At 41.0% G+C, this 72,089-nt stretch overlaps 1 protein-coding gene across 3 annotated transcripts; it reads right to left on the reverse strand.

Annotated features, from left to right (window-relative positions):
• Nucleotides 1-22,668: 22,668 nt before the first annotated feature.
• Nucleotides 22,669-55,402, reverse strand: LOC135586749 (pseudouridine-5'-phosphate glycosidase-like). Of its 3 annotated transcripts, none has more exons than XR_010497723.1 (14): nucleotides 55,239-55,402; nucleotides 38,937-39,045; nucleotides 37,214-37,324; nucleotides 36,217-36,299; nucleotides 35,540-35,599; nucleotides 29,878-29,938; nucleotides 29,406-29,512; nucleotides 27,596-27,673; nucleotides 26,427-26,472; nucleotides 26,222-26,342; nucleotides 25,168-25,253; nucleotides 24,924-25,007; nucleotides 23,076-23,173; nucleotides 22,669-22,976 (listed from the first exon to the last, which is right to left on the reverse strand). XR_010497723.1 is itself a non-coding variant. In XM_065156653.1 (14 exons), exons 4-14 carry the CDS (start codon nucleotides 37,320-37,322, stop codon nucleotides 23,151-23,153), a joined length of 858 nt encoding a protein of 285 aa, XP_065012725.1. In that variant the 5' UTR covers nucleotides 37,323-37,324; nucleotides 38,937-39,045; nucleotides 55,069-55,131; nucleotides 55,239-55,392; the 3' UTR covers nucleotides 22,669-23,150. The 3 variants fall into 3 exon arrangements, 2 of the variants coding, with proteins under 2 accessions (XP_065012725.1, XP_065012724.1); XM_065156653.1 differs by adding an exon at nucleotides 55,069-55,131 and having other exon boundaries at nucleotides 22,669-23,173; nucleotides 55,239-55,392; XM_065156652.1 differs by having other exon boundaries at nucleotides 22,669-23,173; nucleotides 55,239-55,400.
• Between the last annotated feature and the right edge of the window lie 16,687 nt (nucleotides 55,403-72,089).

Genomic DNA, 72,089 nt, shown 5'->3' on the forward strand with positions numbered 1-72,089 from the left:
CCTCCTGCCAGAGCTCGAAGACCGAGCTCAGGTGGTGCCACCTCCTGTCAGGGGAGGTTGCACCGCCTAGTCTCACTCGGAGACTGAGCCCAGGCGGTGCCACCTCCTGGCTGGGGTGGTTGCACCGCCCAGTCTCCCTCGGAGACTCAGCCCAGGCGGTGCCACCTCCTGGCTTGGGCGGTTCAACCGCCTGGCAGAAATCAGGGTCCGAATGGGTTGATCCATTTGGCCCAATTTGGGTTTTTCAGGGGCCCAATTGCCCCAAGATTAAGTTAATGGGATCATCTCCCATTACCAACTTAATCATTGTGATAACTACGATATTCCCTAAGACATTTACTGCAACTTGCTCCGGTGTGTCAATCGCTTCTTCCGGGGAGCTTCCGGCGAACTTCCGTCGATCATCCGATGAACCCTCGATGATGATCCTACGGACTTCCAAAAAACTCCTAGACTTGCGACGATCCACTTGGCGAGTTCCGACGAGCTTCTTTGGCAAGCTCCTGGACTTCTCGGATTTGTTCCCGCAGAACCTCCGACGACTATCCGAACTTCCGTCGAACTCTCGAACTCCCAACGTGATCATTGTCTTGACTCTGGCGCAACTCCTGCTGCATGTCTTTCTTCTATCGTAGTTAATCCTGTACACTTATCTCAACATATAGATTAGATAACAAATGACAATTGACTTCATCATCAAAATCCGAGATTCAATAGTTCCTAGGCCATAAAACACCCGAAAATATTAAACAAGAAAAAATCCAAACTATAAGCCCAAACTATTTAACTGAATGTGGACTTAAACCCAAAGCAAACACTTTCTTGTGATGCTTCTTGTGGTGCATCTGACTTCAAACCTTATTTATAGTTCCAATAGGAGATAACAAGCCTGATTTTTCCGATGTGGGACTATGGGACTTGCCAAACTAACAAATCTCCACCTTGGCATGTCCCAACAAAACTTGCTCCACCTTCTCCATAAAAGCCCCAATGGGCAATCACCAATAATAAACACCAACCAAGTCCAAGCACTGCTTAAACTTGTCAATTGGAAGAGGCTTCGTAACCATATCAGTTAGATTGTCCTTCGTATAAATTTTCTGAACAAGGACCTTTCCCTCAGCAATGATATCCCGAATAAAATGAAACTTCACATCAATGTGTTTCGTCCTCTCATGATACATCTGGTCTTTAGTCAAATGAATAGCACTTTGACTATCACAGTAAATTGTAGTAACACCTTGATGCAGACATAATTCGCTGAATAAACCTCTTAACCATAAAACTTCTTTGATCGCCTCTGTCATTGTCATATATTCTGCCTCTGTAGTAGATAAAGCCACGACAGGTTGTAAGGAAGCTTTCCAACTAACTGCACAACCGCCAACGCAAAAAAATAACCTATCAAAGATTCATTTATCAAGATCCGCAGCATAATCAGAGTTGACGAAACCAACCAAAGTGTCACGATTTTTCCCAAACTCCAAACAAGCATCTGAAGTCCCTTGCAAGTATATGAGAATCCACTTCACAACCTACCAATGTATTTTACTCGGGCGAGACATATATCTACTAACCACACTGACTGCTTGTGAAATATCTGGACGAGTACAAACTATTGTATACATAATACTACCGATGGCACTAGAATATAGAACTTTCACCATATATTCTTCCTCTTCAACTGACTGTGGTGACTGAGCAGCAGATAGCCAAAAATGGCTAGCAAGAGGAGTACTAACTGGCTTAGCATTTTTCATGCCAAACCTCTCCAAGACTTTCTTAAGGTAATTTTTCTGAGTCAAATAATTTTCCAACTCCTCGATCTCTTGTGATCTCCATGCCAAGAATTTTCTTAGCTGCTCCCAAATCTTTCATTTCAAATTCACTACTCAATTGCATTTTCAAAGTATGAATTTCTGACAAATTCTTAGCTGCAATAAGCATATCATCAACATAAAGCAACAAATATACAAAAGAGCCATCAGTTAACTTTCGAAAGTAGACACAACTATCATACATGCTCCTCATGTAACCATGACCCAACGTAAAAGAATCAAACCTCTTATACCACTGTCTTGGAGACTACTTCAATCCATACAAGGATTTCTTTAATAAGCAAACATGGTCTTCCTTACCATCAACTTCAAATCCATGAGGTTGCTCCATATAAATTTGTTCTTCAAGTTCACCATGTAAGAAAGTTGTCTTAACATCAAGTTGCTCCAATTCCAAATCATACATGGCAACTAAAGCAAGCAAAACACGAATAGAGCTATATTTAACAACAGGTGAAAATACGTTATTAAAATCAACACCATGTACCTGACTATAGCCCTTTGCAACTAATCGTGCTTTGTACCTTGTATCTTCAACCCCTGGAATACCTTCCTTCCTTTTGAAGACCCATTTATATCCAACAATTTTCTTACCCAAAGGCGGCTTCATAAGATCCCAAAGTTCTATTCCGATGGAGAGATTCAATTTCTTCATTCATCACGATCAACCACTTAGCGGAATTATCACAAGAAACTACATCTGAGTAGGAATTAGGCTCACCAACTTCACTTGTTTCTTTTGCAACAGATAAAGCATATGCAACCAAATTTACATATCTTTATGGTGGTCGAATATCTCTCTGTGGTCAATCCTTGGCTATAGAATATTGCTCTTCCTCTAGATCATCTGTGTCAGTAGACTCGGGACCATCTATTGGCATTCTTTGAGTAGAAGAGTTTGAATGAAAAGAATCAGACCTACCAATCTCAAACTACACCTGTTTCTGCGCACTATCATTTGTACAACTAGTAGATTCCTCTTTGGAAGATAACATAGATAATTCATCAAAAGTAACATCTCTACTTATTACAAATTTTAGGGATTTGGGATCAGAACACTATAATCTGTATCCTTTCACCCTAGAAGCATACCTAAGGAAAATGTATTTTTTAGCTCGAGGATCTAATTTTCCTTCATTTATATACATATATGCTGGACACCCAAAAATTTTTAAATCAGAGTAATCAGCAGGAGTACCTAACAAAACTTCCTTCGGAGTTTTAAAGTTAAGTGTCGCAGAAGGAGCGTGGTTGACAACGTAACAAGCTGTATTAATCGCCTCTGCCCAAAAGTCCTTTGTCAACCCTACATTTGAGATCATACACCTTGTTGTTAGGACTCTAGCTTGGAGAGTCCTAATTGAGAGGGACATTCATGTAAAACTGTTAGGACTCTAGCTAGGAGAGTCCTAATTGAGAGGGACATTCTGTTAGGACTCTAGCTAGGAGAGTCCTAATTGAGAGGGGCATTCATGTAGGAGGTGTTTTCTTAGAGAAGAATTAGGAGTTGTAAGGGAATAGGAGTCTTGACTAGGAGTCCTACTAGGAGTTGGTTAGAAGTAAGAGTCTTAAGTAGGAGTCATATTAGGAGTTAGGGTTTAGAAGCCATATAAATAGCCATGTATTCCTTCTCTTTTCATAAGCAATAGATGAATCTTTTATGCAGCCTTTGAGCAGCAACTTGGAGGGAGGAACCCCTATAGAGTTCCAAGGAGGCCGATCCCCTAAAGAGATCAACCCCAAGTTTAGAATCTGCAAGGGTTCTATCACCTGGTATCAGAGCAGCATTCTTGGCATCTCGCTGCCCTTCCACTGCCATCCATCAGCCCTCCACAACCACCCAAAGCAATTCCCACAATTGCTTAAAAGGTCGTCGCCGAATTCCGCCATCATCTCCACCACCGCGGATAATCCTTTGAGCTCCCCGTGAATTACAACAGGTTCTGGTTTCCTACCTTACTGCTACTGCAATTTAGTTATCCTTATTCGAAAATCCAAAAAAAAAACTGTTCCTATAATGCTGCATAAACCTTTCGTCACAAAGTTTTCATCTCTACGACGAAAGATACATTGCAGAATTCCAGCCGCTTAGTACCATCTGTTTGATCTTGCTACTATGCTTTTTCTATCCAAATTACTATGAAATTTTTATGACATCTTTGACACTTCCTAACAGCAGATTTCCCTTTGGTTTTTTCAAAAAATTCTCAATATAAACCATTGATCTTTTACGTCAAATCTGCTATACTTGAAAATCTGCACTGTAAAATTTCAGCCGCATAGCACTGCTTGTTTGATCTTAATACTACATTGTTTCTATCCAAATCTCTACAAAATTTTTATAATAGCTTTGACACTTCCTAACAGTAGATTTCCCTTTAGTTTCATCAAAAAATTCTCAATATAAACCACTGATCTTTTACGTCCAATCTGCTATACCTAAAAATCTGTGCTGCAGAAAATTTCAGCCGCATATTGTTGCCTTAACCCATCTATTTGCAATCTTTTTTGAATGAAATTTCTTATACACTTCATAGATCATCTTGGATTCCATCTAAGATTGATCTATTAAGAAATTCATCTCTAAAAATGATTTTATGTTGCTGCAAATTTTCGTTGTAACCCGTTGAAATTTTTCGACGAGAATTCGGCAATAACTTGCACCAATTTCCTTGCTGTTATACTTCCGAAATTTTCTTGATTAAATTAGATATCCTTTCTGTCATATAAAATGTGATTTTGTTATCAATTCCCTCCTCAATTCTCTCATGTTTTTGGTGGAAATTATGTCGAGAAACCGTTGTTTCTTCGACGATAATTCTACTCTTACAAGACAGCACATACTTGCTGCAATTTCCACTGATTTCTATCAAACCTTTGCTACCATCTACCACAGATCCAAAAAATTCATCCATAGCCCTAAAACTCCACCAAACCACACCCTCAAACTACACCCAAAACAGCCACAAAACAAGCCTAAATCGTAGCCTACATCCATCGATCCACCAATCCTTTCAACCATCACTTCTCTCAACTATACATGCTTTTAACCTGACAACAAAAGAGAGATATTAATATCATAGATTTAGAGGCATATACTATGGCATCTAAGGAGGCAATCAATGCTAAATTCAAAGCCTTGGAGGCGCGAATGGAGGATAAGATTCGGACGCTCTTTACCGAACTCAGATTGGGCCGACCACTAAGCCTGAAAAAATCATATCACGGAGAGAGCTTTGCCCAATCACACCAGGCTCGAAGAGATGAGTTCCAAGGGAGGGGAGGCTCTATGACTGAACCCAACTATCCATGCATGAGATTGGACTTCCCTAGATGGGAAGAAGGAGACCCGATTGGTTGGATCTCGCGCGCGGAGCGATATTTTCAGTACCACAAAACCGCGGATGCATCTATGGTGAAAATTGTAGCTATACATCTTGAAGGGGATGCTATACAGTGGTTTGACTGGTTTGAACATAATTATGGAGTCCTTTCATGACAATAATTCAAAAAAGGACTGTTGATCCGCTTCAGACCAACCGATTACGAGAATATTGATGGACAACTAGCAAAGATCCGACAAACTTCCACCATTCAGGAGTACCAAACCAGGTTTGAAAGGTTATCTAATCAAACTTATGATTGGTCTCAAAAACAGCTATTGAGGACCTTCATTGAGGGCTTGAAGCCGAAGATCCGAAGAGAAGTTAAAGCGCGACAACCGTATACGCTTATGGCAGCCATCTCTTTCGCACGACATCAAGAGGAGCAATTGAACTATGAAGCTCGGAGGACTAGGGTCACTCCTCAACCAGTAATATTGAAGCCCTCAGCGCCCCCTACTATTGACCAAGTCCCTACACCAAAGAGGTTAACAAGAGAAGAGCTTCGGGAGCAATATGCGAAAGGGTTATGTTGGCATTGTGATGAGCCGTGGAGCCGTGAGCATCGCTGTAGTAAAGGGAGACTTCTTATGATTGAACCAATAGAAGAAAAGGTCATTGAACATCTAGAAGAGAGCCTTGAACATGAAGAAGAAGATGCAAAAGAAGAGCCACAACCGACTGAAGTTACGGTACATGCACTAGCCGGCTACTCAAACCCGGAAACGATGAAAGTTGAAGGCCTTCTCAAACAACAACCGATCACTGTTCTCATCGACACGGGCAGTTCTAATAACTTTATAAACAGTAAGGTTACTATCCAGATGGCCTTACCTATTGAGAATTGCAGCAGGTTTGACGTTAAGGTCGTCAACGGACGGATTTTGAATTGTGATCGTAGGCGCCCGCAGGAGAAACTATTGCTTCAGGACCAAGAGATAATTGCATATTTCTTCCTTCTCCCTCCTGATGATCATAAGGCCATGTTCATAATTAAATGGTTGACGACATTAGGTGATATTTCTTGGAATTTTATGCAACTAATTATGAAATTTTACAGTAGGGAGAAACAGGTGATACTGAACGGGAAACGTGGGGGTGACATAACGACGATTTGCACACAACAAATAGAGAAGGTTTTGCATAAAGCATGCAACAGATTTTTTATACAACTTGAGCAGCAAACTAAGGGAGAGCCAATACAATTTGAAGATCCAAACCTACTTCCTTTGCTTGCTGAATTTTTAGATATATTTGACAAACCGTACAACCTACCTCTTACCCGTCGGCATGATCATTATATAATGATTCTTTCAGGAAAACCTCCAGCAAATACTCGGCCATATCAATATCTATATCTCCAGAAGGATGAAATAGAAAGGATTGTAAAAAAAATGCTCAAAACAGGAGTTATTCGGCCAAGTTGCAACCTCTATTCTTCACCGGTGCTACTTGTACGCAAGAAGGATGGAACATGGCGAATATGTGTTGATTACCGAGCTCCCAATGGCATAACCATCAAGGATAAATACCTTATTCCAATAGCAGATGAATTACTAGATGAAAGTGAGCATAAATCTTTACAAAGCTGGACCTTTGATCTGGGTATCATCAAATATTAGTGTGCGAAGAAGACATACCGAAAACCACCTTTTGAACACACAACAACCATTACGAATTTTTGCTTTCTTCAACATAAGGTGGAATATCTTGGGCATATCATATCAGAGGAAGGCTACTATTGCAAGTTCGTGAAAAACTATGGCGAGATCAGTGCACCACTTACTTCCTTATTGAAAAAAGATGTCTTCCAATGGTCGGACAGAACCTCCGCTGCCTTCGACAAACTTAAGACAGCCATGACGACGATGCCGGTGCTAACACTACATGATTTTAACCGACCCTTCATTATTGAGGCCGACGCATCTGGAGTCAGAATTGGAGCTATTCTCATGCAAGATGGTCGACCACTCGCATACACTAGCAAGGCATTATCTCCCTCCCATCAAAATAAGTCAACATATGATAAGGAGATGCTCGCCATTGTGCGCGCAGTAACGAGGTGGAGACCCTACTTGATTGGCCGACGATTTCAAATTAAAACCGACCATAAAAGCCTCAAGTACTTTTTGGAGCGAAAAATATCATCCCCTGAACAGCAAAAAAGGGTAATAAAACTTCTTGGATTTGTTTATGAAATAACTTACAAAAAGGGGAAAGAGAATGTTCTTGCATATGCGCTTTCGCAGCTACCCGAGCAAGTTGAAGTTTGGGTCGTTTCACTTCCGACCAGCGACTTTCTTAAGGATATTAAGATGGAATGGCAGGAAGATTCAAAGACTAGTAAGATTATAAAAAAATTGGATGAAGCACCAAGCCTCATGGCTCATTACAATTGGGACTCAAAAGAATTACACTATAAGGAACGCATTGTGCTTACGATAAATTCTACTTGCATCTTCACGAGCAGATTTTGGACAAAGTTATTCCATATGTAGGGTACTAAATTGAAAAGGAGTATGGCATATCACCCATAAACCGACGGCCAGACGAAAGTTTTAAATAGGTGCTTGGAGATAGCCCAAAGCCACCCACCAAATATGACTACCCAAAGAGAACTCCAGACCCAGCCAAGTGCCATTATTGATCGACGGATCGTGACTCGATGACGATGACAAACTAATAAAGTGCTAATACAGTGGGCGAACCTACCAATAGAAGATGCCACTTGGGAGAACTATGACGACTTGAAGATCAAATTCCCAGAATTCACAAATCATCAGCCTTGAGGACAAGGCTGATTTGAAGAGGGTGGGTCTGTTAGGATGTTAGGATCGAGAGCACTAAGAGGGGGGGGGGTGAATTAGTGCAGCGGAAAACTTACAGCGATTTAAAACCAAAAGCCGCGTTCGTTCAATAAAAACTATTATGATGCAAAAGCTAATTCTCAGTTTGTATCTAAGTGCAGTTTGCGTCTAAGCGCAGATTGCGTCTAAGCGCAGTTTGCGTCTAAACACAGTTTGCATTTAAGCGCAATTTGCGTCTAAGCGCAGTTTGCGTCTAAACGCAGATTTATGTCTAAACGCAGTTTTACGTCTAAACGCAGATTTACATCTAAACACAGTTTTACGTCTAAACACAGATTTACGTCTAAACTCAGTTTACGTCTAAAACGTCTAAACACAGTTTGAGCAGTTTTACGTCTAAACGCAATTTTACGTCTAAACGTAGATTTACGTCTAAACGCAGTTTTACGTCTAAACGCAGATTTACGTCCAAACGCAGTTTTACGTCTAAAACGCAGTTTGCGTCTAAATGGAATCAAGACGTAAACGAAAACTGCACAGAACCTTATTCGTAAAAACGCAGAAGATAGTTTGCAGTTGTAAATGAAATCAAGACGTAAACGTAAACTGCACAGAACCTTGTTCGTTAAAGCGCAGAAGACAGTTTGCAGTTGTAAATGAAATCAAGACGTAAACGTAAACTGCACAGAATTCGTTCGTAAAAGCGCAGAGAGCAGAGGCTAAGTAGGAGGTTTGCAGTAATGATAAAGTGCTCAAAATAAACGCAAACCAGAGATTTAGAGTGGTTCGGTCAGTCTTGACCTACTCCACTTTTGGCTTCCTCCACCGATGAGGTCACCGACGTCAACTAGAAGCCTTCCTTCAATAGGCGAAGGCCAACTACCCTCTTACAGATTCACTCCTTTTGACGGGCTCAGGAGACAACCCTTACAGATGTTTTCTCTCCTCACTTTACAACACAAACTTGAAGAACAGAAGGAGGAGGAAAACTAGCAGTTTTGAGCTCTAAGAACCACTAAAAAGATCAAGATTTCGGCTTAAGTTCTTGTTGTCTCAGTGCTGAATGGGTGGGGTATTTATAGGCCCCAACCCAATTCAAATTTGGAGCTCAAAACGATCAAATCCCGGAATTCCGGGATCAGGCGGTTGCACCTCCTGACTGGAGAGGTTGCACCGCCTGGCAGAGCTCGAAGACCGAGCTCAGGCGGTGCCACCTACCTGCCAGGGAGGTTGCACCGCCCAGTCTTGCTCGAAGACTGAGCTCAGGCGGTGCCACCTCTCTGTCAGGGAGGTTGCACCGCCCAGTCTTGCTCGAAGACTGAGTTCAGGCGGTGCCACCTCCCGGCTGGAGAGGTTGCACCGCCCAGTCTCGCTGGGAGGCTTAGCCCAGGCGGTGCCACCTCCTGGCCTAGGCGGTTGCACCTCCTGGCACTATTCCAGATCACTGGTTGGGCTCCAAACTTGGCCCAAACCAGTCCGAATTTGGGCCCAATTGGCCCAAGATTAAGTTAATGGGATCACCTCCCATTTTCCAACTTAATCAACGTGCTAACTACGATTAGATCTAAGACAATTTCTGCAGCTTTGCTTCGGTGCGTCAATCGCTTCTTCCGGCGAGTTTCCGGCGAACTTCCGTCGATCATCCGATGAACCCTCGGTGATGCTCCTGCGGACTTCCGGCAAACTCCTGGACTTTGCGACGATCCACTTGGCAAGTTCCGACGAGCTTCGCTTGGCAAGCTTCTGGACTTCTCGGATTTGTTCTCGCAGAACCTCCGACGACCGTCCGAACTTCCGTCGAACTCTCGAACTCCCACTGTGATCATGAACTTGACTCCGGCGTAACTCCTGCTGCTTGTCTAACTTTCATCGTAGTTAATCCTGCACACTTAAAACAAAAACTTCGATCGAGACAATTAATCCTAAGCAATTAACCAAGTTGTCCGGCATGTCATTGGTCCCTCGACGCTTCGTCCGATTCTTCGGCGCATCGTCCTTTCCTGCAGCCTATTGCCCAATCGGCCTGTTGTCTCCGCAACTCCGATATCCTTGGCACAATACCCGCTCTTCTTGGCCCGATGCCCGAGTCCACGACCCGAAGCCTTCTGTCGATACGTCGACCGATCCACCGGCCCGACGTCCAATCTTCTGACATGTTCCTCCGGCACAACATGATGTTCCTGCTTTAATTGTCTCATCCTGATCAAAGCATCCTGCGTCACTCAAAACGCAGATTAAATCATAAACATATATTAAGTAGTTTCATCATCAAAATACAAGATTCAACATAGGACTCTAGCTTAGAGAGTCCTAATTGAGAGGGACATTCATGTAAAACTATTAGGACTCTAGCTAGGAGAGTCCTAATTGAGAGGGACATTCTGTTAGGACTCTAGCTAGGAGAGTCCTAATTAAGAGGGGCATTCATGTAGGAGGTGTTTTCTTAGAGAAGAATTAGGAGTTGTAAGGGAATAGGAGTCTTGACTAGGAGTCCTACTAGGAGTTGGTTAGAAGTAAGAGTCTTAAGTAGGAGTCATATTAGGAGTTAGGGTTTAGAAGCCCTATAAATAGCCATGTATTCCTTCTCTTTTCATAAGCAATAGATGAATCTTTTCTGCAGTCTTTGAGCAGCAACTTGGAGGGAGGAACCCTTATAGAGTTCCAAGGAGGCCGATCCCCTAAAGAGATCAACCCCAAGTTTAGAATCTGCAAGGGTTCTAACACTTGCTCTCTCCAAGAGTGTTCTGTTCATACATTCGGCCACACCATTTTGCTGAGGCATCATCCTAATAGTGTGATGCCGAATAATTCCTTCATTTTTGCAGAATTCATCAAAGTCACCTTCACAAAATTCCATGTCATTATCTGTTCGAAGCCGCTTAATATGTTTACCTGTTTGCTTCTCAATCAAAGCCTTCCATTATTTAAAGGTTAGAAAAACATCATTTTTATGCTTCAAAAAATAAACCCAAACTTTCGTGGAATAATCGTCAATGAAAGTCAACATATACCTGGCACCACCCTTAGACTAAACATGAGTTGGACCCCAAAGGTCTAAATGAATATAGTTAAGTGTACATTTTGTTTTGTGAACTGCCAGAGAATTGAAGCTGACTCTTTTATGCTTTCCAAAAATGCAGTGTTCACAAAAATCCAGTGGCCTAGTACTCTGTTCGCAAAGTAGACCCCTTTTGCTCAATATGCTTAAACCTTTTTCGCTCATGTGACCCAAACGCATATGTCATAATTTGGTGATGTCAGAATCAAACAATGATGATGACGAGACTGCAACCGAGCCTGTGACAGTAGTTCCTTGCAAAATATACAAGCTACCAAACCTACAAGCTTTCATAACAACAAGGCCACTTCTAGAAACTTTCATAACTCCACCTTCAGTTGTGTATTTACACCCAAGGGCCTCTAGGATGCCTAAAGAGGTGAGATTCTTTTTTAAATCAGGAACATGTCTAACATTAGTGAGCGTCCTCACAATACCATCATGCATTTTAATTCGGATTGTTCCTCTACCAACAACATCACATGCTGCATTATTGCCCATCAAAACAATTCCACCATTACAAGATTCATATATGGAAAACAAATCTCTATTAGGACACATGTGATAAGAACAACCCGAATCTAAAATCCATTCATTTTTAGACCTCGTCCTGTCATCAGTAGCAAAGAAAATATTTCCATCATTCTCATCAACTGCTACACTAGCTTCAGTAGACTCAGTAGTTTTCTCAACAATTTTTTTCTTTTGCTTAAATTTATTTTTCAATTTAAAGCAATCAGATTTAATGTGCCCTATTTTATGACAATATCTGCACTCCAAATTTCTATGTTTGGATTTAGATCTAGATTTAGATCTACTACTGTCAAATTTCCTTTTATTTGTTCTCCCCCTAACAACCAGACCTTCAATCTGATTCTCTCTACTTTCCCTGGTGATATCTCTATCTATCTGCTCCTTAGATTTTAGTGCAGATTTAATTTCTTGATATGAAATTGTTTCTTTTCTATAAATCATAGTATCACGGAAATGCTTAAAAGATTGGGGAAGAGAACACAAAAGTAATAGGGCCTTATCCTCATCATCAATTTTTGCATCTATATTCTCCAAATCCATAACCAAGAAATCAAACTTATCAAGATGTGAGAGTATAGATGTACCTTCAGTCATCCGAAGCATATACAAATTCTTCTTTAAATAGAGACGATTCTCTATTGTCCTCTTCATATACAAGGCTTTAAGCTTGTCCCACATGCTCTTAGCCATAGTCTCCGTAGCTACCTCCCGTAAAACCTCAGAGATTTAGAATAATGCTGGATCGGACCTTCTTATCCATACCCGCAAGATCTTCCTTTGACGTACCATCTGGAATGTTCTCAACTCCCTATAGTGCCAAATCAACTCCGTCTTGAACCAGAATGGCCTCCATCTTGAGTTGTCACATGCCGAAGTTGACATTTCTATCGAATTTCTCGACAACAATCTTTGTTATTGTCATCGTTGCCAAAAGATCCCGAAACTAGGCTCTGATACCATTTTGTTAGAGCTAGCCCCAAGAAATTTACCAAAGGGTAATTTTGGCAACCCAACAAAGACAATAAAGCGAAAAAATAAAAGCGACAAGAACACCAAATTTACGTGGTTCAGTCAATTAACCTTGACCTACATCCACGGACAAAAGAGGAGCAAATCACTACTATAAAAGAGACTATTATAAATGCCTTAGGAAGATGTTCCTAGGCCATAAAACACCCGAAAATACTAAACAAGAAAAAACCCAAACTATAAGCCCAAACTATTTAACTGAGTGTGGACTTAAACCCAAAGCAAACACTTAGGTTTTTCTTGTGGTGCATCTGACTTCAAAGCCCAGACCATTATTTATAGTTCCAATAGGAGATAACAAGCCTGATTTTCCCGATGTGGGACTATGGGACTTGCCAAACTAACACCTACTGCATGTCTTACTTCCATCGTAGTTAATCTTGCACATGTAAAATAAAACTTCGATCGAGACAATTAATCCTAAGCAATTAACCAAGTTGTCCGGCATGTCATTGGTCCCTCAACGCTTCGTCTTATTCTTCGACGCATCGTCCTCTCCTACGGCCTATTGCCCGATCGGCCAGTTGACTCTGCAACTCCGATATCCTTGGTATAATACCCGCTCTTCTTGGCTCGATGCCCGAGTCCACGGCCCGAAGCCTTCTGTCGATACGTCGACCGATCCACCAACCCGACGTCCAATCTTCTAGCATGTTCCTCCGGCATAATATGATTTTTCCTGCTTTAATTGTCTCATCCTAATCGAAGCATCCTGCGTCACTCAAAACACAGATTAAATCATAAACATATATCAAGTGGTTTCATCATCAAAATACGAGATTCAACAAAACTGATACTAGGAAATGAGAAATGGAATTTGAAAGGTTGATAGTTGTATTTACTAGAAACACTTTTGGAATGGAGATAAATGGATTCACCAAGTATAAACTCACAAAGAGAGAGAGAAACTCATCACCCCCAAGGATAATCAAACAAGGATATAGAACTTAAAAGGAAAGACTTACCACTTAAGGAAATATTCAAGAAATACAGTGACTAACCCGCCATTCTTTGGTAAATCAAAGAGATACATAGTTAAAAGAGAGAACTCAAAGAGTTTCAGCAAATACAATTAGATTCTTCTCCTCTCTATCTCTAAAATACCAAAATAAATACTATTACATGAAATAATTCTTCATGCATAGGGAATTCTGAAATTTATTACTTTGCTGCTAATATCTAAGCCCTTTAATAATACATTACGTGGTCATGAAGATAAATTGAATTAACTCTCCCATTGAATTTGCTCACTAGATAATAATGGAATAGCTAGAAAGTTAAGAGTATGAGTATTTTTCAACTTATAAAGGTAAGCCCTAACTCTTTAGCAATCAATTCGAGTTATTCAATCAAATTGGGTTGCAGGTTTGGAAAATAGGTTTGCAACTCATTTGGCTTATGGGGTGTTATATTTGAGAGGTTTAGATGAAAGGCTACGGAACAAGCACTATGAGGTGTAAAGAATATCATATGATCAACAAGGTTTATATAAGCTGATTGTAACAAATTATGTGCTCTTGTGTTAGTCCCACTACCTAGGATTGGTTGGACAATGGTTTTACTCTAGTCATAGGTTTGTTTCTTGTTCTATATAGTTGTTAATAATTGATGCTTGTGTTGATATTTACATTCACCATGACTAAGATTTTATTTTGGATAACTAACACTAAAGTTGATCATGTTTCTTGCTACCTTTGATCAAAATTGATCATCAAGTTAATTACACATTTTTTTCTTTTTCTTGAAAACTATAGTATTACTGTAGAAAAGCTAGGAGATTCTGAGTGCATTTCTAAGAATTTATTTGATGTCTACAATCATAAATAAGGTAGAAATTGGTCTAATTTTTTTTTGTTTAAGGAGTTTTGAACTGCCCGTGCTACTTGATTTCTTATTAGTATTCATGTTGTTAATTCTATTGAGAAAAGATTAGATATAGAGTCTTGAATCTGTGAAAGTAACAAACATCATAATCTTTTTTTTTTCCTTTTATGTGAATCAAATAAGATATAACTTAACACCAATATATTGTAAATAATCTAACAGTGCAGGTCAATCGGATTAGTGACAAAATACAAAGTGAATCACGAGACAAGATTTATTTGGAAAAATCCTTCAACTTAAAGGAAAAAAGTTTCAAGAAGCTAGAAAAAAAACTAAGTAGAAGAAGAAATCTTAAATATATCAATTCAGAGAGCATTATGTTTAGATCAACATATCAGAAAATCATGACAATCGGAACCAATTTCACTAACCAATATTCAAATTTTTTTTCTCCCTCGATGGAAACATCTTTTTCTTTTATGTGAAGGTTGCCGTTTAGGTTTTTCCCATCTATCTAACTCATATAAGATTAGAGTTAAATTTTTCTAATTAACTCCCATGGGTCTCACCACTTAAGTCATGAACAGGACTACCTAACAAATTCTTTTAATTTACAGAATCCTGAAATCCCAGAATCTTTCAGGAGCTCTACCACTAGAAATGGCTCGGCTTCACAATCTCGAAATAATGTGGGTTGTTCTATATCTTCAAATTGGTTGAACTTGTTCAATTAAGCCTTTTCTCCGGATCACTAACCTGCATTTATGTTGTCTTGAATGGAGACTTTACTCGAAACTACCTTGATGGTGCAATACCTATTGGGTGGACAACTTTGCCTCTAATTAATCTGTAAGTTTGACTTTTCCTTTTCTGCCATTAAATTTTCTAAAGAATGGCTTCCCTGTTTTCTATCTAACTGGTTGGATATGGAATTTCTGCAGTTCTCTAATGGGAAATCGCCTCTCAGGAGAAATTCCACGATGGATCGGAAATCTTACAAATACGAAAAATCTGTAGGTTTAACATTTTTTCGCTTGTTTATGTCAAAATATGATCATTTGGGTTCCTGACTTGCTTGATTGCTTTTACAAAGAGATCTGGAAGCTAATCAGTTTCCAGGACATTTACCTCAGAACTTGGGGAGTTACTCGACTTAGAGGCACTGTGAGACTTTTTCTTAAGTATTTAATTTTTCTTCTTTGTAACACATATTTTGAATATCGGCTTTTGTGATTGTTTGATATATATCTGGTACGCTTTGCAGGCACTTGTCTTCAAATACATTTTCTGGGAATTTGCCTGTGGCTCTCGCAAAGCTCAACAAGATACTAAGACTCGTATGTGATAAAAGTTGTATAGATCCTATTATATTATAGGTTCATTAAAAAAAAAACCCATTGCAGCAGGATCAATGATAACCGCTTTAATGGAAAGATACCAGAGCGGATTTTTCAAAACTGGACAAATCTTTACAGATTGTAAGTCGTCATTTATTTCGAAGTTCTTGTATCAATGTGTCATCAAATATTTTTTGAAGTTCTTATATCAATGTGATATCTCTTTTTCCGGATGGTGTCTTCCATGTATGAATTATTGATACCCAATATTTGTTCTTCTTTGGATGGTAGAGAGATGCAAGCAAGTGGCTTTGAAGGTCCAAGTCCTGGAATTGTGAGTGTAGCTTAGGACTCCATTTTCCATAGTAACATTTAGGGTTCATTTCAATTTCGGGACCAGAAAATGGTAACAAAGACTTGTTTGTTGGGTTCAGCCGATAAGTGGGCTTAGACAATTGAGTTTTTGAGCCTAAATCAATAATTAAGAGAGATAGGGTTTGGTGAAGTGTGTGCAGTGCAGTGTGCGAGAGTGTACACAGTGAACATGTGCGACGCGTGCAGAGGAGAAAGAAAGATTAGGTTTCTAAGTTTTCTGTTTGACGATCTATGGTCAAACGTTATCAGTTTCGACCCAAATTTTAAGTGGAGAATCCTTGCAGCAAACTCTACAATCCTAACGGTGTTGATCTGCAGTTTACCCTCTCTAAAGTACTTTCCTGTGATATCTACTTTGTGAGACTTAGAATTCTCTTTCGAGGAGATCCATCCTATATGATGATATGCTAGAGCCAAGATTTATGTTCTTGATATTATTCTGATCCTCTAGTTATTCTAGAAAAGACCTACTGTAAACCTGTTATCATTATTATTGATAGTGGAAGTTTGAGGTGGACTACGGTCCCGTAGTTTTTCTCATATTGGGTTTTCCATGTTAAAAGATTTGGTCTCATTGTGTGATTGATTTTTGCTCTGCTAATTATGCTGTGCTGGTTAATATTTACATTTGGATATCAAGTTGGTATTTTGATGAGGAACCCACTTTGATACACAAAGAGAGAAAATAATATTCTGCTTTAATAGGTTTTTCCCAATAAGTGGTATCAGAGTAATAGGTTGTTTGGTGCTAGTTTTTCTTGTGTGATTGAAATGGAGTCTGATGGTATGATTAAATTGAACTCATCAAATTATTCCACTTGGAGGCGTCTGATGGAAGATTTGCTTTATTGCAAAGATTTGTATAAGCCTATCAAGGTTAAAGATAAACCTTCTACTGTGGATGATGAAGAATGGGAAGTTCAACATAGAAAAGCTATTGCCTATATTAGAAGATGGATGGATATAAACTTGCATGAGTATATTTCTGATGAAACCAGAGCTGATGTTGTTTGGCAAAGGTTAGAAAACCTCTTTGCGAAAAAGATAGTGGGAAATAGAATTTCTCTCCTCAGAAGGCTTATAAATTTGAAGTATAAAGATGGTGGTAACATTGTTGAGCACATAAGCCTATTTCAGAGTCTTGCAAACAAGTTGGTTGCTATGAAAATGAATATAGATGATGAGATGCAGGGATTATTACTTCTCAGCTCTTTACCAGAAAGTTGGGAAACGTATGTGGTGACTATTTGTAACTCCACGCCAGAGGGGACTCTAACCATAGATATAGTTAAAGACAGTTTGCTAAATGAAGATATCAGAAGGAAAGAGTAGGGTGAATCTTCTTCTGGTGCATTTGTTACTAAAAAACAAGAAAGACGTGGAAGAAGTCATAGCAGAAACCCACATGGATATAGAGGAAGATCCAAGTCTAGAAGAGATATCAAATGTTTTCACTGTAATAGGCCAGGTCACATGAAGAAAGAGTGTAAGTTTTGGAAGCGAGAACAGAATGAAATGAAGAAAAATGAGAAAGAGACCAATACAGTTGCTGCTGAAGGTAATATCACTATTGTTTGTGATGAAGGTTGTGTTAGTCTTGTAGCTCAGGACAGTAATTGGGTAATTGACTCTGGTGCTTCATTTCATGTCACTTCTCATGGTGATTTCTTTAGATCTTACACTACTGGTGAATTTGGTAATGTCAGAATGAGAAACAGTGGTACATCTAAGATTGTGGGTATTGAAGATATTTGCTTGGAGACCAGTATTGGGAGCAAATTAATACTCAAAGATGTAAAGCATATTCTAGATATTCGTCTTAACTTGATATCTACAAGTAGACTTGATGATGAGGGCTTTGCACATTATTTTGGTGAAAGTAAATGGAAACTCACTAAAGGTTCTCTGATTGTGGCAAAAGGAAAGAAGATTAACTCTTTTTATGTCATGGAAGCTAAGCTACACAAAGGAGAGATTAATGCAATTCAAAAAGGTGAAAGTATAGATCTTTGGCATAAGAGGCTTGGACATATCAGCGAGAAGGGACTTCAAACTCTTGTTAGAAAGCAGTTCTTACCAGAGTTGTAAGGTACATCTCTTAAATTTTGTGATCATTGCTTAGTTTGAAAAACACATAGAGTTGCATTTCAGACATATCCATCATCTAGAAGATCAGATGTTATTGATTTAGTTCATACTGATGTTTGTACTATGCAAACTAGAACTCTTGGAGGTGCTCTTTATTTTGTTACTTTTATTGATGACCATTATAGAAAAGTGTGGGCTTTTGCTTTGAAATCTAAAGACCAGGTACTCGATGTTTTCAAGGAGTTTCATGTCAGTGTTGAAAGAGAAACTGGCAGAAAACTAAAGTGTATTCAATCAGATAATGGTGCCGAGTACAAGGGTCCTTTTGAGAATTATTGCAGGTTTCATGGAATCAGGCTTGAGAAAACAGTTCCTAAAACTCCTCAGCAGAATGGTGTGGCAGAAAGGATGAACAGAACCATTGAAGAAAGGATTAGGTGTATGCTTTCTCACGCCAAGTTACCGAAGTCATTTTGGGGGAGGCTATGAGAACTACAGTTGACCTGATAAATCTTTCTCCATCAGTTCCTCTACAAGGTGATGTTCCAAAGAGAGTATGGAGAGGAAAAGATATATCTTATAATCATTTGAGAGTCTTTGGGTGTAAAGCATTTGTTCATATTCCCAAAGATGAGAGGTTCAAGCTTGATAATAAGGCAAAAGCATGTATCTTCTTGGGATATGGTCATGAAGAGTTTGGTTACAGATTATGGGATCCAATGAACAAGAAGATTATTAGAAGCAGAGATGTTGTGTTTCTTGAAGACCAATTGTTTGATGATGGTGGTAATATTGAGAAGCCAGAAACCTCTGTTTATATTCCTTGGAGTTTGGGTCCAGTTCCTTCACCTATAGTTCATGATGATCATGGGGGAGATGAAGAAGAAAATCATAGTGAGAATGTAAGTGATGATTCTCCTACAATTGATGATGCTAAACCAACTGAACAAGCACCTCCACCACCAGTTGAAATTCCATTGAGAAGATCCACTTGAGAGCGACAACTATCTACCAGATATCCTCCACATAAGTATGTTATGCTTATTGACGGGGGAGAGCCAGAAACTTACCAAGAAGCTATTCTTCATGAGCATAAGAATGAGTGGGTTAAAGCCATGCAAGAATAGATGAGATCCTTGCTTGAGAACCATACCTATGACTTAGTAAGATTGCCTAAAGAGAAAAAAGCTCTCAAGAACAAGTGAGTTTATAAATTAAAGACCGAAAACAATAGCTCACAACAAAGATACAAGGCACGACTAGTTGTGAAAGGATTTAGTCAGAAGAAAGGTATTGACTTTGAAGAAATATTTTCTCCAGTTGTGAAAATATCCTCTATCCGAGTTGTTCTTGGTTTGGCTGCCCGCTTGAATTTAGAAGTTGAGCAACTTGATGTAAAAACAGCATTTCTTCATGGTGACTTAGAAACAGAAATTTACATGGAGCAACCAGAAGGTTTCAAAGTCAAGGGAAAAGAAAATATGATGTGTAAGCTTAGGAAAAGCTTATATGGACTCAAATAGGCACCTAGACAGTGGTATAAGAAGTTTGATTCCTTTATGATGAGCCAAGGGTATGATAGAACCACATCTGATCATTGTGTGTTTATAAAGAAATTTTCATATGATGATTTTATTATTTTACTGCTATATGTTGATGATATGCTGATTGTTGGCCATGATGTTGGAAAAATTAGAAAGCTTAAAAGAGAGCTAAGTAAGTCTTTTGCCATGAAAGACTTGAGATCGATGAAACAAATACTTGACATGAAGATTCTTCGTGATAGGAAGAAAATGAAGATTTGGCTATCTCAGGAGACTTACATTGAAAAGGTTCTTGAAAGATTCAACATGAGTAAAGCCAAAGCAGTTTGTTCCCCACTTGCAGGTCATTTCAAGCTTAGTTCGAAACAATGTCCTTGAGAAAGAAAAAGAAGAAATGTCCAAAGTGCCTTACTCATCTGCAGTAGGCAGTTTGATGTATGTTATGGTTTGTACTAGGCCAGATATAGCTCATGCAGTTGGAGTTGTTAGCCGATTTCTTTCAAATCCTAGAAAGGAACATTGGGCAGTAGTGAAATGGATATTAAGATATCTAAGAGGTACTTCCAGGTTGTGTTTATGTTTTGGTAGTGATGAACCTGTGTTAGAAGGTTACACAAATGCAGACATGGCAGGTGATACTGATTCCAGGAAGTCCACTTTGGGATTCTTGATGACATTTGCAGGAGGAGCAGTCTCTTGACAGTCTAAGTTACAGAAGTGTGTTGCTCTATCAACCATAGAAGCGGAATACATAACAATTACTGAAGCCTGCAAGGAAGCTTTATGGATGAAAAAGTTTCTATATGAATTGGGCTTGAAACAGGAAGGATATACTGTTTACTGTGACAGTCATAGTGTCATTCACCTCTCTAAGAATTTAATATACCATTCTAGATCCAAGCATATTGATGTGAGATATCACTGGATTCGTGATGTGCTTGAGATGAAAGAATTACAATTGGAAAAAGTGCATACCAATGAGAATGGTTCAGATATGTTATCAAAGTCTTTACCTAAGGAGAAGCTTGAAGCATGTAGGCGAAGAGCGGGCTTGGTACAGCCCACCATATGAGTTGGAGGGGGAGAATTGTTGGGTCCAGCCCATATATGGGCTTGGACAATTGGGCTTTTGGAGCCCAAATCAATAATTAAGAGAGATAGGGTTTGGTGAAGTGTGTGCAGTGCAGCGTGCAAGAGTGTGCATAGTGAACATGTGTGACGGCGTGCAGAAGAAAGAGGAGAGAGAAATAGAGGGAGAAAAATTAGGTTTCTGAGTTTTCTACTTGATGATCTGTGGCCAAACGTTGTCAGTTTCGACCCAAATTTTAAGTGGAGAATCCTTGCAGCAAACTTTACAATCCTAACGTTGTTGATCTGCAGTTTACCCTCTCTAAGATACTTTCCTGCGATATCTACTTTGTGAGACCTAGAATTCTCTTTTGAGGAGATCCATCCTATACGATGATATGCTAGAGCCAAGATCTATGTTCTTGATGTTATTCTGATCCTCTAGTTATTCTAGAGAAGACCTACTGTAAATCTGTTATCATTATTATTGATAGTGGAAGTTTGAGGTGGACTACGGTCCCGTGATTTTTTCCACATTAGGTTTTCCATGTTAAAAGATTTGGACTCACTGTGTGATTGATTTTTGCTCTGCTATTTATGCTGTGCTGGTTAATATTTACATTTGGATATTAAGTTGGTATTTTGATGAGGAACCCACAGGAGAGAAAAGAATATTATGCTTTAACATGTTTTTCCCAACACTGTTTTTACTTGCAGATGGATGAGTGATATAACTGAGCTTTCCGCAACTAAGTGTGTTCAAACCATGGCGCATATTGTAAGCTTAATGATCTCTAATGTATAATTCATTATTTTAAATTATCAGCTTAAAGGGTTCACCTTTGTGGTTTGATTTTTGTTTCAGGATTTTAAGAAATTGTGGACTGTCAGGAAGAATCCCTGAATATATTGGAATTTTTGTACATATACTTGGTTGCCTTGCTATCGCACGAGTATATGATGCAGTTCAAAATATTTGCAAGATAATACTTGTCTCAGTTTCCCTGATTCCTGATTCCTGATTCCTGATTCCTGATTCCTGATTCCTGATTCCTGCTTCCTCCTCCTATATGGATGGATAGGGAATTAATATCTCTAACTGTTGCCCTCAATCAAGATTTGAATCGGACATTGTAGATGGACTCGGACTGGAATAGATAGATCATGGTTCATAAATTCGTTCATTTGATGGAAAAAATTATAGCGTTACAAATGATTCAAACTGTTCACGAGCATCCTCGGCTCAATAAAGGCCCACATAGCTCGCTCAGTTGCCGAGGTTACTGAACCAAGTTTATCCTATTTCTAATGCTCACTTTTAAGTGACTTAATGACCTAAGATTGAACCAAAGACTAGGCTCGTTTAGGTTTGTGAGCTAACTCACTAATAACATTGTGAATAAGCATTCTTGTGGACTTGAGCAAACTCATGTCTAGACTTGTGAATGAGTTCACTTACAGGCTTGTAAGCGGAGAATCTACTTAAGGCAGTACTAACGATGGCCCCCACCCCATCCCTGACCCATGTGAAGAAGTACAATACCATCCCCGAACTACATTAAAGAGGTACCATCTTGGTTGTTCATCATCCTGCTTGATGAGAATAAATTTTGTGAATGTTTGTAAATATATTTTAATAAAACAAAGGAAACTATTTATATATAGAGTGAGGAGGATTTCGATTGGGAATAAATGATATCATCCCATCCCTAGCCCAATTCAAATTTTAGAAGTTATGTGCAACTCTGCCCAGTCCCTCGTCAGAGTTAAGAGTAAATCCAACTGGATAAATCAGTACAATAGGTTTAGATTGAAATAAATATCTTGTCAAGTATAAAAGATTTAATTAGGTTTTAACCATAAAAAACCATCCAACTCCCATTGAATTGGAGATGCCATCCTACCCAAGCATAGGATGTCATAGGCTTGCACAATGAATGAAACAGATGCTAGGAGTTGACTATATTCTTTGACAGCAGCGTTTTGATGCTCACCAGCAGTAACTTGAGGACCCGCCACAAGATTTTGTTGAGCTGACTATTCATCAATATCATAGTAGAGCTATTTTCTCTTGCTAATGAATCAGAATACCTGTGTACTTAATGGAAGTTCTGCAATCATGTCACAAATCTAACTTCGTCCATATCATAATTCTGAAGTACACTTCTGCTTCAACTTCATAATGCTGACCTGGAAGTTCTGCAATCATGTCACAAATCAAACTTCGTCCATATCATAACTCTGAAGTACACTTCTGCTTCAACTTCATAATGCTGACCGTAAACGACCTGCAAATAGAATGTCAGAGTCGTCAAGGAATGTTCCATCGAAGAGGAATGGATTACCGAAAATCACTACGTTTTCATTATCATAAATATCTAACATTGTCAAGATCATGATACTTCAGTGCTTCAAATGAAGAAGTTGCATTAGAACAGAGTATGTATCAATCAGATGATACATACACAGAAGTTACAGACCTAAAAATATCACAAAATGGTTTTTGCCTATGGATGGGTACAGTATCTATCTGTGTATGGGTTTCTAGCCGGACTAGCATAAATGGTTAGATATTTGCACCGATGCCAACCAGTTAGCATTGAAGTAAAAAATAAAGAGTTATATATTAATAGATTGTAAATCTCTAAGGCAGCCTGAAAGTACAAACACAAAAGACCCATGACCTAACCACACATATACATATCCATGACCTGAGAAGTACATGCATATAGGTGGTGCTTGGCGGCAGACTAAATCAGCATGTGCATGGTAGTAGTTTTTTGTACTTTTGTACTGTATGGACTAGATATTTTGTGAAAACCATTCAGGCCTGATGACATTACATGGATTACAAAGCAAACATCCCACAATGCTTCAAAAGTATCAAGATATCAGTCAAGCAATGGAGTTCATATGGTTCATCTAGTTTAGAAAGGAAACAAAATGATACATGTAAGAGATCCGAAAGGATTTCAATGTTTATAGTCCATTAATTATTAGGAAATCATAGAACACCTGACTATAATGTCTTCTGTAGTATGATTGACGTTTGTGTGTGCCTCACGTTTAATCAAAGTCTGATCCAAATTTATTAGAAAGGTTAAATATCAATTTCCTTGCATTCATGACAAGACTGGTAAGATATTACATGCAAGGTCTGCAATTTCGTACCGAATCGAAGTTTTGACATTCACTCGGTACGGTACGAAATTGTATACCGAGCGATATACCATTCGGTATATCGCTCAGTATATATATATATATATATATATATATATATATATATATATATATATATATATATATATATATATATATATATATATATATATATTTATTTATTTATTTATAACTCGGCGACGTCACCTCTCTCTTCTCTCAAACTCATTTATATATATATATATATATATATATATATATATATATATATATATATATAAATTAATATATATATATATATAAGATTATATATATATTTATATATTATTTTTTTATTTAAAAGGCGATGTCACCTTTTCCTTCCCCACGCGAGGCGACGTCGCCTCGTTTATATATATATATAATCTGAAACGTCGTCGAAAAAGGCAACGTCACCAAACGTCGCCTTTTTCTAAAATATTTATATATAAGTATAAATATATATATATTATTTTATTATTATTTTTCGTTCCGTCTAGTAGCGGACGGTCCGCGTACCGGTATGCCGTCGGACCGGTACATACCACTCGTACCAGACGGTATCATTCGGTATTGCCTACCTTGATTAGATGAATGTTACAAAATTATAGAACCGGATGTCAAAAAAGATAAACTATATTCTCACTAGTCACTACAATAAGCAACTTGTTGATCATTGCCACTACTACATGCATAACTGTCATACAAATATACAATAGCCACATATGCTTTCAAATGAAAAGATAGCAATTAAATTTGACGTGTAAAAATATTAACAAAGTGAAAATGGAATGCTTTCAAATGAAAAAGAGCAACTATGTTTGAAGCATAAAAATATTAAAGTGAAAATAAAAAGCTCACCATTTTTAGAACATCGTTGAAGATTAGCAAGAGCAACTGCAATTTTTGCACCCACAAATGCATTATTCTTCACAAGTGTGATATCTGATACTTGTTAGGGAAAATCATCAGAAGAATATAACTGGACTTCTAAAATACAGAATGAAGTATCACAGTACTGGATGAAATTATGTCAACTCAATAATCAAGATCTAAAATGTCACCATATAAAAAGAGCAACATTAACGTTCGTACAACAGGATGCTGGCAGCCAATGATACACCCCCAGTTAACTCATTGACTCTAGCAAGCAGAAAAGGTGTGGCAGCATTTCCTGTCACATTTTTTAGCCTGAGGTAACAGATCAACAGACGGCATTAGCACAATCCTGCTGGTCACTTTTCCATAGTTGGCATGTATATTTAGTTAATTATACATTACATATATAAAGATAAATCTAGTCAATGATGCTACAAGTTGAAGTAAAATTTAAAGTTCTATAGATTATCTTGGATCTTTATTACCATCAAAGATTCTAATAATAATGTAACTGCTCATGCATTACACATTTGAGACTTAAACAAAAACATAGTTGCAAGTTTCTAAGCAGAATTGGCAGGTACATATGCAAGTTGTGACATGAAGGCAGGTAAACAAGTACCTCAAGCCCAGCTTCTTGGTCTTCCATGTATATATATATGTATATATATGTATATGTATGTATATATATATGTATATATATGTATGTGTATGTATGTATGTATGTATGTATGTATGTATATTTATGTGTATGTATGTGTATGTATGTATATGTATGTATGTATGTATGTATGTATATATGTGTGTGTATATATATATATATAGATATATATATATATATATATATATATATATATATATATATATATATATATATATATATATATATATATATATATATATATATATATATATGTTATGTAACAGAAGTACAACAGTAAGACACTGACAAAAAAAGGTTGCTAATAAATTAGGTTGTTTCTTTGAAACATCAATTGGAAAAAAAAACTATTAAGTTTAGACATTAATGTTGCTGCCTAAGGAAATATTGCCATTTAGGCATCAGATAGAAGAATGTCTTCTTGGTCTGCATTCAAGCATGTCAATTGAGAGACGGTTTTTGGTATACTTGAGCAGAAGAACCAGAAGGTCCACAATGATGCCATAAGCAAACACATGCAATTCACAAACATAACAGACTCGAGCAGATGAGAGTGAATCCTAAAAATAACATCATAATAGAGAAACAATTTACTATAGATTGCTAAAGGTATTATTACCTTGCTTCTTCTAGGGATTTTTGTATTGCAGATTCTATGACATTTCCTGCAGATACATGTTTTTCCGGGATAGGTACTGCAATTAGCATTCCACTTCCAAGTCCTAACTTCAAGTTTGCATCTGAGGTCCACAAGAGAAAATAAAGTGATATATGCGGATGGATTATGAAGCTTGGGAAAAAGATAAAGAATCGATATTGCTTACGTATGAGCCTAGCACACTGTTCTGGAGTGTCCACACGACAAGGCACCTGCATTCAGAAGATCAAAAGGACTACCAAATATTTGTGATTACACTATCGTACAATCTTATATTGCTATAAGAACTGTATTTTTTGCATAAGCACCCCCACGTAATGAATGGTTCCAAGATCCTAATTACTAATATGAAGGCATAAAATAGCCTTAAAGAATTCGATGATATGTAAAACAATGTGACTTCTTGGAATAAATCATAAATCATGCATTAAGAACACATTTAACAACTCAAATGTTGAGCCAAGTGTCATCATCATTTCCATCTATATAGCCATAAAGCAAAATCCAAGTCAACAAACACATAGAAGATAATAACTGAGGTTTGTGATTTGGTTATCAGCCCTCTAAGAAATGTCACATTCCTGATTAAGAAAAAACGACCTTTGTCAACGAGCCTTAAAGGATAGTAAATGGTTAAAAAATGAAATAAACCATATCACAATCAACCTCTCTCATCTGCCACATAGTTGTGATGCAATTGCATTGACCTATGGAACTATTTCAGATTTGAAACCTATACAGAGAGGACTAAAGGTAGACTAATCATAATTTGAGCTTCAATGACAGTCTAGGCTAGGTTTGACTTTGTCCAGAACCATACTTTACATGAAGACCTTGTCTTACAAGGTTCTTACATTATGAGAACGAATGAGAGAAGTTGATCAAAGTTCAGATTGTTTGATATTGTCAAACATAAGGTAAGGACCTGACTAGTCGACATAGGGCTAATAAACAACAAACTAATCAGCAAGTTTGGGGATTATCTCACGGATATATTTTATCCAGCTAAGCTTAAGTTAGCTTGGGACAATGTTCAACTATTTCACGGAGGATGACTAAACTATTCTGACTAGTAAATGAACAATATCCAACAGCATGCACACACACACACACTCACTCTCTCTGTCTATCTTTTTATCTATCTGTCTCTCATGTGTATGTTTGCAATTCTATTAATGCCACTGAGACTACATACGAATGGAAGAAAAAGAAAATTAGTAAAATATGAAGCATAGTACAGAGCATAGTAGATTATTTCATGGAAGTGTCAGAGATAATAAGTCACGACAATGCATCAACAACAAATGAGAGAAAAATAGAGTAAGCGCTTATTACTTTACATCCACTTGTTCCACTGAAAAATGCAGGAAACTCGTTGGTCTTGTAAGCAGCAACTGTCACTCCTTGAGTTTCCTGCAGTAAAAAGACGTTTCTGTGGTCAAAACAACATTAAGAAAAACTCTATATTAGATCTTGTTACTAGTCAAATTCCTTCCGATTGTTTAATTAAAACTCTCACAGTTTGCAATTTGCAAGTACTTGGTTTAACTTGATGCCAGTGACTAACCAAAACGCATATATTTGATAGATCACTAAAAATTGATTGGCTTACCTGACGATGATTCCAATAATTTAAGGGAGCCATATATTTCATTTTAAATTTTCAGCCAAAGTCCAATTACTAACAATAGTTCCTAGAATTTGCCTTAGTTGGAACAAAAGAAGTAGACTGTAAATTCAAAGCCAACAGAATCCAACCACTACAACTATCATTACTCACTCAAATATTGAGGACAATTTAAAAATAAATGTTGAGGACAACTTAATGAGTAATAATAATACATAATCCTTGACTATTTATTGTATTCCAAAAAGGAAAACTCAGATTTGTCTCAATTAGGAATCAAATAAGACCTAAACTAAACCCATGGAAACCTATCACGCCATCACTGTGATTTAGGAGATAGTGTTGATCACCAATCAGCAACAAAATCATCATTCAACTTTTTGGGAAACACTACAGCTAATGCAAAGTTCACTTTGTTACATGAGACAAACAACCTTTTCTATACTTTTTTTAGGAAGACCTTCATTCAAGAGCCATAGTGGCTGTCAAAAAACATGGCTGGATACAGAAAGAGAGACAGAGTCAACTCCCCAACCATGAGTTGAGTTGCCAGATCTAGCAAAATTGGCCAAGTGGTGGGCCATCGCATTTACATATCTGCTGTGAAAGAAACTAGATGTTAAGGAGTTGTGCCAGAAACAAGATATCTGAGACTCTTGATTTTGACTCTAGGGAACTCCACTAGTTCAATTAAGCCAAATGATTGTTTCCAGCACATCAGATTTTACCCAGATGTTACTTAGACCTTCCTGCTTTGCTCTATTTAGAGCATCCAAAATTGCCATACATTCCACCTCTTTACTGTTCTGGCCTTGTGACACTATACATTTGACCGCAATGATGCGGCCCAAGTGTTTTTATACATCAAATGTAATTTTGCACTGTCATTCAGAATTATGTATATCATGCATTGCACAGAAATAGTCCCTGATGTATCCTCCCGAAAAGAAGACAAACAACTTTTTTTATGCATCATATGCAATCTTTTGTCATTCAGGAATGTATATCATGTCATTCACCAAAAGACGTTCCCTGATATATCCTCCTTTTCTGATGATGTCAATCTAAAGGATCTTTTGAGATATCCTTTCTTTTTTCTAACAATTACATGGACATTGACCATGGTATACAAGAAAGATGTGGACATCTTGATGATACTTATGTTCATGGTTCACCTTACCGATCCATACCGACTAGTTGTTGGTATAGTATATACCAAGATGTACCGAGCCATATTGAGCGTACCGACACACTGTTGTACATGGGGCATACCGATATACCGCCCATACCGATCTCCTGTCAGATCGATACATGTCGCCCATACTGAGCGGTACGCCACGGTACGATGAACCTTGTTTATGTTACAATTTTGTTTCCTTTATACATCTACTCAACAATAGATCATAACATATATTTCCTACAACAGCAAAGCACTCGAGTACCAGGTGTTCAAGGGCTCTAGTAACACTATATGTACTTGAGTGTAAATTTACTTGTACAAGGACAAAGCATCTATACCAGATACTCAAGGGTTCTGGGAATATCTAAAATTGACTTCACCCCAGCTGAGATTACTGCCACCGGGGTTTTGCCAAGCTCGGTGAGATCAGATGATATGTCCATTGCTGCATATTAAAAACAATAACATAGTAAGAAATAAAGACAGGTAAGTTTATGGTCAGAAATTAGGTTAGCCACAATGTTGATACAATTTTCAAAATTTAACTGGAAAAAAAGATCCAGTTCCAAGACATGTAGACCAATGATACATTAAACAGGCCAAGATTAAGAAACCGAACTTTAGTGGTTCTGAGGAAAGAAGCAACTAAATTTAGTTAACATCTTTTGATTTCATATTACTTCTTTTATCAAGAAACTGCAACATAACAAGTGACTGCTCTCAGATTACAGTTCCTTCAGCCAATTGCTTCATATACATTCTGCTGATTTTTTTAAAAATAACAAAAAATGAAGAAGAAGATATTCTTACTCGTTTCCCCATGTCTATGTACTCCTCCAATACCCCCAGTTACAAAAACTGGTATGCCAACCTGTAAGTGCAACATTAAGTATGCTAATTAAATAAAAACATCGTCTAAGATACTGTTATTTGCTAGTCTTGTATGATTGAGCAGGCAAAAATACATGTGAGAGCATATATGCTTACTCATCATAATATAGTTACCAAGTAGCCAGGTATCGAGAAATAAGATGAATATAACTAATGCATCCGTCAGTCACAATTTCCAACATATTGCCACGGACAAACTTCTAAACAGGATGTTTGATGTAATGCTCATGTATGTCTGTGTCTTTTGGTATGTTCATGCTTTGAACAGCATGTAGAGGGACGGCCGAAGGCTTAATAGTCCAATTTTAGTTGGTTTGGTGGCCGCTTTAGGCTTGTAAATAAAGGTTGTGTCATGTGGACACTTGTGAGAGATTTTCGGTCTGTAGTGGACCATTTTGACCCTTTGATGTGCAACTGTTCAGAGCTTGAAAAGTTTGTTTGTAATTTGCATTGTCTATGAAGTGTTTCATGGAATGTTTGCTTGTGGATCCCGAGTGAGGCGTTCTCTCTAACCCGTTTTCTTTTTTATGGGTCCTAAGGGACCGTGGGAGGCTTCGGGGAGGCTGACCTTTGCGGACGGACACGCAAGGCTGCTGCACGACTTAGGCAAAACCAGCTAAGTCCGTGATAGATGGTATCAGAGCGGGACAAGCACTCATAGAAATACTTAGCATGCAAACGTGGGGGACCTAGCGGGGCTGCGTTGAGGGCAGTCAGCACACGCGCGACCGTTTGGGGGAAAACGGGCATGGAGATGTAGGGAAAAGGAGTCGCTCGGAGGAGCGAGCATCTGAGATTGGCAATCAGAGGAATGGCCAACCCTTCGCGCAAGAGGCACCACGAGAACAGGCAAGCTTGGAAGAATGAGGAGCGCACAAAGGTTGGGATGGCTGAGTTTGAGCTACGGCTCAACGTTGACAACTATACTTGATGGTGCTCAAGGCAAGCAAGGCGCTTGGTAAAGGATAAGACCATGCAAGGTGGAATGAGTTGCACAGCGACCGAAAGAGTTGTGCAAAGCTCACAGAGGTGAGGGGAATTGCTAACTCAAAGAATTTGGTACTCATACATGGGCTTGTATACGGATGATAGAATGTTCGCGGCCATCCCAAGCCAACCGAAACTCGGCGCCATGGAGCATTGAAACTTTCTCTTCGGCATGTGAGGGATACGTCCGTAGGAGGCTGAAGTGTGCAGCAAGTTCAGCATGTTGCTAGGCCTTGAGTGGTGCAGCGGGGGCTGTATTGACGTGGAGTCGCAATCTAGCAAGTGCGTTTGCAGGAGGCAGAACCATGTACAGTTTGTTTAGCAAATCGGAGTAGTCCAAGGGGATGGTAGTCTCCGAAACGAAGAGAGATGTTGCTTCAACAGGACAGTTATCCAGGAGGGATAAGTTTCGGCTCTCCAGAGAGAGAATCATGTGGGACAGACCACACATATTGAGGAGGAGTACCTCAACAAACAACAACTCTACGAAGCTCAATGGACCGAGCAAGCGGCGAGGAGTTGTCGCATGATCTCGCTTGAGAGAATGCATTGGTGGATGCATTGCGAGATCAAGTGGGGGAGCGACCCAAAGCAACACAAATGAAGGCACACTTGGAGTCGATATGGAGATCGGACTCAAGGGAGGGCTGACCCGTGGAATGGTGGGCGCGAGGGCCACCATCAACTCAATGCAAAAACGAGGAGCGGAGCAACTTGAGTGTAACTTGGCGAAGTACCCAAGCCGCATGAAGAAAGCCGCATAGAAGATGAAACATGGAGCGGAGGCACAGTGCTTTCCTTGGACAGAGGTCAAGGACATAAACTCTTGCAGAGGCAAGAGCAGGGTCATGTTGTTCCATGGGTCCTTCATTCTAACAGAGAAGACTCATCTTGCATGGTGCCAAAGACGAAGGGAGCTTCTGGGCACATGCACCTTATCTCGGAAAAGCATTTGATGGAGGAACTAAGGCGACTCAATTTGCGGAGGCGAAGTTGGGTTTAGAAGGCCTTGGCACGGGGCAAGAAGACGCGGGGGCGGATACTCTTCAAGAATATACCACAGTGTTGCCATTCAAGTTGCCATGAAGGAAGCAGTGCGTAGCGAAAATTGTGCTGGTAGGGGCAGAGGCCTAGGATCCAGACAATGGTGCACTAATTGCAGCGAAGTCAGGGGACTTCGGGAGCTACTAGGCGACGAACTGTCCTAGAGCGGTGCTTCATCTAGGTGTGACCCAAGAGTGGGTGGATGAAGGTCGATTGCCAAAGGAGCGAACAAAATCGAAGGTGGAAGAGACCCTGCGATGTATTGGCAAAGGCCACACATGGAGGGATCACAATTCGAGTTCATCCCACAAGGATCAAAATGCAATAGAGATGTCACCAGGAGGCGACATGGTGCAGCGGATCGTGATGGAACAATTCGTGGCAATGCGATACACACGGCATAGTCCCGTGAGGGACTAGATCATACGAAGGTATGATCGGGAGCTACTGGAAGCTCCACTTCGGTGAACAACATGACGGCAAGAAGGGCTATGGATTCGAATGAAGGCCATGGTACCGCAGAGGCGGGTCTTCCGTGCGTGCATCGAATTTTGCATCGGATGAAAGCCTTGGTCATCAGCATATGGGAGCTGTGTTCCACCAAGGGAAAAGTTCGAATGCAAGTATCAGTGAGTCCCATGGGAGGGACTTGATCATGCAGAGTTATGATCGAAGCAGCTGGAGAGTTGGACTGCTCTAGAGCCCATATTCGCTTAAGGGAGCCTGGCAAGTCAGAGGACAAGGTCGAGTAAGCGAACGTTACTACCAAGGAAGCTAAGGAGAACAAAATCGGTGCAAACCCTATAATGCGATGGCAGAGGCCATGCATGGGAGTTGCAGTCTGTCTTTCCATCGACCAAAGGGTGCTACTTAGAGAACACAGAGGTGTTGAAGCAGGGGGTCGAAAGGGACGAGGAAGCGACGACGAGTCCAGAGGGACTTAGCTACCCAAAATCAAGCATCACTTAGAATGGAGGTGGACTCGGAGGAGTGCCACAGAGACATATCTACTGATTGTGACAAAAGGGGATACAGATGCGAGGCGACGGATCGTAGGGCCATGGGCATGGCAGCGCCATGGTACCGTAGAGGCGGGACTTCCGCGAAAGTTATTGATCCCTTGCTCTCATGGAGGGAGAGCGCTTGGTCGTGAAAGGGGCCGAGGAGGTGGAGCATGCAGAGGCAAACTCCAAGTACCGAGATAAGGCTGAAGGGCAGAGGTCAAGGAACTTCGTAAGACCGGTGTCAACGAGCTTCTCAACAAGATAGCCGAAAGTGAAGGACTTCGGGTCATGCAAGAGTGCACGACCAAGGAACGAAGCAGGTAGTACGCGGTGCTGTACCTTTGCTACTCAGGGGAGTAGGCGACAGGGTTGATGGAGAAGACGGTACAATCCCAGAGGCGACCAAATCTATTAGAGAATTACACCAAGTTGGGGTGAAAACTTCTTGCATTCCAGAAGTTCGATGGCATTAAGAAGGTGAATCACAGTAGATAACTCAATGCAAGGAGTGCAAACATTTCAAGTGCTTCAGAAGTGTGAGCAAAAGAGCAGGCGAAGGCCAGTAACCAGCTCGATGCATGGAGTACAACCTCGAGGAGGCGGGCGAAGTCAAGTAACTTTTGCCTTCTCAACCTTTAAGAGAATGGGCGAAACCGAGTACCCCAATTCTCTTATCTATCCAGCAGAGGAGCTCTGCATAGGTTCAAAGACCCTTCGAAGATAATGGAAGACAATAGTTGTCAAATCCTCACCGACGGTGATCAATGCTACTGAGAGTAGATTGTCCGCTTCATTTCCCAACGAAATGTCAATCGAAAGCGGAAGTGATGCGAACCTACTTAGAAGTGACAACTAAGTGAAAGAAGAGTCAATGGACAAATTTTGTGGAGGAAGGACCCAAAACTTCAGAAGTTTACGAGACGATGCTCATTAAAGCTCCAACAAGCATCCACCCAATTCAAGCAGGATGAGGCATTTGAGAGATTGGCGTAGTAAGGATGGTATTTTCCTTCATCTGGAGGATCCGCAGGAATCAACAAGGATCAACACAACTCAGCCAACCCCACACCAGAGTCAGAATCATTGGCGAGTTGAAGCAGCATGGCGGATCAAAGGTTCGACTACTCAAAAACAGCAGCGAAGAGCATATGGGAGCCAGGAGGCGCATTGCAGCTGGAGCAGAAGATTGAAAACTCAACAAAGGCAAGTAGTTGCAGTGTCGGCAAAGGCTTCGACGAGGACGTCGAAAGAATAAGTGGGGGAGAATGTCATGGACAAACTTCTAAACAGGATGTTTGATGTAATGCTTATGTATGTCCGTGTCTTTTGGTATGTTCATGCTTTGAACAACATGTAGAGGGACGGCCGAAGGCTTAATAGTCCCATTTTAGTTGGTTTGGTGGCCGCTTTAGGCTTGTAAATAAAGGTTGTGTCATGTGGACACTTGTGAGAGATTTTCGGTCTGTAGTAGACCATTTTGACCCTTTGATGTGCAACTGTTCAGAGCTTGTAAAGTTTGTTTGTAATTTGCATTGTCTATGAAGTGTTTCCTGGAATGTTTGTTTGTGGATCCCGTGTGAGGCGTTCTCTCTAACCCGTTTTCTCTTTTGTGGGTCCTAAGGGACCGTGGGAGGCTTCGGGGAGGCTGACCTTTGCGGACGGACACGCAAGGGTGCCGCACGACTTAGGCAAAACCAACTAAGTCGTGACAATATGGTAAGCCAAGCATTGCCAATTACCAGCAATTAGCATGTCTTGGAAGTTCCAACACCCCCTAATGACAGAGCAGTATAGAATTTTGATTTTTACTGATTGATGATTCTTACTTCATGAGTGATAAAACAAAAAAGACAATGAGTAAATATCAAGGATTTCTCTAATCTTAGCTTGTTCCAACTTGTTCTTTGTTTATCTCTCACTACTTTCAATAATATTAATTGGGCTCAATGAGCAAAAATGCTGGTGATATCACATTTTGTTACTTAAAGAGAAAAATAGAAAGCTCATGTAGAAAGGACTCTACTTCTTGATCGATGCAATTTGAACACATGGGGGCATAAGAAATGTAATCAAATGAGGCTTCCAGCTGTAGTCAAATAGGCTGCAAGGGTCCTAGAATGTGAAAGCATGAGAAGTGTCCGAAAGGAAAGGAGCAACGGAGGTTGGCATGTTGCTGGACAATTATATAATATAATTCGATAAGACTAAAGGTGAAGGTGGCAGATGGAGAGTTTAAAACGGAGAGAGAAGAAGAATAGCTAACTCAAGAGTTTAAAACTTGACCTGAGAACTAAGATATCAATTCAAATCCTTTCAAATGCAGCCCAGCAATAAGGAAAGAAAACATCAGAAAGGCTCTTAGATAAGAGAGAACTTTGATATATCCCAATACTTGTACTTTATCTCATAAGAATCACCATTTTTTCCTTTGTTGTCAAACTCCCATCATGGACAGAGGTATTGAAATGGTCATGCATACAGAAGCACTCTTAGTCAGCAGTGATTGTTTGACATTGTGGCTGAATAAATCATAATAATTAAACTACCTTTGAAGCGAAAAACATGGTTGCAGAAACTGTTGTTGCACCATTACTGCCAGCTGCAACCTGTCAACTTATGTGAATTAGAATATCAATCACAGAAAAAGATAAACAAGCATAAACAAATGCAAATGTCTAACAAGAAATAATTGTAAATCCATGGTCCTGCTTCAAAAGTATTTTCGTCATTCAGATTGTAAATTACCAGCGGCACAAACCTAGGATCTCATCTTGGATTATGCAAGGACTGCCAAGCCAACTGGCATCAGCACAGGCTGAAACATACATGTGCGCAAAACATACCAAAACTGTCACATAGGCCAATGTTGGAAATGTTGATATGGATATAATTTTTAGCTTGTTCTGACCAGCATAATAGTGTCAGAAAGTATCAGAAAGGTATCTACATGCCCCATTCTCATGCCACATGTACCAGCTGGTATGTAAACTTAAAAGGGATATTGCAGGGGAAACAGGTGCATGCACCTACTCTGTGCCACCACATAAACGCCACCCACAAATAAAAATGCCTCATGTACCGCCACATTTTTTTTACCCTTCTAATCAAGTATCAGACTCACATCATAGGGAAGTTCATCTTTCCTGAATTTAGTTACTTCAAGAGTGATTTATGTAACAATGTACAAAATAAATGTCCAAAAACAGAGAAAGAAGGCACTCACGACATGTGGAATATCTCTACGAGATGTCTTCTGAGCATTGATTCCAAGCTTTGCAAGCCTTTCTAGTTGTGCATTATTCAGACCTAGCAAATTATAAAAGAACACTATGTTTTGCAGGATGTTGTTGAGTCAAATTATCAAAAACAAAGGAGAAAACAAAAAGGAAATTTACGTCCATCAACCTTAGAAAGAAACTTGTGTAAGATGACTTTTTGCAACAATGAACAGCAATGCTTTCATTGTTATCAAGAATATCAAATGACATCAATTGGTAGAATGGTAGATGCCCCTAATAAAGGCTAGGATCAGCTTTAAGTCCATATTGCACAGGTGAATACGAAAGCCAACTTAGCAGTGCAAGATAACTTGAATAAAAGCACTTTGGAAACTAAGATAAAAAGCTTATCCAGAAAGAACCTGGACACAGCAGTATCGAACTATTTGTTTAAATGCCAAATCCATGTACTTGATCATACTTTAAGTTGGCAAAAGAGTCTAAGCCAAAGTATCTTCCTCAGATCATAACTTACAAGGTAATTATACATGTAATCAAGTATCCTAGTTGAGTCTTGAACATGGTTCAAATCTAAATGCAGCTTCTCTTAGAAAATCCCCAAAAATGAACAATTTATTTATGGCATGAAAAAATAACCAATCCAACTATCACAACAAGGCATCGCTAGTTCTGTGCGCTTCGCATATGGCAGTTACCTTCTAGGAATTAAATGAGTCACGAATAGTTGTTCAAACTTCAAACACCATTTTGAAATGTGGGATATGGATCATACATTCACAGGGTTGGTAGCATGGAGGAATAATCACCGAGATTGATAATATAATGTTTGCGCCTTTTGCTTGTAGAAATTGCTATCGTAGATAAATCCCAAAATGAGAATGATGTTTGGATATCATTTTACCCAGTTCATTGCAGCCATCCAGGAAATACTAAAATTATCTGCTATAATAAACACATTAAACAATCTCTAGATTAACATACCAATGCATGGAACTCCATCTAAAATGGCAATGGTTGCTGGAACTGCACCATTCTCCCTCACAATAGCTTCAACTTCTTTGGCAGTTTGAAGATTTTGCGGATAGGGCATACCTAAGCAAAATGAATTAATTAGCAATATCTCAAAAATAAAAGACAACATGACCATCAAATTTTCACAATATAATAAATACATTATTATAAACTCGAAAGAACTAACTAAAACATAATTAATAATTTATGTTATGCAGGGTCATTTGCTGTTATGATTGTATGCATTTTCTTTGTCCCATTCTGAAAAGAGTCAATGACTTCTCAAATTATTCAGTACCAATTTCGAGTTCAGCTTTCTGTTTTATATGAGAGAAACCAATTCTAAACCTCCATTTTTTCTGGTTGTATGTTCATATGGCTCACTTTCTGTGTATCTTAACCCTGCAGAGTTAACCGCCTTCAATGAGACTATTCTCTTTGTAAGGCATCTATCTATGAGCCATACTCATATTTTCCCACGTTAGAGCTATCAATGGTAACCTCCTCATTCAGCCAACCACATGTACAGGCCACATATGGGATCACCGATGTCAACAAAGTGTGCTAAATGTATAGCAACTTCCATACCAAACCTTTTTAAGTTTTGTTTCATTTGAATGCATCACAATATAATTCCTTTGCAACTGAGGAAATAGGAAAATGAATAAATGATATTGTTGAAGTCATGGATTTATATGTTGAAACACACAGATCAGTCCACTATTAGATCTGTCAAACATGCAAGATAATAAAATAATAAAAAATCTCATCTCATAAAGAAGGTTGATCAACTAAATCTAGGTGAAAGTTAAGAACCAGTAACATGCTAGGTGAATTTCTGACTTAAGCAGCTGGACGTTTGCAAAATCAAATAATCTAAAGTGTCTATATATATATATATATATATATATGTATATATATGTATGTATACATATATATGTATGTATACATACATATATATGTATGTATACATACATATATATGTATAGATACATATATACATATATATGTATGTATACATACATATATATGTATATATGTCTCTATACATATATATATATATATATATATATATATATGTATATATACATATATATATTTATATATGTATATATATACATATATACATATATATATATATATATGTATACATACATATATATGTATGTATACATACATATATATGTATGTATACATACATATATATGTATGTATACATACATATATATGTATGTATACATATATATATATATATATATACATATATATATATATATATATATGTATACATAAATATATATATGTATACATATATATATCACCAATATGATTACAACCAATCACTTGTTATCCTTGTTGCAGTCATCAAAGACAACCATGCATATGCAATCAGAAAATTTTTGGTCCATATCAAAAGTTTCATAACAATCCTACAATCTTTAGGATGTTCATTTTTTAGATGAACATCACAGAATCAGCTCAAGTCAAAAAGGTAAAATGGCAAGCTCGCATAATAATACTACATAGCTGTGTCGTTAATCACTACCACAAATATAAAATATTAATATTAGCAATATATTAGAAAATTGGTTTACTTTATTCAAGATAATTAATTGTTGACCAAAACAAGTTTCAGTACAGCTGAAGTTGAAAAAGGTAAGCCTGCCTTATCATCACACTGATATATTCTTACCATGAGAAATAATTGTCGACTCCAGCGCCACAACTGGATTTCCATGTAAAAGGGCTTCATAAATATCTGGAGCTATTTTCAAATTCCCTAAGATGAAGTCATTTTGATCCTGAAAAATACAATTATGAATAACTAATATGCAATTTACTTCGTAAAAGCTACATGCATTGTGGTATCATTGCTCTCCTATTGATAACATTACTTCCAGTCACAGATTTCAGTTTCAGTTTGCATCCACAGATAAAGGGTATGTCAGCACATATTTGGCACGATATGGAGCCCCATGTCATTAACATGCTTACAGAATACATACTGACCAATAAAAACTAGCATAACCAACATGCTGGCCCTTGCGTCTGACTGAAAATATTAATCAAATAGAACATGGATGAATTGGGTCGGAAGTATGTAAATACATCAGTGACTATCACAGTTTCACTTGCCCCACCCCAGCCCCAACCCTAAAAAAGAAAAATGGGGAAAAAGGATCATCAGATATGTGTGTATAAACAGAAACATGTCATTGTCAAAAGAAATCAAATTTGTCATGTTTGCAATTCTTCAGTGATGGTAACAATCACACCTATGTAAATGTGCTCATACGCTGGCAGCACCATTTATTTCATCATCCGGTCCAATCCGTACCTGTTGCTTGGATGAAATGCATGTGGAATACATAGAAGCATAAAGATACTTAATTCAGATGACTGGAGTTTCACCTAGCATGTGCTCATTAAAAGCATTATTTTAGAAGCATTGCATTATTAGGTATACGAAAGGCATGTTAGGACTCTAGCTAGGAGAGTCTTAATTGAGAGGGACATTCATGTAAAACCTACCTAAGCCGACCCCTATTAAAGAGGTGAAGTGGCCGGCTAGGGTTAGGAGGTTATTTCTTAGAGAAGAATAAGGAGTTGTAAAGGAATAGGAGTCTTGAGTAGGAGTTCTATTAGGAGTTGGTTAGAAGTAGGAGTCTTGAGTAGGAGTCCTATTAGGAGTTGGTTAGAAGTAGGAGTCTTAAGTAAGAGTCCTATTAGGAGTTAGGGTTTACAAGCCCTATAAATAGTCATGTATTACATCTCTTTTCATAAGCAATAGATGAATCTTTTCTGCAGCCTTTGAGCAGCAACTTGGAGGGAGGAACCCCTATAAAGTTCCAAGGAGGCCGATCCCCTAAAGAGATCAACCCCAAGTTTAGAATCTGCAAGGGTTCTAACACCTGGTATCAGAGCAGCGTTCTTAGCGTCTCGCTGCCCTTCCACAGCCATCCATCAACCCTCCACAACCGCCCAAAACAATTCCCACAATTGCTTAAAAGATCGTCGCCAAATTCCGCCGTCATCTCCACCACCACGGATCATCCTTTGATCTCCCCGTGAATTGCAACAGGTTCTGGTTTTCTACCTTACTGCTGCTGCAATTTAGTTATCCTTATTTAAAAATCCCAAAAAAATTATTCCTATATTGCCGCATAAACTTTTCGTCATAAAGTTTTCATCTCTACGACGAAAGATACATTGCAGAATTTCAACTGTATAGCACCGTCTGTTTGATCTTGCTACTGTGTTTTTTCTATCCAAATATCTACGAAATTTTTATGACATCTTTGACACTTCCTAACAGCAGATTTCCCTTTGGTTTTGTCAAAAAATTCTTAATATAAATCATTGATATTTTACGTCTAATCTGCTATACTTGAAAATCTGCACTGTAAAATTTCAGCCGCATAACACTATTTCTTTTATCTTGATACTACGTTGTTTCCATCCAAATCTCTACAAAATTTTTATGATAGCTTTGACACTTCCTAATAGTGGATTTCCCTTTGGTTTCATCAAAAAATTCTCAATATAAACTACTGATCTTTTACGTACAATCTGCTATACTTAAAAATCTGTACTGCAGAAAATTTCAGCCGCATATTGTTGCCTTAACCCATCTATTTGCAATCTTTTTTTAATGAAATTTCTTATACACTTCATAGATCATCTTAGCTTCCATCTAAGATTGATCTATTGAGGAATTCATCTATAAAAACGATTTTGTGTTGCTGCAAATTTTCATCGTAAACCGCTGAAATTTTTTGACGAGAATTCTGCTATCGCAACTTGCACCAATTTCCTTGCTGTTATACCGCCGAAATTTTCTTGATTAAATTAAATATCCTTGCTGTCATATAAACTGTGATTGTGCTATCAATTCCCTCCTCAATTCTCTCAAGTTTTTGGTGGAAATTACGTCGAGAAATCGTTATTTCTTCGACGACAATTCTACTCTTACAAGACAGCACATACTTGCTGCAACTTCCACTTATTTCTATCAAACCTTTGCTACCATCTATCACAGATCCAAAACTTTCATCTACAGCCCTAAAACTCCCCCAAACCACACCCTCAAACTGCACCCAAAATAGCCACAAAACAAGCCTAAACCGTAGCCTACATCCACCGATCTACCAACCCTTTCGACCATCACCTCTCTCAACCAATACATGCCTTTAACCCGACAACAAAAGAGAGATCTTAACATCACAGATTTGGTGGCATATACTATAGCATCTGAGGAGGTAATCAATGCTAAATTCGAAGCCTTCGAGGCGCGAATGGAGGACAAGATTCGGACGCTCTTTACCGAACTCAGATTGGGCCGACCACTAAGCCCGAAGAAATCACATCAAGGAGAGAGCTTTGCCCAATCGCACCAAGCCCAAAGATATGGCTTCCAAGAGAGGGGAAGCTCTATGACCAACCCCAACTATCCATGCATGAGAGTGGATTTCCCTAGATGGGAAGAAGGAGACCCAATTGGTTGGATCTCGCGCGCGGAGCAATATTTTCGGTACCATAAAACCGCGAATGCATCTATGGTGAAAATTGCAGCTATACATCTCGAAGGGGATGCTATACAGTGGTTTGATTGGTTTAAACATACTTATGGAGTCCTTTCATGGCGATAATTCAAAGAAGGACTGCTGATCCGCTTCAGACCAACCGATTACGAGAATATTGACGGACAACTAGAAAAGATCCGACAAACCTCCACCATTCAGGAGTACCAAACCAGGTTTGAAAGGTTATCTAATCAAACTCATTATTGGTCTCAAAAACAGCTATTGAGGACCTTCATTGAGGGCTTGAAGCCAGAGATCCGAGGAGAAGTTAAAGCGCGACAACCGTATACGCTTACGGCAGCCATCTCTTTCGTACGACATCAAGAGGAGCAATTGAATCATGAAGCTCCGAGGACTAGGGTCGCTCCTCAACCAGTAATATTGAAGCCCTCAGCTCCCCCTATTGTCGACCAAGTCCTTACACCAAAGAGTTTAACAAGAGAAGAGCTTCGGGAGCGATATGCGAAGGGGTTATGTTGGCATTGTGACGAGCCGTGGAGCCGTGAGCATCGCTATAGTAAAGGGAGACTTCTTATGATTGAACCAATAGAAGAATAGGTCATTGAACATCCAGAAGAGAGCCTTGATCATGAAGAAGAAGATGCAGAAGAAGAGCCACAACCGACTGAAGTTACGGTACATGCACTAGTCGGCTACTCAAACTCGCAAACAATGAAAGTTGGAGGCCTTCTCAAACAACAACCGATCACTGTTCTCATCGACACGGGCAGTTCTAATAACTTTCTAAACAGTAAGGTTACTATCCAGATGGCCTTACCTATTGAGAATTGCAGTAGGTATGACGTTAAGGTCGTCGATGGATGGATTTTGAAGTATGATCGTAGGCGCCCGCAAGTGAAACTGTTGATGATCATGAGGCCTTACCAACAGATAATTGCATATTTCTTCCTTCTCCCTCTTGATGATCATGAGGCCATGCTCATAATTAAATGGTTGACGACATTAGGTGATATTTCTTGAAATTTTATACAACTAATTATGAAATTTTACAGTAAGGAGAAACAGGTGATACTGAACGAGAAACGTGGGGGCGACGTAACGACGATTTGCACACAACAAATGGAGAAGGTTTTGCATAAAGCATGCAGCAGATTTTTAATACAACTTGAGCAACAAACTAAGGGAGAGCCAATACAATTTGAAGATCCAAACCTACTTCCTTTGCTTGCTGAATTTTCAGATATATTTGACGAACCGTACAACCTACCTCTTACCCGTCGGCATGATCATTATATAATGATTCTTTCAGGCAAACCTCCAGCAAATACTCGGCCATATCAATATCTATATCTCCAGAAGGATGAAATAGAAAGGATTGTAAACGAAATGCTCGAAACAGGAGTTATTCGGCCAACTTGCAACCTCTATTCTTCACCGGTGCTACTTGTACGCAAGAAGGACGGAACATGACGAATATACGTTGATTACCGAGCTCTCAATGGCATAACCATCAAAGATAAATACCTTATTCCAATAGCAGATGAATTGCTAGATGAAAGGGAGCATAAATCTTTACAAAACTGGACCTTTGATCCGGGTATCATCAAATATGAGTGTGCGAAGAAGACATACCAAAAACCACCTTTTGAACACACAACAACCACTACGAATTTTTGCTTTCTTCAACAGAAGGTGGAATATCTTGGGCATATCATATCAGAGGAAGGTGTGACAGTGGACCCCTTTAAAATTGAAGCAATGCAAAACTGGCCTACCCCGAGGAACGTAAAATTGCTACATGACTTTCTGGGTTTAACAGGCTACTACTGCAAGTTCATGAAAAACTATGGAGAGATCAGTGCACCACTTACTTCTTTACTGAAAAAAGATGTCTTCCAATGGTCGGACAGAGCCTCCGCTGCCTTCGACAAACTTAAGGCAGCCATGACGACAACGTCGGTACTAACACTACCAAATTTCAACCGACCCTTCATTATTGAGGCCGACGCATTTAGAGTCGGAATTGGAGTCATTCTCATGCAAGATGGTCGACCACTCACATACACTAGCAAGGCATTATCTCCCTCCCATAAAAATAAGTCAACATATGATAAGGAGATGCTCGCCATTGTGCGCGCAGCAACGAGGTGGAGACCCTATTTGATTAACCGACGATTTCAAATTAAAACCGACCATAAAAGCCTCAAGTACTTTTTGGAGCGAAAGATATCATCCCCTGAGCAGCAAAAATGGGTAACAAAACTTCTTGGATTTGATTATGAAATAACTTACAAAAAGGGGAAAAAGAATGTTCTTGCAGATGCGCTTTCGCAGCTACCCGAGCAAGTTGAAGTTTCAGTCGTTTCACTTCCGACCAGCGACTTTCTTAAGGATATTAAGATGGAATAGCAAGAAGATTCAGAGACTGGTAAGATTATAAAAAAATTGGAGGAAGCACCAAGCCCCATGGCTCATTACAATTGGGACTCAAAAGAATTACACTATAAGGGACGCATTGTGCTTATGATAAATTCTACTTGCATCTTCACGAGCAGATTTTGGACAAAGTTATTCCATATGCAGGGTACTAAATTGAAAAGGAATATGGCATATCACCCACAAACCGACGGCCAGACGGAAGTTGTAAATAGGTGCTTGGAGACAGCCCAAAGCCACCCACCAAATATGACTACCCAAAGAGAACTTCAGACTAAGCCAAGTGCCATTATTGATCGACGGATCGTGACTCGACGACGACGATCCACTACTGAATTGCTAATACAGTGGGCAAACCTACTAACAGAAGATGCCACTTAGGAGAACTATGATGACTTGAAGATCAAATTCCCAAAATTCATGAATCGTCAGCCTTGAGGACAAGGCTGATTTGAAGAGGGCGGGTTTGTTAGGACTCTAGCTATGAGAGTCTTAATTGAGAGGGACATTCATGTAAAACCTACCTAAGCCGACCCCTATTAAAGAGGTGAAATGGCCGGCTAAGGTTAGGAGGTTATTTCTTAGAGAAGAATAAGGAGTTGTAAAGGAATAGGAGTCTTGAGTAGGAATCCTATTAGGAGTTGGTTAGAAGTAGGAGTCTTGAGTAGGAGTCCTATTAGGAGTTGGTTAGAAGTAGGAGTCTTAAGTAAGAGTCTTATTAGGAGTTAGGGTTTACAAGCCCTATAAATAGTCATGTATTCCATCTCTTTTCATAAGCAATAGATGAATCTTTTCTGCAGCCTTTGAGCAGCAACTTGGAGGGAGGAACCCCTATAGAGTTCCAAGGAGACCGATCCCCTAAAGAGATCAACCCCAAGTTTAGAATCTGCAAGGGTTCTAACAAGGCATACATCTTAAACATTATCTCAGATCATCAGACTAACATTCCTTTTAAGCAATTTTAATGTTAAAGTGAAGCCCAAGACTTATGTTTAAAAATTTATAAGATAGAATTGAGACTGGCATGGGCTTGTTTTACATATTACCCTTATGATTATTGTCATTAATTAAACCAACAAAAACTAAAAATATATTCATAATGCTAGTGCACAGAGAACCATAGAAATGTGAATGATCCTCTCATTTTTCTCCTCTCTACTTGATCTCAAGAAACCTTAAATTACACGTTAAACATGGATAACTGACCAAGTCATTAATAAATGCTGGTTAATTGTTGTATCAAACACCAGACTCATACCAGTCTCTTCTCATAATTATACAGTATATATAACATACTGCTACAAGAGTTGGCACACTCAATAAGGGTATTGGTCCAACCAAGGTAGACAAATAAACAAACCCTTTATGGTTTTGAAAATATCATCTAAGATACTTGTATCAAAAGAAATGCAATATGTATCACAAGTATCAGGATACAGCCATACATATATTTTTGACGATAATAACAAATTATGAGTATAATATCTCAAAAAAGATAATATATGATAATTTAATGAGATAATCATAATACATCTAACTTGTCCTAAACACAGCATATGACATATGTTCAATGCAACACAACAGCATTTTATGAGCCTCAAATCACATTGACGAGTGTCAGCGACCAAGGGAATTATCATCACAAATACAAAAAATTTGTAGTTCTATCTAATTTCACATCATAGCAATAAACTAGATGTGCATTGAATTATGTATATGGTAATGTTTTTAATTTCGTACCACACCGCCTGGTACGGGCAGTACATATCGGTTTGCAAGCCTATCGGCACACGGACCGCCCGCTACCAGTACAATTCTTCTTCCTGGATCTCGAAGTCAGGATGCAAACCCCAAAATTTCGATCCTAAGAGAGGAGCAGGAGCAGGAGAGGCAGAGAGAGAGAGAGAGAGAGAGAGAGAGAGAGAAAGGAGAAAGTGAGGGAGAAGGATGGGGTTGTACGTCTTGAGACCAGATAGGTGCGTGACAGGGCGACGGAGCTCGCCGGAAGGGACGCGACGATGACAAAGGAGAGCGACCAAGCGGCGGGCGTCAACATGGAAGGTGATGGGAGGAGCAGGAGAGAGAGAGAGACAGAGAGAGAGAGAGAGAGAGAGAGAGAGAGGAGGAGGGGGGGGGAGGGATGGGGTTGTGCGTCTCGAGGCCGAATAGGTGCGTGGGAGGGCGACGAAGCTTGCGGGGAGGGATGTAACGGTGGCGAAGGAGGGCAACCAAGCTATCACGGACTTAGCTGGAATTGTCTAAGTCGTGAGGCACCCTTGTGGCAAAGTCATGAACTTAGCTGGAGTTGCCTAAGTCGTGAAGCACCCTTGCGCCAACTCTTTAAACTTAGTTGGGATTGCCTAAGTCATGAGACACCCTTGCGACATATGCGTCCGCAAAGGATCAGCCTAGTTGCAACCTCGTATAGGTCCCGAAGGACCTGTAAAATAGAAAGTTGATTAGATTGAAAATGAGCGACGGACAAGTCCCGATGTCTCGCGAATAGGGAAGCTTTACAAGCAATTCAGCGAGCACCTTGAGTGTAAGAGAGAAAACAGAGGAAGGACTTTAGAAGGTAGAACGAATAGTTGCAAGTCCACAAACAACTGCTCACCGGGTGCCGGGCGCGAAGGCAAGTTCCCATCAAGTTAACGTGTGAACTTGTGAAGATTATTCAACGCCCGACAATATACCGAAACCCCATCCAGCCCTATGCCACCCGGGGGGGCTCCAGGGTGCCGAGATGGCTGACGTTTTGTGTGCAGCTGCGGTTTGCAGAAAACAAGCCGTGGCACATGAAAACGGAGACATTTTGAGGCAGTTCGGCCCGACGCGGCGATCAGTCGCACTACAGTGCTACGAACTGTCGTTGCTTACATTTTCCAAGCAAAAATACACAAAACCAAGGCAAAACACACTGTCATATCTCTGTACAAGCATGCAAAAGCGATAAACGGTTCGTTGAACGAAGTTGTTACAGGTGCGCGACAACCGTTCGTGACATTCTCCCCCACTTAAACTGTCGACGCTTGTTAGTAGTTGTTGACGACTGCTTCTTCATGTCGTAGGGAATTTTCGGGCTCCCAACTGGCTAAGGCTCGGGGAAGCTTTTGCCACTTCACTAAGTACTCGATCTGCTCAGCTTCATTGGGTAGCTTTATCTTGCGAACCGCTAAAATAGTTTCAACTCGCTTCTCATAGGAGGCTCTGGTGGGGGGTAGCCGAGTTGGAACACTTCGGGAAGCATCTTGCGGATCGGAGTGGTAGGCTTTCAAGTTGCTGGCGTGAAAAACATTATGAATTTTGAGCCACGCCGACAACTACAACTTATAGGAGACGTTGCCCACCCTACTGATAATTGGGAAGGGCCCTTCATGTTGGCGCATCAATCCTTTGTGTACTTTGTGCCTAAAGAATTGGAGTGATTCTGGTTGGAGTTTCACCAATACCAAATCGCCAACTTTGAACTCTTGTGGTCGCCTTCCCAAGTCTGCCCACTTCTTCATCTTTTTTGTCGCCTTCTTCAAGTAAACCCGCACAATATCTGCATTTCGGTGTCATTCTTTTACAAAATGATATACCGACGAACTACTCCAAGTACACCCGATAGCCAAGGTGTGAGGAGTCGACGGCTGTTGTCATGTAATGATCTCGAAGGGGCTCTTGTTGGACGCAGAGCTCCACTACAAGTTGTAGGAGAATTAGACTATATCCAACAGCTTTACCCAATCTCGTTGGTTGGCACTCACGTAGTGCCGAAGATATTGCTCAAGGATCGAGTTTATCCTTTCGGTTTGGCCATCCATCTGGGGGTGGAGGCTTGTGGAGAAATATAACTTAGACCCCAATAATTTGAATAGCTCGGTCCAGAACCGTCCCAAGAACCGAGCGTCTCGATCATTGATGATATTGTGTGGGACCCCCCAATACTTCACCACATTCTTTATCATCAGCTTGGTCGCCTCCTCTGCTGAACAGTGTAGAGGTACAGCAATGAAAGTTGCACACTTTGAAAATTGATCGACCACCACAAGTATCGATCCGAGTCCCCCTATTGCTAGCAAGCTTGATATGAAGTCCAAGGAAATGCTCTCCCACGACCTTTCTGGTACTAGCAACGGGTCCAAAAGTCTCACTGGCTTCCACTGCTCCACCTTGTCTTGTTGGCAAGTAAGGCACATTCGAACATATTCCTCCATATCAGTCCCTATCTTCGGCCAGTAGAAGGCCCTCTCCACGAGAGCCAATATTCGGTGAATACCCAGATAACTTGCCCAAAGGGAATTGTGATACTCTCTCAAGATTTCGCACCTCAAATTGTCCACTCAAGGAACATAAACCCTATTCCCTTTGATATAGACGAGTCCCTCCTGGACCCAAAATCGTCGTGTCTTGTCTTCTTTGATTAGTTACATCAGGGTTACTGCCTGGGGATCATTGTACAGTCCATCCCTGATTCTGGAAAGGAAGTTGGAGTGTAGTTGACTTGCTTGGCCTCCGCCTTCCAACTGCATGGCATTCGCCCGCTCCACTTTCCGGCTCAGGGCATCGGCCACGACATTTGCTCTTCCGAGCTTGTACTCCATTGTCATATCAAATTTGGCCAGGAAGTCCTACCATCGTGCTTGCTTCGAGGAGAGTTTCTTTTGAGTTTGGAAATAACTCAAAGCAATGTTGTCCGTCCTCAACACAAATCGCGATCCGAGAAGGTAGTGCCGCCAAACTCACAGACAGTGGACCACCGTTGTCATCTCCTTCTCGTGCACCGGATACCGCCGCTCAGTCTCATTGAGCTTGCGGCTCTCGTAGGCCATCGGGTGACCCTCCTGCATGAGTACTCCCCCAATAGCGAAATCTGAAGTATCTATATGGACTTCGAAAGGCTCCCCATAGTCCGACAATTTGAGCACCGGTTCTTCCAACACAGTAGCCTTTAGATCTTGGAATGCAGCTTCACATTTGTCAGACCATCTCCAAGGCTGCTCCTTCAGCAACTCCGTCAGTAGAGTTGCACGCTTCGAATACCCAGCTATGAAGCGCCGATAGTAGTTGACGAAACCAAGGAAGGATCTCAACTCTAGCACCTTCTTTGGAGTTCGCCATTCCGCAACAACTTGCACCTTTTATTTGTCCATCCGAATGGAACCATCACCGATTCGATGCTCCAAGAATAAGATCTTCGTTCGAACAAAGTAGCACTTCTCCCCTTTCACAAACAAAGTGTACTCCCTTAGAACCTTGAAAATTGTCCGAAGGTGCTCGGCATGCTCCTCTAGCGCTTGGTTGTAGACGACGATATCGTCCAAGTAGACGACCACAAACTTATCCAAATACTCGTTGAATAGTTGGTTCATAAGAGTGCAGAATGTGGCCGAAGCGTTGGTTAAGACAAAAGGCATCGCCAAGAACTCAAACGCTCCGTACCTGGTCACGCAAGTAGTCTTCGCTTTGTCGCCTTCAGCAATGCGCACCTGCTAGTACCCCGACTAAAGGTCGAGTTTGGAGAAGTACTTTGCTTTGCCTAGTTGGTTGAACAAGTCTGCGATGAGCGAGATGGGATACTTGTTCTTCATCGTCACCTTGTTGAGGGCTCGATAGTCGACGCATAGTCGGAGGCTCCCATCTTGTTTCTTTTGGAAGAGAACTGGAACTCCGAATGGTGCTTTAGAACTGCTGATGAGACCACCGCTTAGCAGTTCATCTAACTGTTTTCTGAGCTCTACCAACTCTGGAGGGGACATGCGGTAGGGTGATCTCGCTGGAGGTTTCACTCCCGGCTACAACTTGATATGATGATCTATGCCTCTATGTGGTGGTAGAGTTTTCGGCAACTCAGGTGGCATAACATCTGTGAACTCCTTTAGAACGTTCGCCACCATAGCAGGTTCATGAATGGCCTCCCCGGCGAGGGGCTCTAGCTTCACAACAGCTACGAATGTTAATTCGCCTTTTAGTACCCCTTTCTTCAGTTATAATGCCGATATTTGTTGGGGGTCCTTGGTTCCTCTCCGAGAGACGAGAACCACACAGGGTCATTACCTCCCATCAAAAATAGGGAGTTTAGGAACGGCATTGGTACCAACTTCACCACGTGCATGAACTTCATTCCGAGAATCACTTGGAAGTCGTCCAATGGCACCACCATCATGTTTGTGCTCCCGCTCCATGTTCCGATCTTGATGGGGACTCCCTTTGTCAGCCCGGAGATCTGCTTGACCTCCGAGTTCACCGCCTTTATTTGACTTGGGTTCTTCACCAAGATCAGCCCAAGTCGCTTTGCTTCTCGTAGGCAATAAAGTTGTGGGTAACGCCCATGTCCACCATTGCATGGGTTATTTGGCCATTGAGCTTAATGTCCACGTACATCAACTCACTACTCCTTGCTTTCTGTGGCTTTGCCTTCATGTTCTTCCCCACTTAACCTCGTTATACATTCAACAAACGCATTGCTCCCATCCGGGGACCTTGCGACTCCTCATCGTCGTTGCTGGATTCTAAACTATTTGAACTGAGGGCAACGACCTTGCCCTTGTCTGATTTAGGGGGATGGATTGAAGTTGTTAAAGCATTGAGTACCTGTTTTTATAAGCACTCCCTCACCATGTGCGGCCCTTCGCACAAGAAGCATCCGTTAGGTTTTAGGGCCTTGCCTTTTGAGCTTGGCCCTTTGTAGGAACTATTTTTCCTTTGCTCGCCCTCGGGCTCCTTCCCCCAAGAATGTTTTGAAGGGTGATTTCCTGAAGATTGTTTCCATTTCCCTGAGTCCTCCGAGGAAATAAAGTCGGTGAGTCTTTATGCGGCCACAATTGCCCTGATCATATCGGTGACATTCCTTCAATGCAGTTCCTGTTGAGCCCATGGCTTCAGACCATCGAGGAAGTTGAACAGCTTATCCTTCTCAGACATGTCTTGGATGTCCAGCATTAGTGCAGAAAATTACTTTACGTAGTCTCGAATGTAAGTACTTTGGCGAAGTTGTCTCAGCTTCCTCTTTGCAATGAACTCTGTGTTCTCGGGTAGGAACTGAGTTCTCAACTCCCGCTTCAATTCCTCCCATGTGTCCACTCGACACCGACCTTGTTGGATCTCCTCCCAACGGGTTCGCCACCAAAGTTTTGCATCCCCATTAAAATACATGGTTGCTATTGAAAATTTGGTATCTTCAAAATCGAGCCTTATAGCTCGAAAGTACTATTATTCCATGTCAAACAAGAAATTCTCGAGCTCCTTTGCGTCCCTAGCACACCTCCATAGCAATGAGGCTCAGGTGCCTTCAAGTTTTATGGCGGTGCAACGCGGGTGTTGCTCCTAGTGATTTAAAAAGCGCTAAGCGCCAAAAGGCGCCAAGATCCAAAAACGCCCGAGGCGCTAGGCGCTCGCCCGAGCGAAGCGAGGCGCTAAAATATAAAAATATAAAATATAATTAATAAATATAATTATTTAAAATTTTAAATTAAAATATGCTATTAAATTAAGGAAATCTATTAACAGTATTGAAAATTAATAATTTCAAATAAACCTAACAATATTAACAGTATACAGTATACCGTATACTGTTAACAAAAGGAGAAGGAAGTGTAAGGGATTGCTGAGCCTGCTGACTGAGAAAAGAGGAAGCGGCAGCGGCAACGGAGTGTAAGGAGGCAGCGGTAGCGGCGAGAGCAGCAGCGGCAGCGGCGAGCGGCGACAGCGGCAGCGACAGCGGCGAGCAGCGGGAGCGGGAGCAGGAGCGGCGAGCAGCGGGAGGCGCGAGCGGCGACAGCGGCAGCGTTTGCTAGCAGCGACAGCGACAGCGTTTGCGAGCAGCGACAGCGGCGAGCAGCGACAGCAAGAGCGGGAGCAGGAGCGGCGAGCAGTGAGAGGCGCGAGCAGTGACAGCGGCAGCGTTTGCGAGCAGCGACAGCGGCAGCGCTTGCGAGCAGCGACAGCGGCAGCGCTTGCGAGCAGCGACAACGGCGAGTGGCGACAGCATTTGCGAGCAGCGGGATCGGGATCGGGAGCGGCAACGACGAGAGTTAGGGTTCGGTTGTCACTTATAGCAGTTTTAGTTGGTTCGATTGAACCAACTAACCATCGGAGACCGAACCAGGACCGAACCAAACCTAAAATCCTGGTTCGGTCGCCTTGGTTAACCCAGGAGCTCGCCCGAAGCGCCCAATGCATGGGCTCGGGCGAGCGCCCAAGCGGCGCCTGTTTGAAGCGCGCAGCCTGGGAGATTAGCGAGGCACTCGGGCCTCGCCTCGCCTCGCCTGAGCGCCTTTTTAAATCGTTGGTTGCTCCCTCCCGCATTTAGTGCCCTTGTGAGCGCTATCACTCTGGAAGTGAGTTCTGACACGACTTCATGCAAATGTTGCACGGAGTCTTTGGTATCGTCCGTCAGTCGATCGACTAGGGCCTCAACCTTGTCGATTCAGGATTTAGCTTCTTCTTGCGAGCTCTCTACCCCAAGAAGCCTTCATTGGCCTTGGTAAAGTTCCTCGAAGCTTGCTTCAAGAACATCTAGGCAAGTTTCCATCGCCGTGAGTCTCTCCTTATGGCTCTTTTTCCCGGTTGGCACTCCAGATTGTGCCTTCTCTGCTCGCAAAGAGTAGCCAACTTCTCGCTAATCATGTTTGCTGCCACGGTCCTCCAGAGCGACTCAACGAGCATAAGAGCGAGTTTGCACTTGCAGCCCACCTGCGGTTGCTTGGGGCAATGGCCCGGCTTGCCCTGTCTTGCTCGATTCGCCACGATGCTTTGCCATAGTGAGATTGCGAAGTTTCTTCGCTGCTTGCTCGAATTGCTTACCCGCTCTGATACCACAATGTCACGGACTTAGCTGAAATTGCCTAAGTCGTGAGGCATCCTTGTGGCAAAGTCATGGACTTAGCTAGAGTTGCCTAAGTCGTGAAGCACCCTTGCGCCAACTCTTCAAACTTAGTTGGGATTGCTTAAGTTATGAGGTGCCCTTACGACATATGCGTCCGCAAAGAGTTAGCCTTGTTGCAACCTCGTACAGGTCCCGAAGGATCTGTAAAATAGAAAGTTGATTAGATTGAAAACGAGCGACGGACAAGTCCCAACGTCTCGCGAAGAGGGATGTTTTACAAGCAATTCGGCAAGCACCTTGAGTGCAAGAGAGAAAAGAGAGGAAGGAGAAAACAAGGACTTTAGAAGGTAGAACGAACAATTGCAAGTCCACAAACAATTGCTCACCGGATGTCGAGCGCGAAGGCAAGTTCCCGTCAAGTTAACGTGGGAACTTGTGAAGATTATTCAACGCCCGACAATATATCGAAGCCTCATCCAGCTCTATGCCACCCGGGGGGTTCCAGGGTGCTGAGATGGATGATGTTTTGCATGCAATTGCGGTTTGCAGAAAACAAGTCGTGGCACGCAAAAACAGAGCCATTTTGGGGCAGTTCGGCTCGGTGCGGCGAGCAGTCGCACTGCAGCATTGCGAACTGTCGTTGTTTACATTTTCCAAACAAAAACACACAAAACCAAGGCAAAACATGCTGCAATGTCTTTGTACAAGGCTACAAGCATGCAAAAGCGACGAACGGTTCGTTGAACGAAGTTATTGCGGGTGCGCGACGACCGTTCGTGATAAAGCGGTGAGCGTCGATGTGGAAGGTGATGGAGAGGATCAACGAGGCCCAAAGGTTAGACAGGGCCGATCCCATGTCTTACAATAGCTTGGGGGTCACGGGTCCTGACTGACCATGTCAAGTCAACTAACCCGCATCCGATGTCCACTGTGGTTGAACCAACCCGCATCCGCTCGCTAGAATCTTGGCATACCGCTCGGTACGCCTTGATGTACCGCTCGATACGCTGGTACTGTACCATACCGAGCAAGGCTCGGTACGCCGGTATGGTATGAGATTAAAAACCTTGGTATATGGATGAAGTTAGGAATATAAATTGAGCAATATGATAAATCTGGGACTAATTGAACCTTAACAAGATGCAGACCTGTACAAACATATACCGGCCAATACTAACTTTGTATCAGATCCATGCCATCTTGTACTGAACTTGTACAGATCTGTATTGGTCTATATACTACAATCCACTTTGATACAACTAGTATAAAAGACAGTTTGCATCTTGATATTTCATGAGACAACACGTATCGACCGGTTTAGGTTGATACCAGAATCCATGGCCAACTTCTCTAAGGCCAGAAGAATATCTAAGGGATTGGAGGGTCCTTGTCTTGAAGAACTCAGAATTAGGACTAAAAAGCAACTAGCTATCATACCTCCTATGTCTTTATTTTCAAAGTACTCTCACACGACAACAATTTGTTCCAAAAATTTTAAGTTAGAACCTGTCTTAATTTGTATATGCTGGCATTGTTCATTAAGAAAATATTGCATCTAAAATATGTCGATCAATCCTAAGCTCCATATAGGAAGTAGGTCACAGCGCAAAGAATATGTTATCTCAACTTAACAGACCATAATATCCTTATTGACATCTGAAGCTTTCATTCAAGGATTAACACAATGATCCATGAGTATGGCTTCAAAGATCATCTTAAAAGCAGTAAGAAAAACAAACAATTTAATGTATAATATCACACAAGGGGATACGGTACAAGTAGTTAAATTAGCAACGATGGACTAGAGGCATCAACTTGCAGTATTCGTTCTGAACACGAAATTTTAACTTAAAGGTGTTGCTTTTTCTATGTGCTAGATACGAAAATTACTAGCCTAAGAGTAGAACCAGCAGTAGGAATCGAATTATAGGTTCAATAAAGGGGAGAAAAATGAAGTGCCCATCATCTGCTATCGTATCAGTGAACAAGCGGTGTTCAACTTTGCGGTCTGATTTTAACCAAGGAGCAAAATCTACCTTTAATGTAGTCAAAAGATTCGGCTTCAAAAGTCCACCCCTTCTTTAATTCCTGATATACAACTATTGAAAAAGCCGGTGATTGAGCGAGAAGGGCGCCGGGCGGATGAGCACCGCCTCGAACAAGAGAGAGAGAGAGAGAGAGAGAGAGAGAGAGAGAGAGAGAGTACCTCCTCTCGCTTATCAAATACACGCATCAGCTTCATTCTCCTCCCGATCGGGTGGTTGGAGGGAGATGACGGAGGAAGAGATGGTGGTCAGATGCCAACCCCACTTCGGTCTTCCAACAGCGGCGAAGACGAGCAAAATGGTCTGAAACATCAAATATTGATAGGGGAAGGAACGGACCAAATGGTGCGGACCACCCTCCAGCCTAGTCCACATCACCCCTGACGCATTGCAGGGCCGATTCAGTCTGCCCGAAGCCCATTTTATATAAGAGGTCCCGGCACGACAGGAGCATCTCGCGCAGCCTCATCCGCGGCCCGCCTCTGCATGCTTCGCCCACTCCTACGAGCCCGATGTTTGTCTCTTTTAGGACTTTGCTCGACCACGGAGCAGGTGAAGCAGATCCACGCCCAACTGATTACGAACTCTCTCCTCGGCCAGCCGTCCGCCGTGGCCAAGTTAATCGAACGCTACCTCGCCGTCGCCGATGGCAATAGCCACGCTCATCTCATCTTCCAGCACAACGCAGGTAGCTTCGCTGTAGTATGAAGCACAATAGTCCGTTACAGCCGTCCTGGAAAGGCTTTGGCCCTCTTTTCTCATCAAATAAGATGGTACACAAATATGTTTCTGATGATCTTAAATCAGATGTCCAACCAGCTCTTACCTGATCACACATATCATGTTTGAAGAATTCATTATGTTTGCGTCGTTAATGATGGGGCTTTCGTGGGAGTTAAATTTTTTTTTTATCAAAAATAAATGACCAAGATGAAATTTGAGTTTAGGAGTTTATACTAAACTATCAAAGTATTTATCAATTAAACTAGTTAGTATCTTCGTTAATTAAATTATTTTAAGAGTAAAATGTGCACCAGCCTGGTTCTTACAGTTGCCACCATTGCCACCGTTCTACTCCGATCAAACTGAGCACCCTTTTAGATCGTACTCGAACAGAATCGAGTCGATGGTACCTCCATGGACCTGTCGTCATCCCACGGGTTTCCTCCCTGCCCTCCCCACGGCCCCACTTGAATCGACCTCTTCTTCTCCCCACCGTCCATGAAGCTTTAGTAACCAACATCATCAATCAATCAATGATCAGCACACATGCTTATTACATATATACACATCTCGAACATTGCTGCAATTCAAAACTACAGTTCGTAGTTACCATCTCGAACAGCTACTGATCATCGACGGAGCTCAAGAAGGCTAGGGGTTGTTTATTACAGCAACGGGACGATCTATGATCACGGGACGATCTATGATCACATCATCCAGATGGTGGAAAATTTTCAGTCGTCTTCTCTAACGAGGGCCACTTAATTTCCCAATTCGTGTCACGAATAGACGTTTGGGTTAAGATTTCCCAATTCGATCGAACCCTAATTGACATTTAGTTGTGTTTTCTCTTATGATGTTCTAGTCATTTTGTATATAATGCTTTATATATTCATTAATTATTTTTTCCTTTAGCATGCTTGTAGTATGATAATTTTATAATGCCATCTAATTTCTGCAATTACTAGTTTCACATATTGAATTTTTTGATAAAATGACAGTACAATTCGCTTTTTTTCACGTTGCTAAATTTTCAAAATAATTATTTAAAAAATTTTAATTACATTAAACAATATATAAGATAGTCAAATAACGATCGAGTTTGGTCAAACTTGTGTAAAGATGCACTAACCAAAAGATCTTGATGGAAGAGTTTTGGATGCATAAGATGTTATATATAGTGATAGATGTATACATCTATCACTATATATGTATTATAATAATGCCATTTAATTCGGGAACAAATTCAAATAATTCATAGCAGCATGTTTTACGGATTAAGGTACGTTACATTCGGATGCACTTATATTAAGATTGACTTATAATTTATTTCTATTAGGATATCTAAGTTAGCCAGTGTATTATCACATAAGTAATATATCTCATGTTTAAGTTAGGCATCATCTAAATTTTAAATTTTGATAATAAAATTAATTGATGAAGTTATGAACTAATGAGCATTTAAGATGAGTGATGCAAGAGAAACTTCATGGATTTAAATCATTAAAGTAGAATCAGACATTGGGCATCATGTGAGAGATCGGATGTCAAATCGAAGAATTGGTCGATATGTCGGAGGATAGACTTATGTCATGAGTTTGAGTATCGGGCCAGAAGGATCGAGTATTGTGCCAAGAAGATCGAATATTACAGAAGGTCAACATGTTGATGGATCGGGCAATACGTCAAGGGAGAGGACGGTGCATCAAAAGTTCGAATGAAGTACCGGATGAACTAATGATATGTCGAATAACGTAGGCTTCATGATTCGTAATTGTTGTATCTTGATCGAAGTAGTTTAGAGTCTAATTAAGTTGGTTTTAGATGTATCCATGCCAACTTGATTAGGAGTCTATTGGGCCTGAATCAGGACTGAAGTGGGCCTATTGGAAGGTTAATTCAATGATTTGAGGTTGGGCCAAGCGGTGGAACCGCCTATGAGTTGAAAAATATAGAATGTACGTTTTTTGAAAAACCTAACAGTGGTACCACTAGAGTCAGCGGTGGTATCGCCTAGATTGGTAGTGGTATTGCTAAAACATAGTATCACTGATTATATCAAGCGATGGTACCACTAATACTCAGGGTGGCAAGTTGTGGTACCTCCCAATGTAGGCGGTGGTACTAACAATACCTCAAAAACCTAGAGATTTAAATTTTTAGTTTTATTTCTAAAACTATTTGGGTCTATAAATATCTCACTCATTCTTGCTTGATGCAGCAATAAATAGAAAAGAATTCTTGAGGATAAAAGTATTGTAAACTCTTAAAAAGTGTTGAGTCTCCTCCTCCTTATATTTAGAAGTTATTCTAAGGGAGGTGTGAGGTCTTTTATAAAAGAGAGATGTAAATGTTCTCTCCTGGAAAGGAGAAAGGGTTGTAACAATGATAGTTGATCTTTGTCGATTGAAAAAAAGATTAGTAGTAAAAGCCGATGCCCTCGAGGGAAAAGAAATTGAGAATAGACGTAGGTCGAGATGACCAAACTACTATAAATCGATTTACTATTGCATACTGAATTACTTACTAAGCAATCATTATTCGCACTTCTTGTTAATTACATTTTCGACATGGGTTTCATCAAATGAACTTACAAACCGAAATTTTTCGAAAGCACTAATTCACCGCTCGCCCCTGCCACCCCTCCCCCCTCCCTCTCTCTCCCCCCCATGCCTTTATGATCCTAACAATTTGTATCAAAGCTTGGTTCTCTCATTTAGTTTTATAGGAAAATCTAAGGGCAACATCATATGCGCAACCGAATAACAAAAAATCAAAAACTCTAAATTTTCTGAAAATGTGTTCATCATCGTGCGAAGATTGATGTGCAAAACTCACGAAACTTAAAACCACGCATGAGATTGTTGTGTTACTTAGGGAGATCATATATCCCTGAATCCCTACAGATTTATAAGAGAGGATGAAAGAGGTCGAGCATCCTCCTCTCTAGTAGTGATCCACACATAGGGCTGTGACGACGCTCCTCCTCAAATTGCTACCTAAATCTCCACACTTGCTATCTAAAGAGGAGAAGGGGAACAGAGAATAGGAGGTGGCAACCAAGAAACCTCTAGCCTATAGGTGTTTGGTTCCTTCCTATTTATAGAGGCCCCTTGTCAACTTAACCCTAATGGATCCTACCCGATTAGGTATTGGATCTCCATCCAACTACCCAAGTCTCTTAAATTAGTGAATCTCTATCCAATAATCTATCGTTGGCTCTTATTGGATCTCATCTATAGGATCCAATAATTCAGGGGCTTATTGGATATCCAATAAGATAGGAGCTCTAGCGGATATCTTATATCCGAACTTTTACACGTCACAACGCGAACCATATATATGTGACCCTCTAGGCCCAATATCAAGCTGGCCATGAGTCATACCTGTCAGAACTCCTTTTGGCTCAATGAATTATTATCTCTATAATAATTCACTTGACTCATCGACTACAGATGTACTAGGCCACTACGTTGTAGTCCTTAGACGATACAAGGAAATATAATCCTTTGGACCTATCTATCCTCAATTACTATGTAGGTACATAGTCATAGGTGCCCAGCAAGCCAATCACGTGAGTGATGACACGTGTGACTTTATACATAATCTTTTTGCTTATTATATTTTGGCGTATATCACTTTATAACTATTGCATAAATGCATACATATATTGTGATGTCCTTGGATTTGTGCAATGGGAATCGGATCGTGATGAGATCACGATAATGAGATCGATTCACCTTTAAATACATATCCTAAATAATCCCGGTCATAGGTTACTCGAGAGGGACATCGTGATAACCGGATAGACTGGTGTGCTGTATACCCGTCCATATGATGGATGCAGCTGGTCTCATAGCTGCTCGTGTAGGGACACTAGGGATACAGTACAGGTGCTCATTGGAGAATGAGTTCACTGATTGATCCGCTTACGGAATGCTGGATGATTGATGATGCCTTATTGTTAGACAGCGATTCCGTAGTCCTAGTGGTGTATTTGGTCCTTAGACTTGAGACACCAAGGATGTCCTGTATGAGTGCTCCACTTTTTGATACCAGACTTATAGGTTTGGCTGTCCCCAGATCTAGTACAGCTGGTCATTGGGAATGGTAGTCGACCTTACGAGGGCTATTAAGTGTCAATAGAGGATCATCCACTCTCGGCGTCATGAGAGGAATATCCTATGTGTTCTTGCTCAGACAAATCCCTAGCCAGGGTCATTCGGGTTGAGAGAGAAAGAGTTCTCCGGGAGAATCCGATTAGAGCAAGACTCGAGTAGAAACCGTATGGGTCTGACAGCACCATGCTCGATATACGGTCTCTGGGATATTAGATGGATGAGGGACTATAGGTACATGGTAACTGAGGACAGACAGGTCCAATGGATTGGATTCCCCTATATCGTTTGGGGACTACAGCGTAGTGGCCTAGTACGTCTGTAGTCGATGAGTCAAGTGAATTATTACAGAGATAATAATTCACTCAATCAGAAGGAGTTCTGACAAGTATGACTCACGGCCAGCTCGATATTGGGCCTAGAGGGTCACACACATATGGTAGGCATTGCGATGAGTAGAGGTTCGGATATGAGATATCCGACGGAGCCCTTGTCTTATTGGATGCAGATCCAATACCCACTAGGGAAGGACCCATAGGGTTTGACACGGGATCTCTATAAATAGGAGGGATTCACAGCCTCATAGGCTAGAGCCTTTGCTTGCCTTTCCTATTCTCCTCTTCCTCTCCACCTCAAGCCTGGAGTTTTTTAGAAGCGTCGTCGCAACCCTGCTGTGTGGATCACCGCTAGAGAGGAGGACGCTTGATCTCCTTTACCCTCTCCTAAGGATCTGTAAGGAAACAGGGATATACGATCTCCCTACGTAACACAATCTACTCTATACGCAGTTTCATGTTTCGCGGATTTTTGTGTACCAATCTTCGCACGACGACAAACATCTTTTTGGGAATCGGTGATTTTGTTTTTCTTATTCTTCCGCTGCGCATGTGATGTCGCCCCCATGATTTCCCAACAGTGGTATCAAAGCCAGGTTGTTCGTGCGAATGATTGGTTTTGAACTGCGTGTGTTGTGTTTAGCGAGAAAGGACAGCAACACAGTTGCTGCCCTCGATCTGCGTCCGTGAAGCACAGCCGAAGGCGGGCAGCGCAGGGGCTGCGTCTGCAGCAGCCGGCCGGCGGCCTGCTTGCAGCAGGCTTGCTGCCGGCGGGGCTGGCAACCCACGGGCAGAGGCGCCGCAGGGCAGCGGCGCCTGCCGCCGAAAGGAAGCGGCGCCTGCCGCCGCAGGGCAGCGACGCGCGACGCCTGCCGCCGCTGCTCCCGCGGGCGAAACCCCCCCCCACAGGGGCGGCCGCCCGGCGGTACAGCACCGCCTGCGGAGGCAGCGGCGCCCGAAGGGGGCGCCTACCCGCAGCGGCATCGCCGATAGCGGGCGTGCCGCCTGCAGGCGAGGGCAGTGCCCTCGCCCCGCCGCACAGGCCGCCGCCGGCAGCGGCGGCGGCAGCAGCGAAAGGAGGAAAGGGCATTAGGGTTTTCTGGAATAAAGACAGTTTTGCCCCTTGGAATTTGAGAAATTCCAGTTTCTGTCTTTTGTCCAAATTACGAAAATACCCTTAGGCATTGAGAAATTCCCTACATATCCCTGATTTCAGAAAATATTAATTAATTAAAAGGTTTAGTTGATTATTATTTTTATTATTATCTAGTAGTCCTACATGATGATGATTATTTATACATGTGATGTATGATGTGTGGACGGATGATCATGGACCGTGTGATGTGTGTACTTGTGATTATTATTATTAAGGTCTGCGAACCTCCATTATATTTCTCGTTTATTGTCGGGCCTGCGTGCCTATGATTAAGTTGTAATCACATGAGGAGGCGCAGCGGGAGCATGGATGCGATAGCGGGACCCACGAGACGGACGATCGTGATGCATGGAGATGCATCAAGATGTCGACGAAACCGACGAGGACGAGATGGACGATCACAGGGCATGGAGATGCACCGTTGCACACATAGATCTTGATGTGAGTGATTAGGCCTACTGGCTCGGGCCTAATCATATTAGGTTGTGGTCCATGATCATCTGGTGTGATTGCTTATACACATACTAGATATGTATATATATTTGCATGCGATGTAGATATATATTAAATATGTATATGTGTGACATGTTATATTAGGAGACCAAATTATAGAAACATCTCTCGATAATATTAAGTCGGTAAACGTGAGGCAATTAGATTGACCCACGTGGCCTTCCATCGTTATGAGTAGGAACCGAATCCCGGTGTAGGTTGAGTTGGTCGAGTCCCTCGAGACTCACCTATATCGCGATTCGCTATCTTGCTTACGACATAGAGATGTCACCGGTGACCTGAGGACATGGTATGCTTGGTCGAGTCCCTCGAGGGTATATCATCAAATCAGACTCATCTTGTAACGAAGGTGTTGACTTAACCGAGCATCATGGTTGGTCGAGTCCCTCGAGGCCATGGTGATTCAGAGGCCGAACAGGACGGGAATCACAAGGAGTTGTGATCGGCAAGAGTTGCCTACCTTTTAGGCTTAGTGTGATTGGTCGAGTCCCTCGAGGTTACACTAAGACGCTGATTGGATCCTGATCCCCACTAGAAGTCTGCCGGAGACTTCCGTTTCACGTGCTGAGGGTGTCGCGTGACTCGTTAGTAAAATAGTGGGAGCATATTAAGATAGAAGTTCATATCTTGATAGTTTATTTCTTGCAAAATCTGCATGTTATTCATTTCTGCTACATCTTTATTTTCAGAAAATGTCGCTTTCAAATCCCTTACGTGGCATACTTGATGTCAACCGCCTCACTGGTCCAAATTATACGGATTGGCTCCGTAACTTGAGAATTTTTCTCACAGCGGAGAAAATCGTGTACGTCCTTGATACAGTGATGCCTACGCCCGAAGAAGGGGCAAGCGAGGATGAGATCGCTCGCTACGTGAAGTACATTGATGACTCCACTCTTGCTCAGTGCTATATGTTGGGCTCTATGACTCCAGAGTTACAGAGACAATATGAAAAGATGGATGCCAGATCCATTCTCCTACATGTCCGCAAATTGTTTGAGGAACAGGGAAGGACTCAACGATATGAGATATCCAAGAGCCTTTTCCGCGCTAGGATGACTGAGGGGACACCGGTTCAGAACCATGTCCTAAAGATGATTGAGTGGATAGAGAAACTCACAGGTCTAGGAATGGTCCTAGAGGATAACTTATGTGTGGACATTGTGCTTCAGTCCCTACCAGATTCCTTTTCACAGTTCATAATGAATTTTAATATGAACAAGCTTGAGGTGACTCTCCCAGAGCTCCTCAACATAGTCCCAGAGGATAACTTATGTGTGGACATTGTGCTTCAGTCCCTACCAGATTCCTTTTCACAGTTCATAATGAATTTTAATATGAACAAGCTTGAGGTGACTCTCCCAGAGCTCCTCAATATGTTGAGGGAGGCAGAGAGTACTATTAAGAAAGAGAAGCCAGTTCTCTATACTGGTGAGACCAGAAAGAAAAGGAAAGCAGAAAGGTCCCTTAAGAAGGGAAAGGGCAAGGGCAAACAAGGTAAAACAAAGGTTGCTAAGAAAGACCCAGCAAAGGACAAAGACCAGTGCTTCCACTGTGGTAAAGATGGGCATTGGAAGAGAAACTGCAAAGAGTACCTTGCAGAAAGGGCGAAACAAAAGCTTGATGAAGCTTCAGGTACATTCATGATCAGTCTCCATTTGTCAGACTCTTATGATAACACATGGGTATTGGATACCGGTAGTGCTTATCATATATGCAATTCGTTGCAGGTTCTGGCAAGGCCTAGGAGACTAGAGAGAGGCGAGATGGATCTCAAGATGGGTAATGGAGCAAAAGTTACTGTATTAGCTGTTGGCGAGGTCGCCCTACATCTGCCTAGTGGAGCTTTTATTGCATTAGATGCATGTTATTTTGTTCCTTCTATTATCAAAAACATTATCTCCATTTCATGTTTAACAGTTAGTGGATATAAATTTATTTTTGAGAACAATGGTTGTTCGATATTATTAGATGATAAGATCATCATGAAAGGAACATTGCATAATGGTTTATTTATGTTAGACACCACTCCACATATCATGAATGTAAATGTGTCCAAAAGGAAACGAGATGAGTTGAACAGTGCATACCTGTGGCATTGTAGGCTAGGTCACATCCATGAAAGAAGGATTCAAAAGTTGCTAAATGATGGATATCTAGATCCATTCGACTATATGTCTTATGCAACTTGTGAGCCTTGCATTCGTGGAAAATTGACCAACTCTCCATTTAGTGGAACTGGAGAGAGAGCCACTGAGTTGTTGGAACTCATACATAGTGATGTATGTGGACCCAAGTCAACTTCTGCCATTGGAGGTTACTCCTACTTCATTACATTTACTGATGATTTCTCAAGGTATGGATATGTGTACTTAATGAAGTACAAGTCCGAGGCCTTTGAGAAATTCGGAGAGTATAAGAATGAGGTGGAGAACCAGACTGGAAAGAGTATCAAAACTCTTCGATCAGATCGAGGAGGTGAGTACTTAAGTACAGAGTTTACTCAGTTCCTCAAGGACCATGGGATATTATCCCAATGGACACCTCCTTACACACCTCAGCTCAATGGTGTCTCTGAAAGGAGAAATCATACTTTATTAGATATGGTACGGTCCATGATGAGTTTCGCTAACCTACTTCTAGGGATATGCCCTAGAGACCACAGCTTACCTACTGAACAGAGTTCCAACTAAGTCGGTAGTGTCTACACCATATGAGATATAGAAAGGGAAGAAACCTGATATTAAGGTTGTTAAGATTTGGGGCTGCCCAGCCCACGTTAAAAGACACAACCCCGATAAGTTAGAATCAAGGACAGAGCGATGCAAATTTTTGGGATACCCCAAGGAAACTTGTGGGTATTATTTCTATCATCTCGAGGACCAAAAGGTCTTTGTAGCTAAGAGAGCAGTGTTCCTTGAGAAGGAACACATTCTTGACGGAGACAGTGGGAGAATGATAGAATTGAGCGAGGTTGGAGAACCAAGCTCAAGCACCACTCTACAGCCCGAGTCTGTTCAGGTACCTAATACACAAGTATCAACTTTACGCAGGTCTGATAGAGTATCCCATCCTCCTGAGAGATATGTGGGACATATTGGAGTAGATGGAAAGGTAGAGACCTATAAAGCAAGGCTAGTGGCTAAAGGGTATCGTCAAAGGCAAGGTGTTGACTACGACGAAACCTTCTCACCCATAGCAATGCTAAAATCCATCAGAATTCTATTGGCTATTGCAGCACACTATGATTATGAGATCTGGCAGATGGATGTGAAAATCGCATTCCTCAATGGGAACCTCGAGAAGGAGGTGTATATGATGCAACCTGAGGGATTCGTATCCAAGAACTGCCCAGATAAGGTGTGTAGGTTGCTTAGATCCATTTATGGACTAAAGCAAGCTTCCCAAAGTTGGAACATAAGATTTGATGAGGTAATCAGATCTTATGACTTCGTTAAGAACGAAGATAAGCCTTGTGTGTACAGGAAGGTAAGTGGGAGCGCTATCACCTTTTTGGTGTTATATGTGGATGACATCCTCATCATTGGGAATGACGTAGGAATGCTATCCACAGTAAAGACTTGGTTATCTAGACACTTCTCCATAAAGGACTTAGGGGAAGCATCCTATATCTTGGGGATTAGAATCTATAGAGATAGATCCAAGAGGATGCTTGGCTTGTCCCAGTCCAGGTACATAGAAACCATTGTCAAAAGGTTTGGCATGGAAAATTCCAAAGGGTGAACATGGATATGATACCTTATGCCTCAGCAATATGGTATATCATGTATGCCATGCTATGTACTAGGCCTGATATAGCGCATGCTCTGAGTGTCACGAGTAGGTATCAGGCGGATCCAGGCTTGGAGCACTGGAAAGCAGTAAAGTGTATCCTTAAATACTTGAGAAGGACTAAGGATCTTTTACTAGTATATGGAGGTAATAGCCTTAAGGTTGAAGGCTACACAGACTCAAGTTTTCAGTCTGATGTCGATGATAGCAAGTCGAATTCAAGGTATGTGTACACCTTGAATGGAGGAGCAGTATGTTGGAAGAGTTCCAAACAAAATACCACTGCTGACTCGACCACAGAGGCGGAGTACATTGCTGCATTAGATGTAGCAAAGGAGGGAGTCTGGGTGAAGAAGTTCATCACAGATTTGGGAGTCGATATAGATAGCGACAAGTCGACTTCCTTATATTGCGACAACTATGGGGTGATTACTCAAATAAGGGAACCCGGGTCTCATCAGAAGTGTTCTGAGGAGGTTCCAGCTTACAAGAGAGATCGTAACCCGAGGAGATGTAGTAGTGGAAAGAGTTCCATCCGAAGATAACATTGCAGATCCACTGACAAAGCCGTTGTCTCATTTTGTCTTTGAGCGTCACAGGGGTCTGATGGGGATCAGACACATAGGTGATTGGCTTTATGTCAAGTGGGAGATTGCTAGTCATAGGTGCCCAGCAAGCCAATCACGTGAGTGATGGCACGTGTGACTTGATACAGAATCTTTTTGCTTATTATATTTTGGCGTATATCACTTTATAACTATTGCATAAATGCATACATATATTGTGATGTCCTTGGATTTGTGCAATGGGAATCGGATCGTGATGAGATCACGATAATGAGATCGATTCACCTTTAAACACATATCCTAAATAATCCCGGTCATAGGTTACTCGAGAGGGACATCGTGATAACCGGATAGACTGGTGTGCTGTATACCCGTCCATATGATGGATGCAGCTGGTCTCATAGCTGCTCGTGTAGGGACACTAGGGATACAGTACAAGTGCTCATTGGAGAATGAGTTCACTGATTGATCCGCTTACGGAATGCTGGATGGTTGATGATGCCTTATTGTCATACAGCGATTCCGTAGTCCTAGTGGTGTATCTGGTCCTTAGACTTCAGACACCAAGGATGTCCTGTATGAGTGCTCCACTCTTTGATACCATACTTATAGGTTTGGCTGTCCCTAGATCTAGTACAGCTGGTCATTGGGAGTGGTAGTCGACCTTACGAGGGCTATTGAGTGTCAATAGAGGATCATCCACTCTCGGCGTCATGAGAGGAATATCCTATGTGTTCTTGCTCAGACAAATCCCTGGCCAGGGTCATTCGGGTTGAGAGAGAAAGAGTTCTCCGGGAGAATCCGATTAGAGCAAGACTCGAGTAGAAACCGTATGGGTTTGATAGCACCATGCTCGATATACGGTCTCTGGGATATTAGATGGATGAGGGACTATAGGTACATGGTAACTGAGGACAGACAGGTCCAATGGATTGGATTCCCCTGTATCGTCTGGGGACTACAGCGTAGTGGCCTAGTACGTCCGTAGTCGATGAGTCAAGTGAATTATTACAGAGATAATAATTCACTCAATCAGAAGGAGTTCTGACAGGTATGACTCACGGCCAGCTCGATATTGGGCCTAGAGGGTCACACACATATGGTAGGCATTGCGATGAGTAGAGGTTCGGATATGAGATATCCGACAGAGCCCTTGTCTTATTGGATGCAGATCCAATACCCACTAGGGAAGGACCCATAGGGTTTGACACGGGATCTCTATAAATAGGAGGGATTCACAGCCTCATAGGCTAGAGCCTTTGCTTGCCTTTCCTATTCTCCTCTTCCTCTCCACCTCAGACCAGGCCTGGAGTTTTTGAGGAGCGTCGTCGCAACCCTGCTGTGTGGATCACCGCTAGAGAGGAGGACACTTGACCTCCTTTACCCTCTCCTAAGGATCTGCAAGGAAACAGGGATATACGATCTCCCTAGGTAACACAATCTACTCTATACGCAGTTTCATATTTCGCGGATTTTTGCGTACCAATCTTCGCATGACGACGAACATCTTTTTGGGAATCGGGGATTTTGGTTTTCTTATTCTTCCGCTGCGCATGTGATGTCGCCCCCATGATTTCCCAACACTATAGTCCCCCATTCATCTAATATCCCAAAGATTGTATACCGGGCATGGTGCTGTTAGACCTATACGGTTTCTACTCAAGTCTCGCTCTAATCGAATTCTCCCGAAAAATTCTTTCTCTCTCAATCCGAATGACCATTGTCAGGGATTTGTTTGAGCAAAACCATATGAGATATTTCTCACATAACACCGAGAGTAGATGATCCTCTATCGACACTCAATAGTCCTTGTAAGATTGGTTGCCACTTTCGATGACTGATTGTGCTAAATTTGGAACTTCTAGGCCTATAAGTCTAGTATCAAAGAGTGAAGTACTCATACAACACATCCTTGATGTCTCAAGTCTAAGGACCAGGTACACAAGTAGGACAATGGAATCACTGTTTGATAATGAGGTATCATTAACCATTCAGCATTTTGTGAGCGGATCAATTAGAGAACTCATTCTCCAATAAGCACCTGCACTGTAGCCCTAGTGTCCCCACACAAGCAGCTATAAAACCAATTGCCTCCAATATATGGATGGGTATACAATACACCAATCTATTTGGTTATCTCGATGTCACTTTCGAATAACCTATGATTATGATTATTTATGGTTTGTATTTAAAGGTGAATCGGTCTCATTATCATGATCTAATCACGATCTGATTCCCATTGCATAGATCCATAGACATCACAATACATATGTATATATGTAACAAGCAATATAAAGTGATAAAATATCAAATAATATAATAAGAAAAAAGAATGCGTAACATATCACACGTGTCATCATTCACGTGATTGGTTTACAGGGCACCTATTACTAGCAATCTCCCACTTGACCAAAAGTTAATCACCTATGTGTCTGATCCCCATTAGACCCATATGACACTCAAAGACAATATGAGATAATGACTTTATTAGTGGATCTATAATATTTTCTTCGGATGAAACTCTTTCTACTACTACATCTTCTTGGGTCACGATCTCTCTAATCATGTGGAACCTCCTCAAAATATGCTTAGACTTCTGATGAGACTTGGGTTTCTTCGCTTGAGCAATCGCCCCGTTGTTGTTGCAATATAAGGGAATCGACTCCTCACTACCTAGCACGACTCCCAGATTTATAATGAACTTCTTCATCTAGACTCCCTCCTTTGCTGCCTTTGTTGTAGTAAAGTACTCCACCTCTGTAGTCGAGTCAGTAGTAGTATCTTGCTTGGAACTCTTCCAACATGCTACTCCTCCATTTAGGGTGAACACATATCCCGAATTAGACTTGCTATTAATGACATCAGATTGAAAACTTGAGTTTGTGTAGTCTTCAACCCTGAGGCTACTACCTCCATATACTAGTAAAAAATCCTTAGTGCTTCTTAAGTACTTAAGGATATACTTTACTGCTTTCCAATGCTCTAAGCCTGGATCCACCTAATACCTGCTCGCGACACTTAGAGCATGCGCCATATCAGGCCTGGTACATAGCGTGACATATAGAAAGCGATATCCGATGTCTCATCGGTAATGAGACATTTCTTGGAATTTTTCATGCCAAAACTTTTGTAAATTGTGTCTAAGTACCTAGAGATATAGGATGCATCGAGAAGTGTCTAGATAACTTTACTGTGGATAGCATTCATACATCATTCCCAATGATTAAGATGTCATCCATATATTGCTAGTCATTTATCACCTGGCTTGTCCCACTCCAGGTACATAGACAACAAGTATCATTCACGTGAGTGATGACACATGTTGTCACGACCCGAGTCTGATGAGCCAACTGGCCAATAACCCCATTTTGGTCCTTCAACCACGGACCAAAATGCTTAAGCGGGAGTTAACGTAGTACACTCATCAGGCCCATATAAGCTAATCATACACATTGCCCACTTCCGATATGGGACTATTACAATATCCCCAACTCAATTAGCTTGACGTCCTCGTCAAGGCCCGACATAACCCAGATCGAACCCTAGCATAGTACATGTGAGGTTTAACTCAGTGGTGGCTCCACGCCGTAATGAGTTCTCGACTCCATCCACGGAGTGGATCCGTGCTAGGTCGGCTCTGATACCAAATGTCACGACCCGAGTCTGATGAGCCAACTGGCCAATAACCCCATTTTGGTCCTTCAACCACGATGAGCCAACTGGCCAATAACTCCATTTTGGTCCTTCAACCACGGACCATAATGCTTAAGCGGGAGTTAACGTAGTACACTCATCAGGCCCATATAAGCTAATCATACACATTGCCCACTTCCGATATGGGACTATTACAATATCCCCAACTCAATTAGCTTGACGTCCTCGTCAAGGCCCGACATAACCCAGATCGAACCCTAGCATAGTACATGTGAGGTTTAACTCAGTGGTGGCTCCACGCCGTAATGAGTTCTCGACTCCATCCACGGAGTGGATCCGTGCTAGGTCGGCTCTGATACCAAATGTCACGACCCGAGTCTGATGAGCCAACTGGCCAATAACTCCATTTTGGTCCTTCAACCACGGACCATAATGCTTAAGCGGGAGTTAACGTAGTACACTCATCAGGCCCATATAAGCTAATCATACACATTGCCCACTTCCGATGTGGGACTAATGGGATATTACACATGTGACTTGACACGTAGTCTTTTTGCTTATTATATTTTTAACATATATATATATATATATATATATATATATATATATATATATATATATATATATATATATATATATATATATATATATATATATATATATATATATATATATATATATATATATATATATATATATATATATATATATATATATATATATATAATGTCCTTGGATCTGTGCAATGGGAATCGGATCATGATGAGATCACGATAATGAGACCGATTCACCTTTAAACACATATCCTAAATAATCCCGGTCATAGGTTACTCGAGAGGGACATCGAGATAACCAGACAAACTAATGTGTTGTATACCTATCCATATGATGGATGCAGTTAGTCTCATAGCTGCTCGTGTGGGGATACTAGGGATACAATACAGGTGCTCAATGAGGAATGAGTTCACTGATTGATCCACTTATGAAATGTTGAATGGTTGATGATGCCTTATTGTTAGACAATAATTCCGTAGTACTAGTGGTGTATCTGGTACTTAGACTTGAGACACCAAGGATGTTCTGTATGAGCACTCCACTCTTTGATACCAGACTTATAGGTTTGGATGTCCTAGATCTAGCACAACCGATCATCGGGAGTGGTAGTCAACATTCAGTTGGATATTGAGTATCGATAGAGGATTATCCACTCTCGGTGTCATGAGAGGAATGTCCCATATATTCTTGCTTAGATAAATCCCTAGCTAGGGTCATTCGATTGAGAGAGAAAGAGTTCTCTAGGAGAATCCGATTAGAGTTAGACTTAAGTAGAAACCATAGAGGTCTGATAGTACCATGCCTGGTATACGGTCTCTAGGATATTAGATCGATGAGGGACTATAGGTACACGGTAACTAAGGATAGACAGGTCCAATGGATTGGATTCCCCTATATCATTTGGGGACTGCGGCATAGTGGCCTAGTACGTCCAAAGTTGATAAGTCGAGTGAATTATTATAGAGATAATAATTCACTAAGCTAGAAGGAGTTCTGATAGGTATGACTCACGGCCAGCTCGATCTTGATATTGGGCCTTGAGGGTGTTAGGATCAAGAGTACTAAAAAGGGGGGGGGGGGGGTGGGGGTGAATTAGTACAGCGAAAAACTTTCGACGATTAAAACTAAATTCGTACGATAAAAGCAATTTTGGTAAGAAAGCCGATTCGTAAATCACTTTAACCTGTGATCAAGCAAGATGCAGTTAAAGCAAATATATAGAGGCAGTTTATAGTTAAGATAGACAACAAAATATAATAGAAAACTGGAATACGACATTCGTACGATAAAAGTGATTTCGGTATGAAAGTCGATTCGTAAATCACTTTAACTTGTGATCAAGCGAGATGCAGTTAAAGCAAAGATATAAAGGCAGTTTGCAGTTATGATGGAAATCAGAATGTAAGCGCAAACTGAAATATGATGTTTATACGATAAAATCGATTTCCATCTTAACGCCGATTTGGAAAATACTTAACTATAAAACACGTTTGTAAATGAGCAGAAGACAGTAAGCTACTAAGGAGGTTTGCAGTAAAGATAAGATGCTCAAAGTAAATGCAAACCAAGATTTAGAGTGGTTCGGTCAATCTTGACCTAC

The sequence above is a fragment of the Musa acuminata genome, chromosome BXJ3-6, assembly GCF_036884655.1.
Source record: "Musa acuminata AAA Group cultivar baxijiao chromosome BXJ3-6, Cavendish_Baxijiao_AAA, whole genome shotgun sequence".
Taxonomy (NCBI): Eukaryota; Viridiplantae; Streptophyta; class Magnoliopsida; order Zingiberales; family Musaceae; genus Musa; species Musa acuminata.

Coding starts and splice junctions, on each gene's coding strand:
- LOC135586749 (XM_065156652.1), bottom strand. CDS start 55,274: ATGAAGCTGATGCGTGTATTTGATAAGCGAGAGGAG. Junction 35,600..36,216: donor GTAGAGATATTCCACATGTC/GTGAGTGCCTTC, acceptor ATAAGTTGACAG/GTTGCAGCTGGCAGTAATGG. Junction 27,674..29,405: donor CCAGAACCCTTGAGTATCTG/GTATAGATGCTT, acceptor TTTTTACTGCAG/GAAACTCAAGGAGTGACAGT.